The sequence below is a fragment of the Lygodium microphyllum genome, chromosome 19 (assembly GCF_053477565.2).
Source record: "Lygodium microphyllum isolate KBCC chromosome 19, Lygodium_microphyllum_v1.1.10, whole genome shotgun sequence".
NCBI classification, from domain to species: Eukaryota; Viridiplantae; Streptophyta; class Polypodiopsida; order Schizaeales; family Lygodiaceae; genus Lygodium; species Lygodium microphyllum.
This window is the reverse complement of record NC_141153.1, coordinates 21808110-21880198: the sequence shown is the minus strand read 5'-3', so window position 1 is coordinate 21880198 and position 72089 is coordinate 21808110. Positions and strand designations below refer to the sequence as shown.

At 39.9% G+C, this 72089-nt stretch overlaps 1 protein-coding gene across 4 annotated transcripts; it reads right to left on the bottom strand.

The window, feature by feature from the left end:
* Positions 1-37617: 37617 nt before the first annotated feature.
* On the bottom strand, positions 37618-57772 carry LOC148019646 (uncharacterized). 4 transcript variants are annotated; one of them, XM_087699748.1, is made up of 8 exons: positions 57100-57772; positions 56682-56881; positions 56534-56592; positions 56307-56442; positions 56125-56219; positions 55983-56032; positions 55776-55895; positions 51011-54847 (listed from the first exon to the last, which is right to left on the bottom strand). In XM_087699748.1, the coding sequence occupies exons 2-7, from the start codon at positions 56784-56786 to the stop codon at positions 55858-55860; spliced, it is 483 nt and encodes a 160-aa protein (XP_087555874.1). In that variant the 5' UTR covers positions 56787-56881; positions 57100-57772; the 3' UTR covers positions 51011-54847; positions 55776-55857. The 4 variants fall into 4 exon arrangements, with proteins under 4 accessions (XP_087555875.1, XP_087555877.1, XP_087555874.1 ...); XM_087699749.1 differs by lacking the exon at positions 51011-54847 and adding an exon at positions 37618-37642 and having other exon boundaries at positions 56682-57772; XM_087699750.1 differs by having other exon boundaries at positions 55983-56029; positions 56682-57772.
* Positions 57773-72089: the final 14317 nt, after the last annotated feature.

Below are 72089 nucleotides of genomic sequence, written 5' to 3'. Positions count from 1 at the left end.
TTACGAAGCAGTATTGACAAATAGCCGTTGATGTCAACTTTCTTAAAAAACAACAAAAATTGATAGGAAGTAGATACCCAGATGAGGGTACACCTTCGAGGTTTAGCTGCAAATGGTGTGGTGGGCAACATTATCCACGAAATTGCCCAAATGTCAAGTGCGACATCTGTGGGAAATCCGGCCATTTAGCAGCCACTTGCTGGAGTAAGATTAGTTCCCTCCAACGAGGTAGTCGGCAACCAGGGCCTGTTAATCATCGTGCGCAAGGAAATGATTCCCAGCGAGAGGACGGACCTAAAAAAATACTCCAACGACCAAAGACTACAGTGGAGGATCTGCCTAATGGTAGTGGGGTTAGTTTGATTGAGGCTGTGCGCGTTAATGATGTTGAAACCTCTAATCTGCGAGCTGTCCTTACAAGAGGTCAAAAGGGTAGAGAGGCCGACAAGGATAAGCCTGTTGATTGAAACCCTAAATAGGGCGACAAAGGAACGCAAGTTCTCGATCCTGCCATGGAAGGGGGACCTCTGAAGCCCATGGAGAGTAAAGCCGATGCTAAGAAGGATAAGGAACCACCGAGGAAGAAGGTGAAAGTTAAAAAAGAAGCAATAAAGCCGGTTCAGCGACCTAAAGAGCGGATGGTTTGGCGTGAAAAGCGAACTCTACCGAACTATCATGAATTCAATTTGGCGAGCTCTCTTTGCAAAGTCAAGCCGGATGTGAACCTTTTATAGCTTATTAAGCTTTCCCCAGGAGTACGCAAGGAATTTAGAAAGATCCTACGTACCGGGCATATCGTAGAACCTTTGGGTATTGCGCAAGTTGGTGATGACTGGTTCGAGCATGCTAAAAAGCATTGCCCAAGGGTTGCAGCCTATGTCGATGGGCTATTAGTAGATTATGCCGTTGTCGACACGAGATCATCGGTTAACATTATGAGTTCTGAACTGATGAAAAGGTTGGGTCTTGCGATCCAGAAAGATACCTCCACAATTCTTAGAATGGTGGATGATAGTTTGAGACAGCCGGAAGGCTGCATTACTAAGGTCCATGTCATTGTTGCAAATGTAGAATGCATGTTGGACTTTAGGGTGATTCATTTTGCAGGGCGTCCAAGTTACCAAGTATTACTTGGACGACCTTGGATCTTGCAAGCAGACTGCCAAGTGGATATACTCGCCGGTCGGCTGATATTCGACAGAGGTGCTCAGCGCGTGGTGATTGATGCCTATCCTGAGTCCCCGTAGAGTGAGAGAGCTCCTCTATCTTCCACAGAATTGGAGACATTAGAGGATTCATCCGCCAGTGAGACATCATCGAGTGATGAGTCCAAAGAGGGATCCACAACAGAAGACATCTATGAAATCACTTTGAACGAGCCGATAGAGGCCCAAGATTGTATAAGAGATGCAGATGTTATCGAGCTAGACCTTGGCACGCCAAATGATTCGCGGCCAATTAAATTAGGTTCTATGCTCAGCTCAGCAGAAAGGGAGGACTATGTGTCCTTGATTCAAGAATTCCGTGACATCTTTGCTTAGAGTTATGATGAGCTGAGAGGCATTCCTCCCAGCCTGGCTATTCATACTATTCCTGTAAAAGAAGGCAGTCGTCCTGTGCATCAAAAAGTAAGGCGTATGCCTTTCGAACTGAGGGACGGGCTATTTGAAGAGTTACAGAAGCTAAGGAAAGCTGGTTTGATCTTTCCTGTTCAACATGCAGAATGGTAGAAACTGCTAGTTTCCTTTTAGAGCAGATAATATGCCGTTTTGGTCCCCCGAAAGAATTGGTGTCGGACCGTGGAACCCATTTCCTGAATAAGGTTATCAAAAGCTTGACTGAGGCTTGGCAAATCAAGCACAATAAAACGACTCCTTATAATCCGCAGGCAAATTGGCAGGTTGAGAGTACTAACAAGCAGCTTGTGGGTATCCTATCGAAAGTCGTATCTAAAAAGAAACGCGACTGGGATAAGAAGCTATATGTAGCAGTATGGGCATATAATACCACGTTCAAGCGAGCCACTGGCCACACGCCGTTCAAACTAGTTTATGGTGAAGAGTGCGTTTTACCCTTAGAAATTGAGTTGCCGACCATAAGATTTGCAATAAACCATTCTTTGGGTAATGAGGACGCCCTATTAGAGTGATTTACGACCTTAGCACACCTAGATGAAATTAAGTTGCAAAGTCTATTACACCAAGAGGTGGCTAAACATTACATGAAACAGTTGCATGACCTGAAAGCGAAGAAGTATACCTTTAAGAAAGGACAATTGGTTTCGTATTACGATGCGCGTAGGGAGTTGTTCCCAGGGAAATTGGAACCTAAATGGGATGGGCCCTACAAGATTGTCAGGTTAGGGAAGAATAGGTCTACGGCCCTATTAGCTAATCTACAGGGAGTAGAGTTTAAGAATAAGGTTAATCTTAATAAGATTAAACCTTACTATTTATAAGAATGCTAATACAATGAAAATGCATTGCAGGCCCATGCTAGGAATGATCTGAGACCTACGGAAGAGCTAGAATCAGGTTGATGGGTCGGTTAATCCCTTATTTGGAGCACCCATATCTGGAGCAAAGATACCATCAGGGGAAACTCATCTAGTGGAGCAAAGGGTATAAAGCGATTGAGCAAGAAGACGGAACCTTTGTGTGGGAGATTAAAGTCTTTTGCCATCACTATTTACGACAGTTGACGAGTATCCCTGTTGAGTTCAATGAAAAAGGTGGGATGGAGCCGTCAGTTCATCCTCTCAACATGCTAAACTTTGATTACCATAATTACGAATAGAGGAGTTCGTGATGGCCAGTTGTGTAAACCCATTGTGGACGTATACATTATACTTTGACGGAGCGTCCAGGGGCCCTAATAAAAAAGGGAGTGTTGGAGTAGTAATCCGAGATCCCCGACGTAGAGTTGCGATGAAGTTAGCTGCTTATCTCGGGGTAGGATTCACTAACAATATGGCGGAGTATAAAGCCTTGATTATGGGAGTGCATATTGCCAAACAAGGTCATATTCGTCGGTTGTTAGTAAAAGGGGATTCCCAGTTGATCCTGAATCAGCTAGATGGGACATACACAGTGCGGAATCCCATTCTCTGTATGTATCATCGGACTGCGATGACCCTACTTGAAGAGTTTGAGAGAGTGTCTATTCAGCTGATTCCACGTTACTGGAATCAGTTTGCAGATTCATTAGCAAATCTTGCTTATGAGGAAGACCTCTTCTTTAATTGTGGTCCTAGTCTGGATATTGTTATCAATGATGAAACAGGACCCGGCCACTTGTGGGAAATGTTATCAGAACATGCAATATATGGCAGACGATGGTTGATATGGGTTATGCAAAGAGTAGTCGAGACCAATCTACCGTTATTATCTGGGACCCATAGGATAATTAGATGACATATTATGCGTATGCCTCTTGCTATTTATGCAGGAGGGATGGGTCATAACCTTATGCATTTAGTTTAGGGCTACGAGCCTGTTTTTCCTCCTTGGAAAGGAGCTTATTATTGTATATCTGGATTCTTCCAGGGAGGGATGTGTAGGTGCTATATTGTTTGATCTCGTTAGGCCAAGAGGGCCAATTTGCGAGGTTTTAGTGTTCTATCTCGTTAGGCCAAGAGGGCCGATTCAGTTTGGTAGTGAAGTGTTTTATTTCATTAGGCCAAGAGTGCCAGTTGTCTGTTTAGTGCAGGTGCTTTTAATGGTTTCTTGTTTTAGTTTTGTGCTAGAAAGGTTCGAAGAAGAGCTTGGAAGGAGCCTTTTGTTGCGCAGAAGCTTCTCGTGGCCCTATCCAGGTGATATCTCTCATTTACAAGTAACGTGTTTTCATGATGTATGTGTTTGTCTACTTGTAGGGGATTTTTCGTTTCTTATTGGGGACCGGCGTCCAAGGCATGAAGTCCTAGGTTTAGGTTCAGTATGTTTGAGGGAGGTCTAAGTAGTCGTTGCCTCCTGTAAAGACATTGTCAGGCATTGAAAGACCTATCTTAGAAGATGGTCCTAGTGACCCTGTTCTACTAGCCTGCTAGGCAGCCGTTCTAGGAGTTCTTGTTAGTTGTGAGGCAGTTAGAGAAGCCTGCCAGAAGGAAAAAATAAAGGATGATAAGGGAAGAGAAACCCTGCATATCTTAAAAACAATAAGTATATACAAAGGTTTGTAAAAGAGGGTTCTACCCCTATCAAAGGAAAGAAAAGAAGAAAAATTTATAAGCAGTTGATCATTGCCTTGTGAAGGCCTGGTAGGTTCTTGGGGACGAGTCAGATCCGGGGCCAATACCTTGTCTTCCTAGGGGTGGCATCATGCTAGAAAAGAAGAAAATAAGGAAGGTTGGAGCGAAAATAAAAGTGAGCGTCAGAAAAGGATTAAGTGTCGCCTTGTGAGGGCTTGGTAGGTTCTTGGGTATCGAGACAGGTCCTGAGGCCGATGCCCTGTTCTCCTTGGGTCACTACGCTCAGCTCCCTCCTTTTTACATACCCGAGTATGTCAATAAAATAAAACCCTAAAAGAAGGAATGTGCTGAAAGAAACTACTTCTTGATCAGGCTATAGAAGTCCTCGCCTAGTAGGAGCTCCTAGTTGTGTTGTCCTTAGTTAGGTAGGTAGTTTAGACCACCACTTAAGGCAACCTCTTTGATAGTTCTTTTAGTTTGGCCGTGTTGGAGAAGTTGGATAGTGACTAGCTTCGAACCTTTTATCAGATTATACTAGGCCTACTCCTTGTGGATGTCGTGCCTTAGTTCTGTCAGGGGGTAGGGAGAGCATTGTGCTAAGTTTTATTACATATTTATTTTGTATCAGCTTGATGCTTCCTTTGGTTGTTTTTGTGCAGATTTGGTGTGGGATTCGACGGGCTGAGTGGCCCTATCCCATGGTCGCCAATGAGAGTGGAATTTTGATGCCAAGAAGTGCTTAAAAATAGCTAAAAATTACGAATATCAAGGGAAAAATATTCAACGTCAAAGGCAACGGCTCGATCTAGGACGATTTTAAGCGCCAAAGTGCTTTAAAGGCGCCCGAGTGACACTTGTTGATTTTTCATAATTTTTCAGACTGTCATGCGGGTTGACAAGAGTTACTGGCCAATGCGGGATGTTGAACCGGACATCCAGGATTTTTCAGAGCTCAATTCGGAGTCCGGACGGGAAAATGGCCAAGAAACCGGTCAAGATGCGAAGAGGTGGACATTAGAGTGGACAAATGGGTGATGCCTCTTGGGAGCCCAACATTTTATGCCAATTAGCAAGAAAGGCATGAAAAAAAACGTGATCAAGAAGGAGGAGGGCGTGAGCAGGAAGGCGCCGAAAAATGCGCTTCATGGCATGGAGAGGGTGATGGCTCGCTGTGAATAACCCCCCCAATCGATTATGGGGTTTGAATCCTCTCTCTTTGCTAGTCTTATCGCCGGTCTTCGCTCCTCCAATGGCGGTCTCTATGAAGATGTCTGATTTCAGTCTTTCTCTCTCCTCCCTCTCTCTCCCCTAAAGGCAGATTCATGTGGTGAAGAAGAAGAAGAAGAATGGATGGCGGATGCTTCTTGTCCAATGAAGACCGGATTGCTCCGTGATTCAAGAGAAGGAAGATTGCTAATTGTGGACTGTCATGAGCATTAATGATGGCTAGAAATCAGTCTCGAGATATGGCAAATAAAAACCCGCAACCCGCAAAGAACGGTAATCTCATTTTTATAAAGGAAATTGATGTTTTATGCAATTTGCTTCATGAGTATTTGTTCCCATGGGATGATTATGCATTATAATGTTGTTTGCAATGTCTTCCAACTGTTTGAAATCAGAAAATCAGAAAAGCATAAGTGTTGTGGATGAAATTAATAGTGTAAAACCCGTAAAACACGCGAAATATGGGAAAATTGGGTGTTTTTGATATATCAATGGAAAATACAATAAGACACACCAACTAAATTTGTGTTTTGGCTGCAAATGAACCTAAGGGCCACAGCCCACAACTTATTTTGTATTTTCAGTTATTTAATATTGCAAAAAATATAAGAAAAATAGGGAAAATGGATAAAAATAAGGAAAAAATGGATTTTGAGTGCCGATAATTAAGGAAAAATAAGATTCATGTTTGTGGATGTATGGGGGGGTCTGAAGTATGAGGTTTAGCCTCAGTTTAGCCCTACCTCTATGTTTTAGTGAGTTTTTATAGCTTTTTATGCAATGAAAATGTGGAAAGTGAACCGTAAACCGATCAATAATGCACAACCTAAACGGGTGAGGGGGTAGAGTGTATAAAAGGTGTTTAAATGTTGAATGGAATGATGAAAAGCTTGCTGGTTTTTTATGCATACCATTTAGATCGATCGTTAATTTAAATTAAGAACCTAGTAGCACGAGGGTTTCTCGGTGCTAGGTTCATGCAACGCCGCATATGAGCGATAGTTGAAATCATTGAAAGAAATGTTTTCCACATGTGCATAAATGCTGATTTTCTTGATTGTTTGAGCACGTGGACATTCACAATTTGCATGAAGCATAAAATGATAAAAGGTATCAGACAATACCTCCTGGATGCATGGCAATTGCTTTCTAGAGTAATATGACCAACGTTGAGTGAGTAAGGTTGTCCAAGCTGCAGCCTAGGAGTTGGGTCTAAGGGGAAAGAAAGTGAGGTAAGGTACATTCCTGGATATGAATAATTGGTACCTTGAGAGAACTATGTGCGATGTTATGTTATATATGTTTAGCGACGCATCGAGGGGCCAATCCCCAAGGTGTAGGAGAGTCGCAGTGAGGTAGCGGCAGTCAGTCGTGGGAGGACCTCCTATGTTTTTACTTCATGTTATTTGGCAATGTGTTGGGACTCCCTCTGAGGAGTGTTAATTGGGTTAGAGTTGGCCTACGATACGTGATACAAAGGCAAGATGTTTAGGAAGATGATGTATGTGTCATCCACGCTCCTGGCCGCGAGACCGTGGGGTTGTTGAGCGCATGATAGAGGTCTGGCTAGTGCATGAGCCAGTGCCGGCCTGTTTTGGGTCCCATCAAAGGTGGTAACACCCCGCGGTTCAGGATAGCTAACTCATCACCAGTAGAACCTCTTCAGAAAGTAATTTGAAGCCACCTCCCTTGGTGCGCTGTCTCTACAATATCAGTCCATCTGCCCTTCTTAACAGACGACCTTTCTTACCAATCATTGAAATATGAGATTTGTAGGCTGCCTCCCTAGGTACGCCTCCTCCTCAAGATCCAGATGACAACAACAGCCGACATGATCTTCATCACCAACCCCTTGAGTGATACGAGCTTTCATCCTAACAGGATGCGGACGTGAGTGTGGGCTACCCTCTGTATCTATCAGAGAGTGAGACAGAGGATGGGGTGAGTGACCAGTCTTTCCCTTCAAATCAAATGAGAGGTGAAGATGTGTGAATGGAGTGTTGCACGCACAGGATGGGCCTCTCAATGCACAATGCACGATCTCTTCCTGTGCAATGCACCATAAGGCTCTCTGGCCTTCCTTCTTGCACTGTATGCCGGCATAGGGTGGGATGCACAGTTGCACCATCAAAGCGCACAAGGCATACAACCTCTGCACAAGTGATAGCGAGGATTACATCAATGGGTTTTAGGAATGGGTTGCCCTCTGTATCTTTCAACAGAGCGTGAGACAGAGGGTGGACTGAGTGTGACTGGTATTCTTCCATCAATTATCGAGAGGTGAGGATTGAGGGACGTTATGACAATTGGAGTCAGATACGTTTCCGTTTTCCTATGCACTAACGAGCTGGGTTTTTGCCATTAACACATGACACGTCATTCTGTTCTGTACACTGCACTACAAGGCTCCCTAGCCTTTCTCCTTGCACCTATGCCAGATGGGTTGGACGCATTGTGGCACCATCAATTGTGCACCCTGGCATACTCCCTCTGCACCATCCCCTTGTCGATTCCTAAACCGGGTGTGAGCTCTGTGTTTTCATCATTATTTCCTCGAGTGATGTTAGTAATGGGGTGAGTGACTATTCTTTCATTCCATTTGAATGATCGTGAGTTGAGTGTAATATCCCTCGCCATCGATGAATTTCCCGTGATTCCTTTAACTAGCTACCTCCCTGGGTGCTATCGCATGGTCCCTGCCACGAAGGATGAAGGACGTGTGCTATGAAGACACCTTCTTACCTCCTCTAGCCGACACAACGACACCAGACGCAACCTCAATAGTCGACATTCCTCCTCGGTAATATGGGCCAAGTTTTTCTAACCCTACACCTTTTGCTTCTCAGTGACAATCATGTCTTAAGTGTGGGGACATTCGTGGTTGGTCTGATGTGTGGTACTCAGTCCTTGATGTTCGGTTTACCCTTCCTGTTAAGGTCTTAAGTGTGGGGATGCGTCTCTGCACGTTGATGATGTATACCCCCATGCATATACCCTGTTCTGATCACGCATCCATGCCATGACTTCATTTTACCCTGATGGGGTCCCTTTCCCACCTTTCCATTCTATTTGACCCTGTCCTCGGGGTTGTTTTCTGACCATTTTCTCTTATTCTTGGTTTTGCGCTTCTTTCATACGAACATACCTTATGTTCATCGAAATCCCAATCCAACCTTACAGCCCTATTCGTCCTTTTGAACTGCCTATTTTTACTTTTTATCGACCCCTGTTCCGACAGTCGATTCTCAAGTTATTAATTTTTGAAGCAATTCCCGTAAATTGGACAGTTTTTCTATGTGAACACGTCTTCATTGCTTCAAAACTCTAATCTGATGTGTTAGGCTTGTCCTACCCATTCCCCCTCACACTTTTCCTTTTTATTCTAAGTCCTCCCGATGCACGGTTTATCCGTTATTAATTTTTACGGGTTTTGGGACATTTTTCGTGCTTATTTTTCACATTTTTCCATGTGAACCTATCCTATTTTCACCAAGATTCCATTTTAATTTGATAGCTGTGTCCTGCCAGCCTTTCTCCCACTTTTTCCTTTTTTCTCCACCCTCTTTCGGTTTTCGGATGCATTTTTCGTGTTTTTTCCATGTGAACCCCTCCTAATTCCTTCCAACTGAGTTTTGATGTGCCAACCCTGTGAATTCCTTTCTTTCGAAAATTTTTCCTTTTTACCGTTCTCTATTCCGGTTCACGGTTCTTCTTGTATTAATTTTCTAGTCCATTTTCAAGTCCATTTTTGGGGTTTTTCCCATATGAACGTGTCCTATCTCAATCGAAACTGTGTTTTCTCGTGATCAATTGTTGGCAACCTTATTTTGCACAATTTTTCTTCTTTTTGCACTTCGTTCTGATGCGCAGATTTTCCAATATTAATACTTGTATGTGTTTTTGGGTTTGTTTTTTGTATTTTTCCCATGTGAACACTCTGCTTTTGCCCCGGAACCCATGTTGCATGTTTCCATCATTTTCCCCTCATCTCCCAAAACATTTTTTCTTTTTACGGATTTTTGATCCGACGAACGGTTTGGCTTTTAATAAATTTTCTTCCTTTTTTTCAAACCGCATTTTTCGTGTCGCGCGTGGACGCGTCTGTTTTTGGTTTTATGCGCCTCGGGACACCCCGTGGCGTCTGTGGCTTACGCGTCACCATCCCTGTCCGTTCGATCCCGTCACTGCAAATTTTTTTACCCCTGTCCGCGCATGCGCACAACCCGGGGGTGTGTTTCTTGCCCCTCCATTTTCCATTTTTTATTTTATTTTTCTATTTTCCCTTAAAAAAACCAAAAAAAACAACACAACCTAATCCATATTCCTAATAAAACTTAACTCCAAACTATATATATATATATATATATATATAATTTAATTTATTAAAAAAAGAAAAGAAAAAAAACCAAAAGAAGAAACAAAGAAAGAAAAAAAGAGAGCAAAAGAAGGAAAACAAGGAAAGAGACAAAACAATAGAGAGAAAGAGAAGAAACAAAAAAAAAGAAAGAAAGAAAGAAAAAGAAAAAAAAAGAAGAAAAAAAAGAAAAAAAAACCTACCTGTGCCGTTGCGTCGCGTCCCCTCCTTCCTTCTTCCTCCTTCCTCCCTCCTTCTTCCTCCTCCCCCTCCTCCCCTTCTCCTGCCTTTTCTTTCCTCCTCTCCCTCCTCTTCTTTCTTTTTCTTCTTCTCCTCCTCCTTCTTCCTCTTCCCCCACCCGCAGCGGACTCTGCCACCACTCTGTAGCACCCTGTGCAGTCGCTGTTGCCGTGGCGCCGCCCGCTCGGATTGCCTGAAGCCCTCCGCTGCGCTGCCCTACGTCGCCTCCTCCCTTGGCCGCCGTGTGGATGCCCACCCCCTGCTGCTGTTGCTGCTCCAGCCACTCGCCCTCGGACGCCCTCCCGTCGTCCACTCCCGCCTCGACGCCGCCTCCGCCTTCGCAACCGCCTCCCGCCTTGACGCTGCCTCCGCCTTCGCAACAGCCTCCGCATCCACCACCCACCTCCTTGCTGCCGCCTCTTCCACTTTCCCCAGCAACCTCTCCTTCCCCTCCCCCTCCACCACCAACCTCCAGCACCTCCTCCTCCCCCTCCTCCCCCCTCCTCCTCCACCACCACCCAACCCTGTTGGTTAGTACTAACCTCACCTTAGTTAGTTACTAACCTCACATTAGTTAGTAATTAACTTAACACTGGTTTATAACCCCCAAACTAACCTTAGTTAGTTAACCCCCCCAAACTAACCTCAGTTAGTTACCCCCCTAACCCTAGTTAGCCTAACTAACCCCCTCCACTAAACCTGGTTAGTTCCCACCCTACCTTAATTGACCTAGTTAAATTGACCTAACTAGATTAGACTAACTAGACTTGACTAAACTAACTAGACTTACCCAGACCTACCTAACCAGACCTGACTAATCAGACCTGACTAAACTAACCTGACTTGACTAAACTGACATACCTAAACTAACCAGACTTAATTGATCTGATTTGACCTCACTTAACCAACTAAACTAATTTAACTAACTTCATTGATTTACTCAACTAAATTAACTTAATCGACTTTATCAGACTAAGCTAACCTAATTCACCTAATCTACTCAGTTAGCCCCCGTTCCTACCTTTTCTCTTCCGTTGTTTTCTTGCTGAGTACGGGTGTGCTAGCGGGCGTTCATACGTGAGGATGTGCTTTCAACTTGTCCATGCGGTGGAGTACTACAGACCCGTCCGTCGTTCACACATAGTCATCCTTCGTTGTTCACACGCAGCTCGGGTACCGCCTTGTATTTTCCAAACCGCAAAATATATAAAAATGCATTAAAAAAATATAAACAAAAAACATATAAAAATTCCAAAAATTCATTTAAAATCAGAAAAAGTACAATTTTTAAAAAATTTACCAATATTGCTGAAATCATTTGGGATATTTTTAAAGTGGAAATTAAAACAAATAAATTACAGAAAATTTAAAATCTAAAAATTTATCCAAATTTACATGAAAATGAGTGAAATTCATTAAAAATTAGTAAAAATACAAAAATAAATTTAGAAAAATTCCACGAACCCCCTGTCCCTTTTGCTACTAAATTCTCAATAAAAAATGTTTCCATAAAAGGCAAAAATATTATTTGAAGCCAAAAAAACCTAATTTTAATACTACACTTCATACAAATTCATTTTAAATCCTAAAAATCAGCTGAAAATCATGGATGAATTAACATACATTGCTTGCTAAATAGCTGAAAATTCATTCTTACACTTCATAATATATTCATGTATTATATATTTTGATTTAATTATGTATTTAAATTTTAAAAATAACATATAATAAAAATAACAAAACAAATAAATCAAACCAAACAATATACACAAAATAAACATACCTAAAATTATATAATTATATATATATATATATATATATAAAGCAAAATACAAAATAAAAATAAAAATAACATAAACATCAAACAAAAACACTAAGGTGCTTTATTTTTTTTCTGTCAATGGTCTTTGTTTTTGTTTGACTGGATTCATTGCTTTTGGGGGATTACTCCGTCCGCCTTCAGTCCATTGCATACACACCCCTACCAGGTATTTATTTTGTGAGCTTTATTTATTTTCATTACCCCTTAACCACAATTAATTGCTAAAATGAACTTTATTCACCCACCTTTTTCACGCGCATTCGCACTAAACACACAATTTAATAATTTAAAATCAACCAACCGTTCACTTTGCACGTGCGCTTAAGAGGCACCTTAATCTTGTAATAAAAATGAACCAGCCGTCACAAAAAAACACGTGGCGTTGGCAAAAAAGCGCTCCACATCACTATTAATTTTTAATCAATGAATTTGCATTTAGATACCCAGTCTGGGAATCGTAGTCCAGGTTTTGATAAAGCACCGTTTCACCCTAATAAATTGTAATTAAAATTTTAAGAAGGAACCATAGTTTTCTTATTAAGGTTTATAACCTAATGAAATGTCACCCATTATTAATAATTTCTTAAAATGAACCCTTCATTAAGATAATTTCCTCTCACTGCACTTTTTTCCCCTTTTTAATAAACACGCTTTATGGGATGGGCGCATAAAGTCCTCTAAGTTGAAATTGATGGTCAAGGTTATGGTCCGGTCTTGATGTACATTTTTATGGTATTATGGTTTGTCTATGTGCTACGATTACGAGTATGGTTTGTAGTTTTCTTTCTTTCTTGCCTGATACGGGGATTTGGGTGCATGTTTGTTGCATCGCATGAAGTTTTCGGTCGCATATGTATAGAGGTCATGCCGAATTTTTTCTAGAATGTGGATTGTTTGGGGTGGTAAATGGCTTAGTTACGTCTGTGTATGTGTGTCCTTATTTTGATTGATTTCTTTTTTATAGTCCTTTGGTTGTTTTGTAGGCATTCTTTGTGATTGTCTGTGTTGTGGTGTGTGTGTGTTTTCCATCTGAATGGCGCCTTACGCTCCTCCTCCTATCCAGTATGTCTCGCTGGTTAGTAGGGATTATTCTTCCCTACTAGCTTTTGAGCCTATAGCGAAAGCAGGACTTGCGACTTTTGTGGCTGCCTCATTCCCCTTGATTCCAGATGATCCATCCTTGTGTGATGAGTTCCTTGCCTCATACAGCAAGAAGTCGGGACTAGTTCATGGTGCTTCCATGATATTGACACCCCGAGGGTTAGGGAAGGCTCTGTCTCTTCCCTACAAAGGAGAGCCCTTTGTTATAGCTAGACAATTATTCTCCAACGATGAGGTTTTCAAGCTGTTACAGAAGATCAAGAAAGTGTTCAACACTTCGGGAGTCTCTTTTTCCATGATCACTGATCCTCTGTGGAATTTGGTCTGCCAGTTTCTTCAAGACAGGTTTATGCCCGCCAAAACACCATCCCATTACTTGTCCAAAGAGCTCTTCACAGCTTCCAGGATGGTGTTAAAAGGAGTAGCTATTGATTGGAGCACTTACATGCTTACAAAGATGGATCAACATTTCATCAAAGTAACCAGAGGAAATGTCACAAATGTCACATTTGGATCCTAAGTGTATGCTTTCTTGACATACTCAGGCCTAAAGAAGGGTGTGCTACCACCTTCTCCATCTAATCCAGCACCTCCCCCACCACCTTCAGAAGAGTCAGAACCTATTGACATAGAGGATCTTGATTCTCCTCCTCCACTGGTCATTCAGCGAAAATGCTTGAAGCGTGTGGCAGATAAAACTCCTTTAGTTCTTCCACAATTCCTGCTACATCTAGCACAGTGACCTCCTTGCTTGCCTCACATGTAACAATTTATTCAGAGCACATCGAGAGGATTCCTTGGACATATCAGTCCCTTCCTTGAACAATTTAGTGAGATGCCATTCCATTCCTCTGTAAAGATATCCAGAGTTCGATTAAACTTTCAGTGACAGCTTGTGTTCAACAGCTATATGCTTCCTTTTATGAAGAACTGATGCAGTCCAAAGACCAGTTGCATAAGGCAACATCAGAGTTAGCCTCTGCTAAAGACACACTTGCAGATCTGCTTAAGCAGATGGAGCAACAAACCCAAATGATTGAGACTCAAAGAGAAGAGATATCTTCTTTGAAGATTCAGTTTTAACAGAGGCTCAGTCAGAAGTCACTAAAATCTCATAGGAGAAGGAGAGGATGTCCAAAGAAGCTCAAGAGTTTCAAATTCTTTTAGATGCAAAACTCTCAGTCTTACAGACAGCTCATGACACTGTGGAATCACAAGCTTCCCAAATCAAGCAGTTGCAAGACCAACTGATGCAGCCATGGTATGTTCCTCTGATTCCTTCTCTCTCTAAGGACTTGGCAGTTCTCTAGAGACAGGCCACATTGTGTCCTTTGTTCCAAGATAAAGTGGAAAGATTGCAGTCCTGGATGGATTTGTTATGGTCGACATTTGAGCATTTCTAGGAGTATGTTCCTCTGAACCATTCTTTCTTTGTCCACTATCAATTGCAAAAGTTGGCCTTTTACATGAAGCTTTCAACAATGGATCTTCCTCTTCCCGAGGATGGTTGGAGTGGGGCTTGGTCTCCTGAGTTACTGACAGAAGTGGTCCGTATGGTGTTTGAAGATTCTGTGACGACAGATACCATGTTGATGTCATATATGTATCTACGAGGTGATCTGTTGATTTCAGATGAAGTAGATATGGCTTGGTATGTGGGGGATGTGGTTTTGCAAGCTGTCTTGTATGTCAACTATTTGGAGTTGCGGATAGATGACATGTTCCACAGTTACTCTTCAAAAGTGGCTACTTGCCCTGACAATTCATGGCACTCAATGATTGATTCTGTGATCCTGAATCAATGTCAGAACACAGCTTCTACCTATGTACATAGCACTAACCAACTGAGGGTGGATCTCTTAGCTCACCTTTCCAAAAACCATCCATTTGATTCAACCTTTTTTTATGTCTATCAGAGAAGATCTGTCTTAGGTCCCTCTGTTCCTAGCCTATTGTACTACCAACAAATGGCTCATCGCTATGATACCTATCTTTCCCTTTATCAAATCAATTCAACAGCAATCTTACCTCTTCTTTTCCAACCTCAATCTTTTCCTCAAATTCCCATATTTACATATTGTTCTTTTATTGAAGATAGAGTATTTTCCCCTTCTCCACCGTGCCCTTCTCCATCCATCCATATACCTTCTACTTTTCCTATTGATCAATTAACACCTTTCCTAACTGATTCCCTTAAATTTTTAGCCACTCCTTCTTTAATTTATTCCTCCTTTTATGATTTTTTCTACCCCTCTCTTCATCCACTTTTACTTATTCCACTTCCATCTCCTGCCACTTCTATTTCTCAACCCCCTCAGTCGGTTAGTGAATACGAAGGGTTTGATCAGCAGATTCCCAGAAGAAGAGGATGGAGCTTGACTGATTCTCTTACAGGACCTCAGATAAACTGGCCAATAATTCCAGGGGATTGGACAACTGCCAGTCAAGCATACCAGAACTACCTTCATTTGGCTCACCAATATTCACAATCTCTAGATCCTTCAGTGAGATTGACAGCTCATTTTTCTTGGTATCTAGCATACATGCATAGGCATTCCCATAATGATCAAAAGGCCATTCCAAAGCTTTGTATGAATGTCAATGTAAACATTGTTTCCCACCAGTTGGATGTCCTGTATTTTCATGCCCTATGTCTACCTAGCAGATACCTTGTTTTGCTAGAAAGGATGTGTTGCCTGCAGTTCTTTCAAAATCCTCCAAAGACATTTGTAGATGAATCCTTCTCCATGGATCGTTTTCGAAACCACCAAGCCTTCAAAAAGGATCACCTTCATTGATGCCTTTGCAATGTATTTTGGATGATTCTTAATGATATATATCTCTTTTTTGAGGTGTCATTCATATGGTTGTGTTAGTATTTGTGTGTGTGTTGTAATAATTGTATGTGATGAGTTCGTGCTGATTGAGAATAATTTGTTCGGGAGCTCTTTTCAAACTATTGATGGTGATGGTGGATGGAAAGCTTATGGTGGAAAGCTGAAGAGAACCTCTCATATCCTTTACAAATTTGTTATGACTTTTTAAATGATTAATCAAATGAGTTAATGAATAACGAAAATTTTCGTGATAAGTTGGGGTCATGGTTTGGAGAGATTATTGAAGATCCGACGGAAGATAAAATTGAGCTCTTTAATGAAATTATATTCTTCTTTTCCTTAGGTCGCGAGGGCGCTTCCTTTCTAAGCGTGGGGATATGTTGAGAGTGGAAAAAGACTAAATTTTTGACTGATTTTTGTTGTTTTTGAGGTTTGAATGATTGATTTTTGATGGATTTACAGTGATGTATGGTTGATAAAGGAAGTATTTGAGAGTTTTTTGGATGATATTGATTATGTTTTGGAAGATCATGATGATTCTCAATGGAGATATGAAGCTCTATGATGTTCTATTGAGGTTCTGATTGGTTCTGTATACATTCTGTATAGCTTCTATTTTGTTTAGATTTTCTTCTGTATGAAGCATGGATTGATGATTGATGAAGATTGAGATCTTTTGGAAGCCTATTGAATAGTTTTTGATAGTTTGGAATGGTTTGAGTATGAGTTATGAGGTTCTAATGACTTTCTGTAACCCTCTGTAGACCTTCTGTAGAGCCTCTATCTCTGCTCTGTCTCTGTACTGTAACTGTACTGTAGCTGCTCTGGTGCTGTACTATAACTGTTCTGTAGACCTTCTGTAAGTGTTCTGTAGAATGTATGTGTGACTTTGGGAAAATTTTCCAACCTTTGGAAATGATGAATCTAAGTTCAAAAGAGCTAAAACAAGTGGAAGAAGCACCTGTAAAGACTAAAGAGAAGGCTAAGTGACACTGACAGTAGTGAGCTGTGAAAAGACACTGTAGTGGCTCTGGTGACTCTTCATATTAGACATACCTCTTGGGAGGTGCATCCACGACCTAAGAAGGATTATTGAGAGTTATTATGAGAGTATTGTAGTGAGGAGATGATGTACTATTGAGAGAGAGAGAGAGAGAGAGAGAGAGAGAGAGAGAGAGAGAGAGAGCCAGAGATAGCCAATTCTATCAAAACAGTGTAACTGTATATGAGAGATTGAGAGAGAGAATTATGAAGACATTGAAGATGAATACTATGTGATTGATTTCCATTCAAAAGATGGTGTATTATTTTATGTTCTTTGTTATATTGATGGATTCTATGAAGATGTTGAAGATTATGGTTGATTTTATCAAATCTGTGGGAAAAATCTACTATGATGCTACGTGAAGATTTGCTCTTTTCTTTGTTTTGATGGTCAAAAGAATGAAATAAAAGCTTGTTGATGTTACAAGATAGATTTTCTTGCAAGAGAATTCCCTTTTCCTTGGTGTTCCTCTTGGGGCTCCAGGGACCACCATTCTGTGTCATCTTTCTTTTTATGAAATGGGACCATGACTCCCCATGGTGAATTGTTGGCTCATATGTATCCCCAATGGAGTATGAGCTTGAGTTGTTCTTTTAACTCGATAGCTTTAGGGATGTACATTTGGTATGGTGTCGTTGCAATCGGAGTAGCTCCTAGTACTAGCTTAATTTTGTGATGTCACAACTTCTTTTTGAGATGGAAGTTCAATCAATTCACTCCATTCATGAAGGTTTCTCTTTTGATTTTTTGTCTTGATTAATTTTATGAACTTAGATTCAGCATATAGTCAATCCTTCTTTTAGGCCTTACACTTTGAGTTTGTGAGAGTCTTTGATATCGATGGTCTATCCTTAGTCATTGCTTGTAACATTCTTTATATCTCGATTGTTATTTGGATATCCTTAGCAATGAAATCTTTCTTTCTTGGTTAATTTTTTTCTTTATTTCAACATTGCTATAATTAGAATTTTCTACATTATCTTGGAGAGCAGACATTGTACTTTGATAGTCTATTGCTTGTAGTTGGTGGATAGCTCCATACTTTCGTATTTCCTATTTTTTTGTCCTTGTTTTGGATGAGTTTTGGGGCCTAATTTGTAGCCACTTATAGTAGCCCATTCTCTTGTATTTGGGGTTGGTATACTATCATTATGGTTGGTTCTTCAAATGATAGTGCACAAATTTCACCTATTGGAAGACATAGATATGGCATGTACTAGTTCAAAAGAAGCAATTTAGGTCTTTGAAACCAAGAGTGTAAAGTCCAAAGTCATTGATTAGAATACGCAGGATGAGCTATGTAAATCCACCTTTATATTATCATTGTCTAAATAGATTTATTGGTGCCTTACTCATAGAGAAGATAAATAGAAAGAATGTAGACCATGTACTCTTTGTGCATTGACCAGTAGGGGCAAATGTAATGCTAAGAGCGATAATGACTGCCCTGATAAAGACTCAAAGAGGTCTCAGTCTTGTGGTGAGTCTCATAGTAGGTCCTATGGTTGTAAGGTCTCTCTTACATGTCAGTATTGTGGGAAGAAAATTCATATTCAGCCATGGTGCCATAAGAGGCTTGATGATAAGCACAAAGAGAAAGACAAGGGAAAAGTGGAGGAAATGTTTGATGATCATAGCATTGTTCTTAGTAAGTCTAGCATGAAAATTAAGGAGATAAATGCCTTGGATCTTGAGTTTGATGATGATTACATCTTGGTAGCTTCTTCTCTTGAGTGGTTAGCTGGTTGATACCATGTTCACTTTTTCTCAGTGTTGGTTGCTTGATTTGGGGTTTTTTTTCATGTTACCCCACATAGGGATTGGTTTCATTCCTATCATAGCATGCCAAGTTTTGTGAGACTAGGAAATGACTTGGCATTGGTGATATTAGACTATAATTTTCTTCAAGCAACACTTTTGTTTTGCATGATGTATGCCATGTTTCGGCTTTGACCAAAAGCCTACTCTCTATTGGAAAATTGGATGGCATAGGATATAATGTATCTTTTGGTGATTTTGCATGGAATATTATCTATGGGAATCTTGTCTTTACTTGAGGTATGAAGATTGGCAACCTCTATTCCTTGCTTGTATGTGGGTCAATCGACCATGTTTTGGCTATATATGATAAGAAGTCTAGCATTATGTGCATGGGTGAGCCTTTAACTCTTGCTCATTTTGATGTATGTGGTCCCATGCCCTATCAATCACTAGGTGGTGCAAAGTACTTTGTGACTTTCATGATGATAATTCACATAAGGTCTGGGTATATACCATAAAGTAGAAATTTAATGTATTGGCTACCTCTCAATGTTAGCTTAGTCTTGTTGAGAACTAGTCTAAATATAGATTGAAGTACTTAAGCTCAAATAATGGGGTGAATATGTCTCTAAATCATTTGAGAAATTTTGGAATGAGTAGGGTATTAAGTGTTTGTTGATCGCCCCTTACACCCCACCCCAAAATGGTGTTGCAATGTGCATGAATAGGATGATTTAGGAGAGAGTTTATAGAATGCTTCGCCTAGTAGACTTACTCCAACATTTTTGGGCTAAGGTAGTTACTACTGTTGTATACTTGATCAACAAATCCCCATACACCACTATTGGTTGTCAGGTTGTAGAGGAGATATGATCTAGGAAACCTGTGTCATCATATGCTTATTTGCATATCTTTGGATGTGAGGATTTTTGCCATGTTCCCATGGAAAAATGTAATAAGCTAGATCCTAAATCAAAAAAATGCATGTTTCTTGATTATGGGAATGCAAGTGAGATGTCCATGGGATTTGTAGGCCACGAAGGTCATCAATAGACATGATGTTGTTTTCCATGAGGAGAAGATACATAAGCAACCTGAGTAGGTAGTAAAGGTATGCAAGGTGATATTTTAGGAGGAGCCTCCTCTTACTATGCAACTAGCTAGATAGCCTGTAGTTGATGTTTTAGTGACCCAACATCATGATATTGGATAGGATGTACAAGCCTCATAACTTGTTGTGATCTACTAGAGATAAATGCCAGCCTGATTGGTTTGGGTCCTCCATGGATTATCAAATAGTAAGAGATCCTAGTGATTCTCTTATTACAAGGAGGCCATGCACAGAGGTGATAGTCACTCTTGGGAGAGGGTCATGCAGTCAGAGTATGACTCATTGTCGAAAAAACATATATGGGATTTGGTTCCTTTGCCTAATGGAAAATATGTATTACCATGCAAGTGGGTATACAAATTAAAGAGTACATTTGGATGTCCCAAGCGTGTATATAAGCCTAGATTGATTGCTAAGAGTTTTAAGCAAGAGCATGGTGCTAACTTTGACAAGATCTTTCTCTTGTAGTCAAGATGGCTATCCAATGTTAGTCTTGGTTACTTAGTTTGATCTAGATCTCTATCAAATGGGTGTTAAGATGTATTTCTTACATGGAGACTTGCATAATGAGATTTATATGCAACAACCTAAGGGCTTTCAAGCAAAAGTCAAGGAACGCTTAGTGTGAAAATTGAGAAAGAGCCTTTGTGATGTTAAAAAAGTACATAGGAAATGGTATCACAAGTTTGATGTATTTATATAGTCACATTCTTACTTTCAGTGTCTCTATATAAAGAGGACATGTGATCGTAGCCTCATTGATGGTAGCCTTATTATCTTAGTACTTTATGTGGATAATATGTTGATGTATACTGGGAGAGCTCATAATGAGCTCGATGCTTTGAAAAATTAGCTCAAGAAGAGCTTTGAGATGAATGACATGGGGTAAGCCTCACATATTATTGGGATACCCATCACACAAGATTGCTCTCAAGGGATCCTTTACTTGTCAAAGAAGAAGTACATACACAAGATCCTTGAGTGCTTCCATATGCAGGATGTTAAGCCTATTGGCTATCCTTTAACTTTCCATGTGAAGGTCAATCGGGCACATTGTTCCTAGTTAGATTAAAAAAAGGTTAATACAACCAAGTTCTCTTACATATGTGCAATGGATAGTTTGATGTATGCCATGATAGCCGCTTGGCTTGATATAATATTTGTAGTTGGATTTGTGGCATGCTTTATGGCTATATCTGGCTGATGATATTGTGATGCCATGAAGGGTATCATAAGAGGTACTTGAAAGGCACTACAAATATGAGTATTTTCTATGGTGGTCATGATACTATAGTTGTAGGTTACACTAACTCCAAGGTAATAGGAAGCCCAGCTTTGGATATGTCTCCAATTTTGTTAAATATGCTATTTCTTGGATGTCTAGGGTGTAGAAATGCACGGCCTTATCTACTATTGAGGTAGAGTATGTTGCAACCACTAAGGCTTACAAGAAGATCCTATGGTTAGACCGTCTAGACCATGGTATTACTTATTACTCCTACACAACATTCAGATTTTATAAGTGCTATTTAGTTGGCCAAGAATCTACCCTTCCATGCAAAGACAAAGTACATAGAGATACACTATCACTTTATTAGGGAAGTGGTAGATGGCAATTCTATTGAGCCCATTTGCCTTTAAGTGGGAGGTTGTTGGGGGGGGAAGGGGGGGGGGGGTAGGGGGTAAAGGCACTTATGCCTATGTCACCCTATATTTACTTTACACACCATGACCACACACCTATACACTGTAGGTGGTAGACACCCATCATTGTCACTTTATTCTTTATTCTTTCAGTGACTATTGAATAAGAAAAGGGAGATCACACATTGTGACTATTGGAGTTACCACATACGGTGTATCTCTCTCTTACTCTCTTTCTCCATCCACCATACTCTTGCTCTACTCTTGCTTCCACTTGTGTACTTCCACTCAAGCTCTACCTTTCCGCGCTTATACTCTTTTTATGAAGACTTGGGATCCTTTATTGGGAATTCTTAAGACTCGATAAAACTTAGCCGCCTAATGAACGATATCCATTAATCTTCAATATATGATAGAAAGGTAGATGATACATTCCACATATAGCTTCCTTTATGAGTTTCCAAGCAATAGAAACCTTCGAGACTCCAATGCCTCTAAACCACAGTAACTTCCATTAGAGATGTGCTTCTCCTATTTGTTTCAACTTAGATAACATGTATTGGTTAGGGGTGGTTGTCCTTGCAACAAAAAAATAATCCTCCATGGATTTGATCCATACTTCAACAGGCATATCTACATCCTTACCCTTCCCATCAAAGTTGGGAGATTTTATTTGTTAGACAAGGGATTCATTCTCTTGGAATTCAATAGGATCAACATTATTTGGAATTTCTTTATTTACAATGCATAAATAACTAGTTTCATATACATTACTAATTTTCTATATAAACCTGCTCATGTTTCAATGTAGGAAAAATTATTGACCTTGTATAAGTACTGAAGAGAAACATCCTTTATTTAAAATTTTCTAATAATAAGCAAGCATTACATCATGATAAGGTCCTATCATAAAGATTCACCCATGGAAATTCGATTTATAGTACTTTTGGCAAATGGAGTGACCTAGAATAGAAACTCTATCAACCAAAATTATTGTAGTTACTTCCTCATAAATATAACAATTTAGACAAATCTACCATCCCTCCTATGAAAAGAATAAGATGAACCATAGATTCCTCAAAAGTATCTTGATAACTTTCATGTCTTCCATCCACTATATCCTTTTAAGGTTGGTTTGAATATAAGAAAGATGATCATAATTGATGAAGTAATACATGCCATTTCTCATCCATCGCCTCTCAAGATAAGATGAAAAAGGATCATAAAGTCAATCCAAGGTGTGCACAAACAAATCCCTCCATCCGAAATCTAAAGAATGCATGGCCAATATAACCATGGCTTGGAATACAAGAAAACACTTCCAAGCTTCATCATTCTAATACAAATTCATTAAGCATTAGTAGAAAAATGAACCATAAAGAATTGATTCTCATCAGTTTGTTCTTGTCTAGCTTTAATAATTTGCAAATAATATCCAGGTTCATATCTAAATTTTTTCCTTTTGCTCTAATAGTAGGTGTAACATGCCTATTTAACAAATCTTGATGGCATGTATCTTTGATAGTTTATTAAGAGGTAATCAAGGTAACTATTGTTTGGAACACCCTTGAAATAATTGAACATCCATAACCTTGAATTTCTTGAGTTGACCTTGCAGGGAAAGCTTTGGCTCAACTATTTAATAGCAAGGATGATGATGGGGTCATGATTGATAGTGATTGCAATGATATTGGTAAACAATAAATTGATTAAAAGGTTTTTATTAGGATTTTTAAAGTTTTAAGGTTACTACAAGAAAATATTTATCTATTTTAGCCTACTAAAGGAGTATCTTGCTGTCTTCATCAACAAGTTAATAAATTTCTTAGATCCCACCTTCATTATCACATGGAGCTACATGTAGATACTCATTAAGATGCTAAAACAAAACTCACATTAGGAAAAAAATGAACTCACAAATGGGCCTTTTACCCCCCCTCTCCTCCTTAAAACAAGGAAAAGAGGAGATAATAATAGTAAAATAATCCTCCTCTCTCTCCACTTTTGCAATCTCGTTTTGCCTTTTTTATATTATCTACAAAGATATACTCAGATTCCTTCTCTCTCCTCATTCAAGAAGTCTTTTTCAACCAAATTTTATAGCAAAAAGGAGTTAGTTATGGGAGTGTGATGCTTTGTTTTCAATGCAAAATGATTAGTAGATACGAGGTAATTGATTTTTTAATCGAGAACAAGGAAAATGAAATTTTGGAAGTTCCTTTTAAGATATTTTGGGGATTTTTTATATTCTAGCTTTTGGTCAAAAAACAAACCAGCTGGTCAAATTTCGTGTTTTTTGGAGATGTTTTTGGAGGGCAAATAGAAATATCTAAAATATGAAAAGTCTTGGACATCCCTACCCTCTGAGCTATTTCCCCCCATATCTATACTCTCTCATGGCTCTATTGTGACCTCTTCTCTGTGTTTATGCAACCTTCATTAACAGAGTGAATTACTTACACCCTCCTTTCCCTTGGCACCTTTGTGTGCCTCTCTGTGCATCTCCACTCTACCTCTTGTGACAACCAAGTAGGCTCCCCGTTTCTATCAATAGTAAAATGAATACAGGAAATAAGGAGCTGCATATTGAGGTAGAGATTGAATATGCCCCATTATTCAAAAGAACCCAGCATACCAGTGTCAACCCTCAAGTTTTGTAGAGTTACATGCAAATGGGATTGAAACATGTGGATTTGTGGGTTGATGGGGGAATCTACCCAATTCACCCCTTAAAATATAGACCTCCAACTTTCTCAGGAATCACAAATTTGCTGAAGTATGTGTGCGAGGGTGAAAATGGGTTACTCGGTTATACTAGGCAACTCAATGATCATGCATTCAAAGTATTTACAACTTGCCAAGCAACCATAAAAAATTACCATGATGTGATCGTTGCACATCAACTTCATATACAACAGCTCATAGGACAAGTGGTATAGCTGAATGACACTATAATTCAACAAAACAATCAAATTATTTCAATGCATGACACTATCCATGACATTGGTATCTCATATGAGGAGGCAAAGGCACAATTGGACGACTTGAGAAAGATCAACAACAAGCTAACACAGGAGTGCAAACAAAAGAAGAAGCCAATCAATGAGTTAATTGTGAATAGTGGCCAGTGGAAGTGACGTATCAAAGCATGTAAGGTAGCTCAGAAAGAGAACCTAGGCAAGGGTGAGGTTAGATCGTGTATTAGTAGATTGCTGAAGGCAAGTACATTGGAAAATGCTTTGAGTAATCCTAAGTTTAAGGCTGTGAAGGAAAAGGTGATTGAGTGCACATTAAAAGATGTGTCAAATGAGTTCTCAGCTGTGGATGCACAATCTATTTGTGACATGGCCGGTATTAGCACAACGACTTACTCAAAGATATTCAAAGGTGTGAAGGCTAGGTTTGGTTGTGTGCTGAAGAGAAATAGAATCGTGCCTCTTCCTCAACCTTCAAAGTTAATAGAGGCCCGACGGCAACTTAATACAAAGGTTTTGGAGTCAATAGGAGATCCCATGCATGTTCAATGTGTGGAAACACTAAAGGTTGGGACCAAAAATGCATATGAGGTGAAGTTCACCGAACTCAACAATTACTATTTAGATTTGAATAAGGTGCAATCAGCAGTGGTAATTTACTACAATATGTCTGTTGAGGAATATAATGATAAATTACAATTTGTTTTAAAATTAGATGAAAGTGAGGTCGTCAAAGGAGTAAAGCTTGAAAGAGTTAGTGTAACTCTGATAAATAGAGCTTTACAATTTGACAAGAACAACCCAGGAAACTTTAGTGTTCAATTTGAGTGCCATATGTGGTGGCTCATTGCATTTGAAGTTTCTAAGGAAACATTTGAGGTGCTACAACTGTTCTTTATGCACACAAGCATTCCAAGCATCATCAATCGTCAGGAACATGGTGAGATGCTCTCGATTGAAGGGTATGGTCAATACTTGGTTGAATGGCATCTTGCAGGAGACTTGAAAACTTTAAAATGCATGTGTGGAATCTCTGATATGGTGCAAATACAAAGAATCCATGCCTATATTTCTTGATAGAGAGGGTGGAAGGAAAGGGCAAAAAGAAGAACTGGCAAAGGGTGACAAGTGCTACACTGACGCGCAATAGAGAAGATCCCACTTGGAAGCCCATCTTCAACATTCCCTTGGGTTGTATTCACATTTGTTCATTGCATGCTTTTGTCAAAATCATGAAGAAACTTGTATATGAATACATTTTCTTTGCTTATAGGATGCAACCAGAAAAATAATTCATTGCAACGTGTAGGAATGTGGAGCGAGTGCTATCAGAAATTGGGCTACATAAGAATCAAGTGATGATTGAAAAAGATGAGAAGAGATCAGGAAAATCTGGTAACTTGCCAAAAAATCCTTACTTTGGAGGAGCAAAGGCTAGGAAGTTTCTCTCAGCACCCATCAATGAGAAAGGGAATATCATGGTTCGTAGGCCACAAGACTACGATGGGTGGAAAAAGTTACATTTTGCAGAACCTGATTGAAGTAATGGAGAAAAAACAAGATTGGCCAAAGCTAAGGTTTGGATAAGTCTTAACAAATTGACTCCCTTACTTCGCAAGATGGTGTTTAACAATGAAGATAAGCAAGAATTTATCAATGTTGTGCATAGCTTCTAGGAAAACATGGTGGAAACATGGGGCAAAAGCTCTATCACACATTACATGGTACGTACCTAAGTTAATATTTTAAAATTGTATGAATTGTATAAACTATTGAGCATAGTTTTACTCATGTGTGATATGTATCTTTGTAGCATATCCTTGAGGCACATGGGCCATACTTTGCAGAAAAGGGAAGCATCAGAATTTGGTCCACACAAGGGATGGAAAATTCACATTGGATAGCGCATGGTGCATACCAAAGAAAAAATGATCATGGTGGAGGGGTGAATGGTAGTAATCCAATGATCCAATTGCTATCTTGGTGGTATAGGATTATAGTAGCGGATGAAGCTAAACTCTCGCAAAAGAGAGTAAATGAAAGTACTGATGAATCGACTGCAGACATGATGGAATCACGTCGTGTCACTAAAAGAGTGCGTTATAAAGCCTCAAGTGCCAAAGAAAACCATGCCAAGTGGCTAGAAACAAGGCTTCGACAAGGCAGCAAATGGGTTTGAAGAGAGCTAAGATAGTAAGATGAACAATGTGAGTCAGTGTGAATACAATTCATAGTTTAAGAGAGAAAGAGAGAGTGTGAATCTATGTGAATGAGTCTCATAGTTTAGGGTTATATAAAAGGGGGTTTCACTTTCTATCTTATTCATTGAGTTCTCACATCTCTTGTGCAGGAAAGATGGCTAGGTCTAAGGTAGTTGCAAATAAGCTTCCGCTCCGAGCCCCATATCATGTTCAGCCCCTTGGAGCATCTACTAGCTCAGATGTACCCCCTTGTCAACCTAATCCACCTTCCTCAGCATCCCCACAAGAAACACAAGTGGAAGCCAGGTACAGTGGCCTTGAGAGAAATTAGGAGGTATCAATGCTCTTTTGATCTCATCATTCCGAAGGTGAGCTTCTCGAGACTTGTTTGCGAGATTGTGCAAAGCCTCTACCGCACAGAAAGTAGGAGGTGGCTTTTGGCACAAGGTCAAGATAGACCTAATTGCTTCACAAAAGAATGTCTTCATGCTCTATAGTGTGTTGCAGAGGCCTTTTTAGTTGACTTGATGACTGATGCTCAACGTTGTGCAATACATGCGAAGCGCATCACTGTAACTCCCAAGGACTTCCAACTTGTAAGAAATCTTCAAGCACTGAAGGATGAATTCATTCCAATGGAATGAACACAATTTGTAATGTTATCTTTTTTGGCATAGTGTTATCCTTGTGCATTGGACATATGACTATGTCCCAGTGCAAAACTATTGTATGCGCCCTTAAAATATGAATTAAAATTTTCCACTTGTCCTTCACTCTCAACTTTGATTGTGCATCTTCGCTGTAATTTCAATTCTTACTTACAGTTTTTGTTAGCACTGTCAATTTCAATAGGAATAACATGTAAAAATTTGTCATTTCTTATTACAGAATTTACTCCTAATGCCTCTATATAGTCTATGTGGTGAGAAATTTCTAAGGGCCAATAGTTGCGATGTCGATTTCTCAATTATCAATCCATCCATAATTTTGGTGTGGGATAATTTTTAAAATACTAAACTGTATCGGAATGTGACGAAACTTCACACACGCACTCATTAGGTGGCCAAGAGTCCAAATTATTTTTTTTTGAAAAAAAAGTGCATGCAGACCCCTGGTCCTAAGTCTGGTGTCTGGAGCCACTTTCTTGCCAGGAAAGTAGCTTTGGGCTCTTGGCCACCTAACGAGTGTGTTGTGAAGTTTCATCACATTCTAATAAAAGGTTATGGATTTACGATCATACGATGGACAATGCGTATGAAGCTGCATTAACCCAGTTTTGGGGTTTAAATGGGTTAAAAGTTCATTCTTCTTCTCATTTTCACATCTTGCTTTCTTTGCTTCCTCCATTTTCACATCCCCAACCTCTATCTCTTCTTCGTCTTGCCCTCCTCGAGCTTGCATGGCATGCACCAAGCAAGCATGTCACCGTTTTGGCCTCAGGAAGACATCACACCAAGGCCCGCCACTTGGAACACAAGGTGGAGCCTCCTCTAGGGCAGCAACAGGTGCTCCCCATAGAGCACAAGGACAAAGTGTGTGGAGCCTCCTTGTGTGTGGAGCCTCCTTGTGCTCTATGTGGTTTTTATAAGTGTGACGATATAAGTGTGGTTTTTATAAGAGGATATGAAAACCCGGCACTATCGCCCTTCGAGAGATAAGGAAAATCCAACACGGATACGAGCTTCTCATCCCGAAAAGTTCTTTTCATAAGGTTTTTCGAGAAGTCATGCAAGACTTGGAGCTGAAAGGGATGGGAAGATTTTGGGCACGAGTGCGGGATGGCCCACAGCAGGAAGGTGGACTGCTATAGCTATGGAGGCCCTACAAATAGCTACAGAGGGGTTTCTCATCGACTTGTTTGATGATACACAGCTTGCGGCCATCCATACAAATTGTGTCACAATCACAGATAAAGACATGAACTTTATTATTCGGCTTCGACACGGCAAGGGGACTCCGCCATAGTTTACTAGATTAATGATGCAAGGTTTGTAATGAGTGTTATAGTGCCATAACATCTTGGAAGGCCAAAAAATTTTGTATACTCTGTCACATTGAAATATTTATTTATATATACATAATATCTCATGCGATGCATATTGAATTCAAATAATTGAGTAACGTTATTTTGTTTTGTTTCTTGAAACACATGACTCTTAATTTTTGTTTAACGTACGAACCCATCAAAAGTAGTAATACATATGGATACAAGTTACGTTATTGCTTATGCACAATCGCAAGTGTAATACAACGCGTTGAATTATGTTAATGTATGCGGATGCGTCATTCACGTACCACACATTATCGTCACACTTACACAATTACAAGTACAGTACTAGGCGTTGAATTATGTTAACATATGCGAATGCATCATTCACATACCACACATTATCATCACACTTATAAAAACCACACATTTATTTAATAAATATTTATTTTTAGGGACAAAGTAAAGTATCTTATATTCATCAAGAAAAATACATGTGATGGCTGTTAGTGATGGTAGATACAAAAAGTTGATAGCCAACAAGAACTCTCAATTGTTCCTTGGCTTTTTCATCGGTGGAGAGGAGGGGCTAGCTTCTGATGAAAATATAAGTTCCTTCTTTGCTTCAAAAATGATGCGCTCCCCCTTCAGCTATTTCTCCAGGAGGAGCAGTTTTGATACTTTAGCGAGGTCGCCTAATGTAGCAAGCACACACATTGCTCCACCACGTATTTGGTCAAACAAGTATAGAAGCTTTGACCGCTTGATTAGCACCACCTTCTCCGAGCTAGATATCACAGGTATCACTCAAAAAGGTCCAAACTTGGTCAAAGCTTGAATTTTCATGATTATTTCTTGCCCTCCTGGTGAGCACTTCTTATGGAAGACCACCAAATCTGCAACAAGGTTACCAATATACTCCTTCAAAGCTAAATCCTTCCATCGATCCGCATGTCAAGCTCCTCCTTGCCTTGATGCAAACTCATCTATATACAGTATGTCCTAAATGACAAAGTCAAGTAAAACAATATATTTAGCGACTAACCTAAAGTTATCAGAAAGCAATGAAACTTGACGGTAGGGTGCGTCGGGTGTTCCGAAGTCCACGGGTGAAATCTTGGCTAAAAATGATGCTTGGAGTTGCCCTGTCCGAAGTCTGTCATAAAGTCTGTCATGCGACAAAGTACCTGTAATTGGAAAGGAAAGTTAGCCGATTCATCCCAAAGTAAGATAATAGTTAATTAAGAGAGAAAAGTTTTACTTGAAAGCCATGTCCCTTGTTGTGACTCGACACTCCACTGTGTCAGGACTGTGAGTTATTTTTTATGTCCAAGTTTTGCCTACAATCCTTGTTACATAATGAGTTGCAAATACTTACTATTTGCAATGTATTGTTGAAAGGGCACAGTGGGTGCAATATGTATTTGTTTTTGCATGAATACATGTTGTACAAATGCCTTTGTTACAAGGTGAGAATCAACATTCCTTTGTCCTTGAGAGCTAAAATTTGACCCTTTCAGTGCTTTGATACATCTGCAATTACAGATGCTTTCACCCTAAAAGCTCCCTTCATACTTGGACACATATGTACCCAAGACGAGCAATGATACGTATTAGTGATCCAATTCCCTTTGTCTTTTTTGTTACATACTTCTATCAAGAGAATGCTTGTTCTTCTCTCAAGCATTATAACCTATGCATTAGATGTAAAGAAGTATATATTAACCCCTAAATAATAAACATTTTAAGTTTGTCCAATAATCAGCAATATGCCATACAAATCAACATGGCATTAAGGGATGTTTACACTTTTGTAAACATAAATAAACATCGATATCAAAATGCATGTGGATATATACATCAGCCCAAAGTATAGATTTAATTTCAAGGCATCACTTTAATCATACCATTTACATGAAATATAATGAAAAGAATAGCACAAGAATACTCAGAGAATTTCGCTAAAATAAATTTTATTATAATGAAGAGGAGTCTGATTTGACGCAATACATTGTATGAAATGTGGGTATTATAGAGTAGTTGTTACAAGGATAGCAGCCACATGGCATGCAAATCTTAATAAGCACATTGGATTGACACCTGAGATATTCTAAGACTCAATACATTGTGTGTTATATGGATGATATGATACAAGAGTTTCATGGATCATTGCCAATTGCCATGGAGATCCAAATGGACACATAGAACCAATAAAGCAGAGGATTTTTGAACAATCGACTTCCAACAGATCCATATTATCCAACACAAAGGAATCACTCACCACATCAAAATAGTAGATCAAGAATTATATGCTTCACCTAAACCTTGTACGATACCTGCATGTACAGAAAAATACCTGCATGAATCCCTTTTAACAAAAATACTTGCATGAATCCCTTTTAGCAAAAAATATCTAGATAACTACATGAGTAGAAGCAATAAGCTGATCTGCTGAAGATAAGATTGAATCATTGCTACTTAAAACCCATGCAAATGATGGACATAAGAAAACATCAATCCCATTAAACATAAAAGTCACTAATTGATGCCAGGAGGCATATTCCACGATGGATTCCGTGAGGTTTTGCAGTGGATTCTGTAAAATTTTATTACCGGGGCTTATACACAAGGTGGATTCTTTGTGCGAAAAGTCGATGGGGATACCTATCCTTTTCGGGCGTTTTGTTAATTTAATGTGTAAGTGGGTGATTCCATAGCGGGTGATTCCGCAAAATACATATTTAAATTAATAAACGTTTATGAGTTTAGAGTGCGCACTCGTAATAAATTAAGGCTAGGATTGAGTTCTAACCAATTTATTTTTGCAGCTGAAGACTGCTAGGTATTCACTTTTGTCGATTTAATTGTATTATTTTTCTAACAATTGTGAATGCTTCAGTTGATGTGTAGAGCAAGCAAGGTGGCATTGGGAAGCATTGGAGGATAGCGTGTATTCAAATTATCATCAATTTTTGATGGGTGCGTATCTTAGGCATGGCGTCCATATTTTGACGCGCTTATTTATTAAAGCGCTTGATATTTATTTATTATTTTTGTATGCGCATGGGCGCACGATTTAAATATTTATATTGGACATTGTATTTGGGTACAGCCTGACTCCTTGGGTGCCCAATAGCTTTAATTCTTTAGTGGCACAAAAGCAAACACAAAAGCTAAAGCGTGCTAATTGTAAATTGGGCTATTTTTTGAGCTTGAAGATGAATAATATATAAAATACATGCTTTATGGAGCGCTCACACAAGGCATGGGGGGAGATTGCACCGAATGAGTCTCTTGCTTCATGTCGTGCAAATTTTCTTCCTTGTTTTTTGGGAAAAAGAAGAGTTCTTTTGTTCTTGGGGACCTTCTAACGCTCACTACGCGCACAAACGGCGTCCGATCTGTGCATCAGTGGTATCAGAGCGAAGCTGAGATCGAGAGCTTCCAATCGCTTACCATCTCGCACGAAGGCGGAGCTCCTGGAATGATCGAGCTCTACAGTCAGTCTCGTGGAAAACGATCGATATCAGCATGTTCCTGGCAGTCAAGAACCCCCCTGCTGTGCACTCAGATCGCGAGGGACCGGCCTCTGCAGTGGAGGACCGCATGGGAAGATCCTTCATGAAGTCGTTAGTTACTTCTCCACAGATAATAAATTTTTCACCATAGCTTTTCAAACTTTAAAGATAAGCTTATAAGGCTTCAAGAGAAGCTTAATAAAAAGCTTCAACACTCCTTTTAACCCGTCGGTGGCAGCATGTACTGCCTATCGCCAAATCTGGCGACAACATCCTCAAGTCCTAAAGATAGTTCATATTCAGCAGCACACGAATCAGTTTACTACCCTCTGGAAGCCCGTGTTCACACCTGTGAATTGACAGAAGCAAATCACAACAAACAATCGGCAACACGCAGTCTATACACAAAATTATTTTCTTAGAAGACGATTGTAACATCGAATTTCGTAATCGTAAAGGAGAAATACTACAAAAGCTAAACTAATATATATATATATATATATATAAGCCTTGTAAACCCGCCCTTGAGCTACGCTCATCCCGCTAACAAGGTTTCGAGTGTGTGAGGTCTTTTGGAATTTTGCAGGATGACTGATCAAACCATGAAAGATTTTATGGCTGAAGGTGATCTACCCGAACCAACAATGGAGCAAAAATTGGATTTGATTATGATGCAGCTTCAAGAAGAATGAAGAGCACGACAAACTTTGCAAGCTCAATTGGCCAATCTGCAACGATCTACCACCGACCAAGATGGATCGCAACCTGAAGATCTTATACGACGTACCATCGATGCAACACTTGAAGCCCAATCTATTCAGAAAGAAACAAAGATAAGTAAAAGAAACTTCAAATTTTGTACTTTCAATGGATCACGCAATGGAAACACTGTCCTTGCTTTTATCAGTCAATTTGATGATTATTTCCATGAAGAAACATATGCTGAGAAAGACAAAATTAAATGTGTCACTAACCATTTAGTTGACCGAGCATCTTTATGGTGGACTATTATCCGCAAAAGCGTTGATTATCCCACTACCTGGGAGACTTTCCAAAAGAAAATTTTGCAGAATTTTCTTCCACCTCAATTCCACAAAAAAGCAATCAAACAATGGGATCTTCTACAACAAAGGGATTGTGAACCTATTTCACAATATATTGAGTGTTTCTGGAATGCTCTATTGCAACTACGAATGCTCAAAGATGTACCTGAAGCAACTCATAAACGCAAGTTTATGTCTGGCCTACTTGGATATTTTTATGTGGAGGTCAATATGTTCAAGCCAACAACCCTTGAAGATGCAATTTCCTTGGCCCATGACACTGAAGACAAAATTCGCGGACGAGATAAGCGACCACAAAAATTTTCAACTAATGGTAACTTTGGTTCCAAACAATTCAATTCAAATTTTCGAAGATTCAATCAAAGTCGTTTTCTGTGGTAACTTTGGTTCCAAACGACTACCTGCTTTGCCATCAAACACAAATCCAAACCCTAAGCCATCTCTATAGTCAAATCCCAACATTCCTAAACTTCCTGCCATTACCAATAATGTATCCAAAGCAAAACCCATAGTTTGTTACAAATGTCATCAACCTGGACATCTAGCAGCCAATTGTCAATCCAAAAAGCCATCTGCTCATATCAATTATCTAGGAGCAATAGAAGATGAAGAACGTGAAGAGATGCCGGATTTTACGGAAGATGATGACGACATTGGTACTACTTCTAATACTTTGCCAGGTATGCCAACTCCCTATTCCTTATTAACAATGAAATGTTTTGTGCATGGTAAAGAAAAGACTATTTTACATGATGATGGGAACACACATGACTTTATTTCTGTAAAACTGGTCAAAGAATTGAATTTACATACTGTTTCTACACATTATCGCATCAAGGCTGCATTCCTAGGTACGAGATATAATGGAATACAAGAGGTGCATAATTTAGAAATTAAAATTGGTGATTATATTGAACGAAGAAATTTCTTAGTTGTACCTTTGAAGTCTAGTGACATTATCTTAGGAATGCCTTGGCGTCATCAATACAATCCTAATATAGATTATTCTACGCATTCAATAAAAATTTATTTTCAGGTAAAACAAATCACAGTGCATGGTATGCACGCTTCCAATAATTTTTCATTTCTTACTCATACTCAGGCTAAACGTGCATTATGTAAAAGTAGCAAATCCTATTTAATATGGATGAATGAAATTCAAGCTAAAGAAAACCAGATGCATCCTAGGCATGCACAATTTCTTTCCCAATTTCAAGATTGTTTTGCTATTGATTTACCAGCTGGATTACCACCTGCATATCCTGAAGATCATAAGATAGATTTAATTCCTAAAACACAACCACCATGCAAAGCACCATATAAACATAACTAAATTGAATAGAAAGAAATTCAAAACCAAATAGACGAATTGCTTAACAAAGGATTAATTAGACCCAGTAGTTCTCCATTTGGTGCACCTGTCTTATTAGTGAAGAAGAAAAATCATACCTATCGCATGTGCATTGATTATCATACCCTAAATAAAATTACTATTAAGAATAGATATCCGATTCTTAGGGTAGATGATATTATGGACAAGCTGCAAGGATTTGCCATATTTAGTAAGATAGATCTTAAATCTGGATATTATCAAGTAAGATTGAACAAATCTGATATATTCAAAACTGCATTTAGAACACAATTTGGACACTATGAATTTCTGGTTATGCCTTTCGGTTTAACTAATGCACTAACCACATTCAGTCGTATGATGAATCGCATATTTTTTATTTTTATTGGCCACACATGGACACTGATGTATCTAACTTTGTATCTGAATCCCTAATTTGTCAACGAGTAAAAAGACACCATGGTAAACAATATGGTTTACTAATGCCATTATCCATTCCATCACGACCATGGGAACAGATTTCAATGGATTTTATCACTAGTCTACCTAACACTAAAACTAATCATGATATGATTTTGACTATTGTAGATAGGTTTAGCAAACAAGCATATTTTATTCCATGCAAAAAAACCTTAACTGCATCTCAAGCTGCTCAATTGTTTTTGAAAACTGTTTTCACTAACCATGGTTTATCAAAAGTCATTATTTTTTATTGTAATTCTAGATTTTGTAATAATTTTTGGATTACTTTGTTTGCTAACTTAGGAACAAAGATTGATTTTTCATCTGCATTTCATCCTGAAACAAATGGTCAAATAAAAGCTACTAATAGTACCATTTTAGATATTTTGCGTGCCTACACAATTTCAAAACCACACACATGTGATACATATCTACATTTACTTCAGTTTACATATAATAACACACCATATATAGCTACAAAGAAAGCACCATTTGAAATTATTTATAGATATCGATTGCCTACACCTGTTACATAATTATCAAACAAAATACAGACTACTGATGATATTGCTAACATACATGCTACTATTTTTTATGAAGTTAAATATATGATTGCCAAAGCCCAGCAATCATACACAAAACAAGCAAACAAGAAAAGAAAAGCTATGAGTTTTAAAGTTCATGATTATGTTTGGTTATGAATTGAAAAACCAAGATTACAAAGTGTAGATAAACACCCAGTTGTCAAATTAGCACCTAGATTTTATGGACCATTCAAGATCATACACAAAATCAATGGCAATGCATTTAAACTAGAATTACCACAACATTGGAAAATCCACAACACCTTCCATATCAGTTTATTACGACCTTTTAGAGAACAATTGCCTATACACCCTGTCTATGAAAACCCTCCTTTGCTAGACAACGAAACTAAAATCCTTGAGCCTGAAACTATTATAGATACTAACATTATGACCACTAGAACTGGCCGTAGATATTCTAAATATTTGGTTAAGTTTAAAAATCATCCTATTGAACAGGCCCAATGGATGCATGCTAGAGACCTAAGTGCTTTTCCCACACTGTTAGCTCCACATTGAGCTAATAGCAATTGAGAACAATTGCTATCCCACCCTGGGGGTATGATACCAGGAGGCATATTCCACGGTGGATTCCGTGAGGTTTTGTAGTGGATTCCGTAAAATTTTATTACCGGGGCTCATACACAAGGTGGATTCTTTGTGCGAAAAGTCGATGGGGACGCCTATCCTTTTCGAGCGTTTTGTTAATTTAATGTGTAAGTGGGTGATTCCATAGTGGGTGATTCCATAGCAGGTGATTTCGCAAAATACATATTTAAATTAATAAACTTTTATGAGTTTAGAGTGCGCACTCGTAATAAATTAAGGTTAGGATTGAGTTCTAACCAATTTATTTTTGTAGGGCTGAAGACTGCTAGGTATTCACTTTTGTCGGTTTAATTGTATTATTTTTCTAACAATTGTGAATGCTTCAGTTAATGTGTAGAGCAAGCAGCGGTGGCATTAGAAAGCATTGGAGAATAGTATGTATTCAAATTATCATCAATTTTTTATGGGCGCGTATCTTAGGCATGGCATCCATATTTTGACGCGCTTGATATTTATTTATTATTTTTGTATGTGCATGGATGCACGATTTAAATATTTGTATTGGACATTGTATTTGGGTATAGCCTGACTCCTTGGGCGCCCAATAGCTTTAATTCTTTAGTGGTACAAAAGCAAACACAAAAGCTAAAGCGTGCTAATTGTAAATTGGACTATTTTTTGAGCTTGAAGATGAATAATATATAAAATACATGCTTTGTGGAGTGCTCACACAAGGCATGGAGGGAGATTGCACCCAATGAGTCTCTTGCTTCATGTCGTGCAAACTTTCTTCCTTGTTTTTTGGGAAAAAGTAGAGTTCTTTTGTTCTTGGGAACCTTCTGACGCTCACTACACGTGCATACGGCGTCCGATCTGTGCACCACTAATTAAATGTATAAATTTTGGCACCACAAAATATGGCAGATTTACCTATAAATTGAGCTACAGAATCTCTGCTCTACCTTGTCAACAATTGATCCTTAAGTTAAAACTGGCATCAAACCCTATTGTAAAGATAGTAGAAAAGGGATAATGCAGAGAGGAAGAAAGAGAGAGTGTGTGAGTACGTGGGAGAGAGAAAGAAATGAGCACCTATCAAATCTTGCCCAAATTGATCTCTTCAAAAGATAATTTTGCAAGAGTTAGTATTTACATGAAGGTATACTGAAAAAACAGTAGAAAAGAGGAAACATAGAGAAAAAAAGAGAGAGGGAGAGAAATAAGGACTTATGCAATGCCACCCAAAATGATCTCTGCAATAAAACAACAACAAGGGTTAGAACTAACATTATGTTGTATTGAAAAGATATCAGCAAAAAAAAAAACCAAACAGAGAGAGAGATTAACACCTTTGCCTCTTGCTCCAAATAAAATCTACAAGAAAACAACAATTAGAACCAACATCAAAATCTATTGAAAACACAACATAAAAGAGAAACAACACATAGAGAGAGAGATTAACACCTTTGCCTCTTGCTCCAAATAAAATCTACAAGAAAACAACAATTAGAACCGACATAAATTCTATTGAAAACACAACATAAAAGAGAAACAACACATAGAGAGAGGGGGGGAAGAAAGGAGAGAGAGATGAGTACCTCTTTCTCCTGCCCCAAACAACCTCTGCAATAAAACAACAATAACAGTAAGAAATGACATCAAACCCTATTGAAAAAATTGCAAACAAGAGAAAATGCAAAGAGAGATGGGAACCTGTGTTTTGCCCAAAATCTAGAGCTGCGTTGAGAAGAAAGTGTAGAGGTAAGTAGAACGCTCAAAACCCTAATTACTCTCAGCAAAGAGCTTCAATGGAGACAAAAATTCACAAGTATAGAGAAGAGAGGGAAAGTGTTCTATTGCTCAACTTTTAGGTCAAACTAATTTCGTGAGAGGAAAAAAAATCAAAATTTTAAAATTCTCCAAAAAAGGGGGGAAATACGAGGTGAGAGAAACTCAAATTTTGTGTACTATTCATTCTCCCTTTTTTAAGTTCCCCACTACCCCTTTTTTTAATACAAAACCCAAGATTTGGAGAGAGAAGATTCACCCTCCATGGATGTCAACATCTAGCCTTCCTATTGGACAATCCAAAAGGCCTACATCTTAAACTATATTATTTTTAAGGGGCCATTTTGTGAGTTCATTTTTTTCCTAATGATAGTCTAGAATTCCACCCTTGATTGACATGTCAACTCCCTTTTTTCATTTCTATCAATAAAAAAATAAAATTAACCCTATATTTTTACTAATGAGCTGAGGAAACATTGTAAGACACTAAGGCACTTGTGTATGAAATTTATAAATTAAAAAAAGACATTTACCACATGTCTTTAGACCTAGAAATGCCTTGTTTTATCATTGTAAACCTTGTTTCTGCTTGTATAACCTACAATGAGCTAACAAGCAACATGTACATAATTGTAATGCTAGAAATAGGCCTAAATCTCCAATGACAAAGTTGTCTTTAATCCCCCACATGCTATACATGTGTGAGGGAAGGGCAAAATAGCCCCCTCCATGGGCTCTAAATCACCGCAAAGTGGGCATAGTCCCCCTCCAGTCAGTTGGTTGCACCCCTTCGAGATCTTTGATAGTGAGGCAAGGCCACCTTTCTTTTATCCCATACTCAAAAAATTAGAAAATTTCAATAGTTGACACATAAGTCCTCCACAAAAAGTTCTCTTTTTCCCCTTGCAACCACAAGACACCTCAAAATTCCATGATGTAGGCAAGAGGTCCCCGCTTCCCTCTTCTGCCCCAACTATAAATAAAAGACCAATTGTGTGGAGTGAGGCATGAGAGACAAATAATAGTAGAACTATGCCAAGTAGAGAGGAGTAATAAGAGAGTTTACAAGAGTGAGAGTATGAAGAGGGTAAAGACGAAGACTATCTCAACTTAGCACATCCCCAAGGAAACAATCGCAAGCCACTTCTAAACCCATTCTCTTTCTCTTATCTAGCACCTTTCTCTTTTCTCTACTTGTGATCCCCCCATGAAAGAAGCTCAACATGATGGGATTGTCTAACAAATTAGGATATTCAAATGTTTCTAGTCCATCTAATGAAGCAGGGCCTTCCCACATGGTTTGACAACTCTTAATGTGAGGATAAACATGGTGAACGACACTTATGCTTCAAACACTTGTAATCAAGTATTTCCCTTTTATTATCTCCTTAAAAATTCATGATTAAGAAAAAGAGAAAAGAATATACTTGAATTCTTTAAAAATAATATCTAAAAGAAATAAATGCATCACTAATAATGAATATACTTGAATTCTTGAATATAATATGTGAAAAGAATAGATGCATAGCTAATAAGAATGAATTCTAAATTTTTTTTTATAATTCAAAAAAACATATTATAAAAATTAATTAGTGTTAGTTTAGAAAAAAGACATAGGATCTGCACATGCTTAAATTACTTAAACAATTTATGAGTTGAGGGAAAAGAACTAGGAGCTAATTACTCATAAAAAAACAACACACATAAAACATAATGAATGATGATTATATCAAATATTTGTTCTTGCTTTTGATAATTCATAACCTAATATGTTGTGATCTTCAAATACTTGTGGATTGCAAACTAAATAAAGGCAACCCATAGGGATATTGTTACTAAATATATTTAAGAAAGAGAGGAAGGTCCTACTCAAATAGGTCAGGTTGCCCGAGTTTAATGGTAAAGGAATGAAGATTCAGATAAGTGCTAAAAATTGGATCAAGCATATGGAAGATTACTTCTTTGCTAGAACAGGTTTGAAAAACCAAGAAATTGTTAGAAAACAGAGTTGCAGCATTGGAATGTGTGCATAAGAGGGAGAAAGAAGCTCAAAGTACAATAACAAATTCTTGTTTAATAAGTTTCTCAAGGTAAAACTTGGGTACACTCTATCTCACACTTGATAGTGACCCATAGGTTGTTTATATAGCCTCTGCCAAGCTAGGGTTAGGGTTTCCCCTGCCCCTAAGGCTATTCACACCCATTTGCCCTCATACTCCCTTGCTTATAGTCAGTTCCTATGCCTATCTTCTAACACCCCCCCTCAATGCCAGGGTGGCATTGGATTATAAGGCATGTAAGATGTCCCCCCCTCCCTTCTTGGGATGCCTTTATAAATTAGGCTTACAAGAGTGTTTCAGGTAGATGATTTAAAGAGTCAAAATAGTCGATCTTTAGATGGATTGGAGGCATAGTTGGCCACCAATTCTTTGGGTACATCAGGAGTGTTGGGGCATTTACTAGTGATATGCCTTGTCTTCTTGCATTTGTTACATTTCATTTTCTCGGGATACTTCTTCCAACAGTTGTTTACAAGATGTCCTTTTTTCTTACAGAAAGAACATCTAGTGAGAGCTATATGTACCAATACTTGATCACGGGAAGTTGAAGATGCCTGACTGTTGCTGCTTTCTTTGTGGTTCCTCTTTTTTTCATCCAAACAAGATTGAATGGTACTTGCCAATGTAGGATCTGGAATGTTGGTGAGAGTGGTTACAAGAGCAGGAAACACATGTTTTACAACTTTTAGGAGAATAGCAATAGCATCTTCTTCATGTATTGGAGCTTGTACAGAGGCAAGCTGTGCCATAAGTCCCTTCATGTGAGAGATGAATTTTCCCAAATCTTCTCTTGATCTATATTCCAAGCTAAAGAATTCAATTTTAAGGAAGATTTTATTATTTTTACCAGTGGCTCCATAGAGCTTTTCAAGCTCATCCCATTTTTCTTTAGCAGTGTTTAGTTGATCAACATGATGAATCAGGGACTCATCTAAGTGTAGCATTATGATTGCTCGGGCACGTTGGTCATCCTCTATATCAACCAGATTTGCAGAGTTTACAACTCTAGTGCCTTGAATGAAAGGCCAATACCCTCTCTCCATCATTTTGTACTTTATAAGTACCTGCCATGGGTGGGAATCTTTGCCATCAAACTTTCAAATTTGAGGACGGACATCAGCATATGTTGTGGCCATTGGGAAGGTCTTACCACTTGTTAGGATAGGGTAGTGTCTAGTCCCTTACAAATTTTCCACTGAATGCGGAAGCAAATCAAACAATTGAGATAAAATTTGCAATGAGGAGAAAGGCTAAAAATCATACAAATGTAATATTTCAAGGTATGATTGTGGTGGTCCTTTCTTATGTGCAATCTTCTTCCGAGGTTTAATAATCTTTTTAGGTTTTAATGAAGTAAACCTAGACTGGACTTCAGGCTCCTCCTTGTGGTATGGCTTAGTGGATGAAGCTTGTGTTGGACAAGGTTGGTCTATGATCTCAATGCTTGTTGCTGATGATTCCGAGGAGAGTACAGTGACACTCATCCTTTTGATTTCATTGACCAGTGTACTTGAAACAAAGTCACTCAAGATATGCAATACACTTCTAGTGCATGATCGTCTATGTGTTTATAATTGTACACATAGCCTTACAATTTTAAGCAGAGCACTTAGTTGTTTTCATTTCCTGATAAAAAAACATTTAGATTGTGTAGGCATTAGCAGCAATGATGATTTAAACAAAGTGCCTTAGTGCTTACAAGCACTCATATGTAGCTCATGTTGGTAAATGTCGATCTTAATGAGCTTGATGTTGACTCTTCGAGTAGATGAACTTTTGAAATGAGATTGCTAGATTAATAACACAATCTGGAAGAGTTGACTTAGTGATTAAAATCACTCTTGATGACCAAACATTGAAAAATTTTGAAAATGGATGAAGCTTGAAGCTCCTGGCTATGGCTACCCTAGTGACTGACAGTTAGGGTTTGGCTTGTAGCAGCCAACAGAGGTTGAATTTCTCAGAGCCCTCTTAGGAGTAGATGGCCCACTAGGGGGGCCTACAAAAGCCCTATGGTAGCCGCCATCAATGCATCTCCTACAACCCGTGTTTTAGGACAAAGTAGTCGCCTGGCCCAGAACTGCACCGTTCTGACTCAGAACGTAATGCCATCCTTCTGTGTGCCTTATTCCACAGTCTATGGTGATAGGCAACTACGCCCTGAGATGTGAAAGAGTTCTCAGAAGGAACAAGGAGCTCATATGGCCTCCTTTGTCCTCCCCAAGTCCTCCATCAGAGGTGGGTCTGGTTTGGCTATGGAGGCAAGAGATAAAAGGTGAAGATGATGGACAATCATGCGTACTTAGTGAGGCTGAGGGTATAGGAAGCTGAGGGGATCAGAGGAGGCTATGATACCATGTTAGGAAACAAAGTTGTAGCATTGGAATGTGTGCACAAGAGGGAGAAAGAGGCTCAAAGTACAAGAACAAATTCTTGTTTAAAAAGTTGCTCAAGGTACAACTTGGGTACACTCTATCTCACACTTGATAGTGACCCATAGGCTGTTTATATAGCCTCTGCCAAGCTAGGATTAGGGTTTCCCCTGCCCCTAGGGCTATTCACACCCATCTTCCCTCATACTCCCTTGCTTATAGTGGGTTCCTATGCCTATCTTCTAACAGAAATGATCGCATGTTTGAGGCTTATAGGAGAAGCAATGCTTTGGTGGAAACAATGGTGTCGTAACAAGGCTATCTCCAAGTCTGTTGCGACATGGAGAAAATTAAGGTGGCAGTTCAAAGCTCATGCTTATCTTTTGTCTATCAAACTATGAAAATGAGCAAGTTTTTCAACCTTAAGCATGACTCTAGAAGGGCATTATTCCTACTTTCTTACATTGTAGAAGTACGCACCCCACATGACCTTGAGTCAGCAAAGAGACATGTTTCTATTAGGGCTTGAATCCGATTCTTAATGGTCAATTAGATGCAATGAGGCCCAATGACCTGAAAGACACCTTTATGAGGGCACAACCATTGATGACCACTCTTCCCAAGAACTATAATAGGTTCAATATGTTTCCTTAAGCCAAAAGAGATCGATTGAATGATTAGTAGGGAAATTATTATCAAGACCATACTAATCTTGTCAATACTCCCTAGAACCATGGAAATACTAACAATAACAATAAGTTTTTCAATAACGAGCGGGATTGCTTCAAGTACAATTGCACTCAATGTTCCAATAGGGAAATGAATGCCCATGTTAACACTACTCATAATCATCCAAGAGAGGGAAACTTCAATAGTCAAAGATGCAAACATATGGGAAGGCACATTAGGGAAAATATGGAATAAAAAAGGGTGCTTTAGATTAGGACTTAATGACTCTTCTAATCAAGAAAAATTTGAAGTGGACTAATAGAAGAGAGAATGATGTTCACATTTTGTCTAGTTTTGTTAGAGCTTGGGTTGTTTTTTGGAAAATATGAATGGTTTTTTGATTTAAAAATCAATAAAAGAAGGGATGTTTCAGTCGTGGTATAATAATATATGAACTTATTAAATTTAAATTCATTTTTAATTCAAAAAAATATTGTTTATAGCCCAAGTTGCAAGCTTGAAATTCGGGTAATAACTAGATTATGCCACATGGTAGGCATGATATTTGGCATGATGCAGATTCCAAAAGATATGAATTTCAAATCACCGTTGTCATGCTGGTATATCGCAGAAACAGTATGAAAATCTTGGGAGTGCACGATCATCTAGCTTCCTTATTAATCTAGAGATTCAATGCCATATTATTCATTAGTGTTAGTGTCCATAGTATGGATGGTTCAACAATACAAGATCTTTGTTCCATTTTAGCTTATTTTTCATATTTTGGCCATTATTTCTTGTAAATATTCTCAAAATGTATTGTATACTTCTAGAATAGGGTAACATGCAAAAAGCAAGGGGATTTCTAGATAGTTTTGAAAAATCTCATAAAAAAAGAAGGGCTCCCAAATTTGCACAGCGCATGATCACAGTTTGGAGGCAACATATAACACTGTGGACTAGGAAGAAGGAGAAGGAGCAATCCAGGAGAATTTTGCAAAGGTGTCTTGGGGTTTTACACTCCTTTTGGCACCAAGGGAATGATCAAATATTTTGTTTGAGTGGCAAAGGAGAAGCTAGTGTTTGGTATGCGTTTTGGGGTATAACATGGAGATCTAGGAGATCTAATGCTTGGAGATTGCTTTCGATTAGTAGTAGACATTGTCTAGATAATCCAAGAACCATTTGTCTTGGAGTTTAGCCATCAAATGATTAGCTTATGACTGCTATAATGACCAATAATACACAAGGCTGAAGTGTCTTTGGAGTCCCATGCAAGGCTTTTGTTCCCCTTCTTAGGTTCTATCAATACATAGTGCTCTTGGGAGAAGTACTTGGGCTTCACCTACCAAGAAATCATCTAAACCTATTAACATTTGGATTGTTTGGACTGTTTGTCTTAGATGTATATAGTAGAGTTTATATGTAATACATGCAAAGTCTGATTCATTGAGCTTTCTCTATATTGTGTAAAGGATTTGGGGCAGACTTGGAAGAAGATTTTATGATTGATTCATGATGAATGGACATGTCTTGAAGAGAACTTGATTTTCAGCATTCTTGGGATTCATTTGAATCTCCTACCTATTATTTTTCTTCTCTTCTATCTCTTATTCTCAATTTCCTTCTCTCTCTGATCCATTGTGGATACGACCTTTTGACTAAAACACGTCTGACATATGATTTTTTATGTCGAGAAGTGCTTAAAAATAGCCAAAAATTTTGAATTTCAGGGAAAAAATAGACTTTATCGAAGGCAGCGGTGGCAATCAGTACGATTTTAAGCGGCAATGCCTGAAAGTGCTTAAAAGACCCACTAGATGACAGTTGGTGAATTTTCATAATTTTTTGGCGTGTCAGATGAGACCCTAGGAGATGCCCAACAGTGGAGGACTTTACAACGGACGCCCAAGATTTTTTGGACTTCAATTCGGACACCAGACGATGGAGAGGGAGTGCCCAAGAGGCCAAGCCCAAAATGGCAAGTGGAAATTGACTTAAGAAGTCCCAAAAGTCGCGACCTTTGGGGTCTCCCTTTGGGAGCCCAACCAAAAAAAATCAAATCGTGTGGGGAGGGGGGGGGCATTCACGCGCATAGTTTGAGAGAGGGCGCCATCATCCAATGATTGAGAGATGGGTTATGGGGGCCGTAAGCAACCCCCCCAACTGACCGGATACATGATCTGCACTCTATCTACACTTCCAATCGCTGGTCTCCACTCCTCCATTGGCTGCCTGGTTGTGGAGATAAAAAACCAGTCTTTCTCTCTCCTCCTTCTCACTCCTGCATAGAGGCACTTAATGTGGCAAGAATCAAGAAGAGAATCGAGTGATCGATGCTTGTCCAGGAGGCACCAAATTGTTCCAAGAGGCTGAGGAGGTTGAAGGCTGAAGATCTATGCTGAAATCCATGACTGATTGGTTAATACACAGTCCCAATTAAATATTCAGGAAACCCGAAACATGCAAAAAGGCGGTATGCTCTATTTTATGAAAGAATTTTGCTTGTTTTTTATTGTTCATGGTCTAAATGGTGTGCACATGGGTTGAAATTTTATTTGAATGTTCCTTGCATTATGTTTGAAGGCTAGAATCATGGTTATCCAGAACCCGTATTGATTTACGGCAATTATAAATTTTTAAAACCTGAAAAAACACTAATTTTGATGGAAATTGATAGTTTCTTTGATTTTGAGTGGGAAAAAATGAGTGGACATGGGATAAAATAAGGGAAAATGTTGAGTTTTAGTTCCAATGATTAGTCATTAAAAAAAACCAGAAAATACCTATTTTCTATTAAAAATAAATAGGAAAAAATAAAGAAAAATTGGAAAAATGGGTTTCTTGCGTGGAAAAAATATGGAAAAGTAAGATCTATGTATATGAATGTCTGATGCGACTGAAGCATGAGGTTAAGCCTCAGTTTGGCCCTTGTCCTTTGTGTTAACATATTTATTGCTTTAACATACAAAAAATGACATAAAAAATCCCTTTACACCTATGCACCGCATCAAAATTTAACAGTGAGGGGGAGGATGATATTATACGACAGTTTAAATGTTGAAATAATAAAAAGTATAATTGTTCTCTTTAGCCATAACATTTAGCCATAACATTAAGGTTAGCCTTGGTGCTAGGTTCCTACAATGAAGTGTTGCGTATTAGCAGAAATTCATTAAAAGGGTTGTTTTTGCATGACACATAGGCTGATTTTAAACCATAATTGTTTATGCACAATCATACACTTTTGCATGAATCATATATACATGGTGTCTATTCCTGGTATGCATAACACTTGGTTGAATGATAAATGACCCACGCTGGAGAGAGTAAGGCATCCAAGCTGCATGTCTAGACAGTGGGTCCAAGGGGACAAGTGAGAAATGGTACATTCCTGGAATAATATAATATTGGTACCAAGAGTGGAGTCCATTTTGTATGTGTTATATATGTTAGTGACGCATCGAGGGGCCATTCCCCAAGGTATAGAAGGGTCGTAGTGGGGCCGTAGCAATCAGCCGAGGGGTGCCTCCTATGTTGTTCTACGTGGTGAATTACACCAAAATGTGTAGGGTCTCCCTCTGAGAATTCTGAGAAGGTTAAGGGTTGGACTATAAACATGATACAAATGCAAAATGTACGTATGATGGCAGGGCAATGTATCTTGTAGACACTCCTGGCCATGACACTGTGGGGTTGTCTTATGTATGTTAGAGGTTCGGTTAGTGCTATAGTGAGTGCCGGTCCATTTTAGGTCCCATCAGTGGTGCGTCTGTCGGGAGTGGCCAACAAGTGGTGGTTCTCAAATCTAGTGTTTCTAGGGACCAAATATTCGGTTTATGTCCTCTGACAAGGACCGTCAAGTCAAAATACAAAAAGCAAAACGTGCTGAGAGGGCTAGACGGAAGTTGGAGATTGTGAGACGCTATTCTCCTTAAAGGAGCAGTCTGTTACACATAAGCAGTAGTGGTTCTAGTAACCTAAGTGTTATGAATAGCTCTTCGAGTGCAAGTGGAAGTCTTAGTACTTCCCTACTTGTAGTTAATTAACCCACAACAAGTGGGGGTGTAATTGTATCTACACAACCTCCTGTTGTCATTTCGGTTGTAGCCATGGTACAACCCATCGCAATTCCAACAGGTACATCGGATTTACCAGAATTAGGAGCACTTTTGCCCATTTTCCATGGGTTAGTAGAAGAAGATGGAGAACTCCATATTAAGGAGTTCCAAACACTCATGTTCAACTATCGAATCCAAGATGAAGGACACCTAATGATGTTCTTCAACATGACGTTAAAAGGAAGAGCAACAGTATGGTATCACGGTCTAGAAGCTAGAACCATAACTAGCAATGCCCAATTCTTTACGGATTTTCGTAGAGAGTTTGCTCTTGAGAAGGGTGGACAGTATTGGTTGCTTGTCTTGAATGTAACACGCCAAGAGCCAAATGAGAATGTCCAGGCCTATGCCAAAAAACTAAAGCAAGTTCTTCACAAACTTAATACTTATATTCCCATTCCAGCGGCTGCACAGTTGTAATATTTCCTACATGGATTGGATTTCAATATCCAAGTGCAGCTTAGTAGTGTTGCTTTGGCCTACATTGACACTGCTATTACCCAAGCAAAAGGAGTAGAGTCACGCTTGCAAGCGGCTTATGCAGCAAGGATAAATTGGAATGGTAATAAATTGGCCTTGACCAATGGGAGTCAAAATGATCCTATGTTAAATGTTAATGGGAGAGGTATTATCATGCCAAATTTGCCTATGTTATGAGCCTCTCCTAGTATGACTATGCCCATGGCTAGTCAGGTGGCCTCACTAAATAGTGGTGGAAGCCAAACAATGAATCCTAATGTTGTCCCAGTAGGTCAACGGCCAATTCCTAATCAAGTAGTTAGGCCAATGGGACGACAGATAGGTTGATCCGCCACGGCTATGAGTCGAGTGCCTCTAATGTCCTTGGCAAAGTTAAGGACATGATGAAGCACTATACTGATATAATTTTTAAACAATACAGACAAATAGCTGTGGACATCAATTTTCTTAAGAAGCAACAGAATTTGATAGGGAGTCGACACCCTGAGGAGGGTGCCTCCTCAAGATTCAGCTGTAAGTGGTGTGATGGCCAACATTTCCCTAGGAATTGTCCAAATGTCAAATGTGATATTTGCGAAAAGTTTGGCCACTTAGCTACTACCTTTTGGAGTAAGATTAGTTCTCTCCAATAAGGGAGCAAACAAATAGATCCAGTTAACCATTACGCACAAGGGAATAATCTCCAGCAAGATGAGGGACCAAGAAAAATACTGCAACGAGGAAAGGCTACTGTAGAGGACTTGCCTCATGGCAGTGGAGTCAGCCTTATTGAGGTCGTATGTGTCAATGATGATGAAACTTCTAATCTACGAGTAGTAACAAGAGATCAAAAGATCAAAGAGGGTGACAAAGGAATTGTAAAACCTATCGAGGGAAGCCCTAAGCAAGATGCTAGGGAAAAGCGAGTCCTGAATCCTGATATGGAAGGTGGACCCCTTTAAGACCTGTTGGTAGTAAAATTGATCTTGAGAAGGATAAAGGATTGCCAAGAAATAAGGTAAAAGCTAAAAAAGAGGCACCAAAGCTAATTGAAAGACCAAAGGAAAGAATGGTTTGGCACGAGAAGAGAACTTTGGCTAACTACCATGACTTTGACCTAGCAATTTCTCTTTGCAAAGTTAAACCAGACGTAAACCTTCTACAATTGATTAAAATTTCTCAAGGAGTATGCAAGGAATTCAAGAAAATCCTACGTATAGGGTATATTGTAGGACCTTTGGGCATAGCTAGAGTGGGAGAAGATTGGCTTGATCATGCTGAAAAGCATTGCCCTAGGGTTCCAGTGTATGTGGATGGAATATTAGTGGAGCACACTATCGTGGACACTGGATCCTTCGTCAATATCATGAGTTCAGATTTGATGGAGAGGTTAGGTCTAGAGATCCAAAAAGACGGCTCCACACTTCTTAGGATGGCTGATGATAGTCTAAGACAACCGAAAGGTTGCATCACTAAAGTACATGTTACAGTTGCAAGCGTGGAATGCTATCTGGACTTTAGGGTGATACGGTTTGCAGGACATCCTAGCTATCGAGTTTTGCTAGGCAGACCATGGATTCTACGCATAGACTGTCAAGTCGATATACCCGCTGGTCAAGTGATTCTAGGTCAAGGTGCCCATCGTGTAATAGTGGATGCTTACCCAGAGTCTCCTTAGAGTGAGGGATCTCCATTATCATCCACTAAATTAGAAACAAAAGATGATCCATCTAGTAGTGAGACGTCATCGAGCGATGGATCTAAAGAAGGATCCACTACAGAGGATATTTATCAGATAACTTTGAATGAGCCGATAGAGCCTCAAGATCGAATAAGAGATGCGGACGCTATTGAGTTGGACCTTGGCATGCCTAATGATTCATGACCAATCAAATTAGGTTCCATGCTCAGTTCGAAAGAGAGAGAGGACTATGTGTCCGTGATTCAAGAGTTCCGCGATATCTTTTCTTGGAGCTATGATGAACTTAGGGGTATTCCTCCTAGTCTGGATGTGCATACCATTCTTGTAAAGGAACGTACCCGCCCTATACGTCAAAAAGTAAGGCATATGTCTTTTGAACTAAGGGATGGGCTATTTGAAGAGCTTCAGAAGTTGCGGAAGGCAGGTTTGATCTTCCCAGTTTAGCATACTGAATGGTGTTTGCTAGTTGTGAATAGGAAGAAAAGGAATAATCAAATCCGTCTTTGTGTAGACTTTAGAGAGATAAATAAACGGACTGTCAAAGATTACTACCCGTTGTCGTTTATTGACCAAATTTTGGATCAATTGGCGGGTAGGAAAACATAGTTGTTCATGGATTGCTTTGCAGGGTATAACCAAATGGCGATTACTAAGCAAGACAAGCTGAAAACGACATTTATCACTGTCTTCGGTACCTTTGTGTACCATGTGATGGCATTTGGGTTATGTAATGCACTTGGTTTGTGGCAAAGAGCAGCCGACAAGACCTTTGGTGACATCTCCCCAGAGGAGTTGAAAGTATTCATTGATGAACGGGGAGGGAGGGGGCAGCCACCGTAAGAGAAAGGCAGTTGATTATTTTGCGGAAGTGTTTCGAGCGTTGCAAACAATTTTGCATAGCTCTCAATCCGCGGAAGTGCATCTTTGGAGTGCCTTATGGGCTATTTTTAGGCCATGTGGTCACTTCCATAGGGATTGCGACTGACCCTGAAAAAATCAAGGTCATAGTCACCATGAGGCCGCCACGTACTCCAAAGGAAGTGCATAGCTTTCTGTCATCGGTACGGTATTATCGGAGGTTTATCAATGCCTTGGCAGAAAGAACATTGCCACTGACGAACCTATTGTCCTTTAACTGTTAGTTTGTATGAAGTGATGCTTGCAAAGTATCTTTTGACGATGTGAAGCAGGAGCTTGCCAAAGCACCTGTTTTAAAAGCACCTAAAAGGGGCGAAATTTTCTATATATTTTCAGCAACAACCATGTATGGTATAAGCTGTTGCTTATCCCAAATTTGGGAGGAGAAGTGGTACCATTTGATAGCTTTTGCTAGTCGGAAGTTGGGCATATCGAAAATTAACTACACCTATATGGAGAAGTTATACCTTGCGATGGTATTTATGACCAAAAATTTCAGGTACTACATTCTTTATGAGAAGGTGGTTTTTTATACGAAGGCGGAAGGGCTTTGATTATTGTTGAATAAGTTATAGTCGCCTGATCATTTAGCAAAGTGGTTAATCACTTTGCAGGGATTTGATTACGAGATTAAGAGCAAGCCGCCAAAGCTACAGGGCATTGGAGCCCCAAGAGGAACACCAAGGAAAAGGGAATTCTCTTGCAAGAAAATCTATCTTGTAACATCAATAAGCTTGTTTATTAGGTTTTATATTATCACAATGAAGAAAAGAACACCAGACACAACAAATCTTCATACAGCATCATGTAGATCTCCCACAGGTTTGATAGAATCAACTATATTCTTCAATATCTTCATAAAATCCATCAATATAACAAAGAAAGCAAAGAAATACACCATCTTTGAATGGAAATACATCACATAGTATTCATCTTCAATATCTTCATAGTCTTCTCTCTCAATCTCTCACATACAATCACTCTGTTTTAGTAGAATTTGACTATCTCTGACTCTCTCTCTCTCTCTATCAATAATACATCATATCCTCACTAGAATCTCTCAAAATCGCCCTCAATAATCCTTCTTAGATCGTGGATACCCCTCCCAAGAGGTATGTCTGATATGAAGAGTCACCAGAGCCACTACAGTGTCTTTTCATAGCTCACTACTGTCACTTCACTCCAGTCTTCAAGTCTTCAGCAGCAGCTACTTCTTTCACTTCTTTCAGCTCTTTTGCACTTGTATTCACCTCTTTCCAAGGCTAGAAAACTTTCCCAAGCTACACTCTCATCCAACAGAACACATACAGAAGCATACAAAATAGTCACAGTACAGTACCAGAACAGAGACAGAAGCTCTACAGAAGACCTACAGAAGGTTACAAAAGGTTACAGAAGGTCATCAAAACCACATAACTCATACTCAAACCATTCCAAACTCTCAAAAACTATTCAATAAGCTTTCACAAGATCTCAATCTTCATCAATCATCAATCCATCCCTCCTTACAGAAGATAATCAAAACAAAACAGAACATAACAGAAGCTATACAGAAGGTATACAGAACCAATCAGAACCTATCAGAACATCACAGAACCTCATATCTCCACTAATAAACATCATGAACTTCCAAAACATAATCAATATCATCCAAAACACTCTCAAATCACTTCCAAACCAATCAATCATCTCATAAAATCAACCATTCAGCTCTCAAAAACAACAAAAAACAGCCAAAAAACAAGTCATTTCAACACTCAACATATCCCCACACTTAATAAGGAAGCGTCCTCGCAACCCAAGAAAAAGAAAATACAAGGTCATTCAAAAGCTCAACTTTGATCTTCAATATCTCTTCAAAAACAATCCATCCAACCACGACCCCAACTTATAACATGTATCTGATATAAAAATACAATGAAAGGAAAACCCTTTATACATTAACACTTCTTATCAAAGTGGAAAGCACAGCAAACTTGGAAAGGATATAAGAGGTTGTCTTCTTCTTCTTCATCAGCATCTTCAACTCTCCAACCACGACCCAATCACCACAATTCTCCAAAAATGTAGCTCGCACGAAATCCAATCCAATAGACAATCACCACGTTTTTTTTACATAAAGTAACTCACAACATAAACACTACACACAACACAACCATCTGAATGACTCCTCCAAAAAGAGAGATTTTCATTAAAAAGCATCCACCATACATTGGAAAAGGTATCAATGAAGATGATCCCTCTTGAAAGATTGATGATTTCAGAAACGATCCATAGATAAGGATTCATCTACAAATGTTTTGGGAGGATTCTGAAAAAACTGAAGACAACACATCCTTTCCAATAGGACAAGGTATCGGCTAGGCAAACAAAGGGCATGAAAATACAATATATCCAACTGCTGGGAATCAATGCTCACATTGACATTCATACACAACTTTGGAATAGGCTTGGAATCATTATGAGAATGCCTATGCATATACGCCAGATACCAAGCAAAATGAGCAGTTAATCGCACTGAAGGATCTGCAGACTGTGAATACTGCTGAGCAAAATGAATATAGTTCTGGTAAGCTTGACTAGTAGATGTCCATTCTCCTGGTATTACTGGCCAGTTGATCTGAGGTCCTGTAAGGGAATCATTCGAGCTCCATCTCCTTCTTCTGGAAATCTAATGATCAAACCCGTTATAGTCACTAATCAACTGAGGTGGTTGAGATATAGAAGTGTTAGGAGAGGGAAGTGGAATAAGGAAAAGTGGATGAAGTGAGGGATAGGCAAAATCATAAAAGGAAAAATGATTTAAAGAATGAGTGGCAGAAATTTGTATGGAATCACTTAAGAAGGATGTTAACTGATAAACAGGAAAGGTGGAAGGTACATGAATGGATGGAGAAGGACACAGTGGAGAAGGGGAAAATACTCTATCCTCAATAAAGGAGCAGTATGTAAAAATGGGAATTTGAGGGAAAGATTAAGGTTGGAAAAGAATGGGTAAAATGGTTGTGGAATGGGATTGACAAAGGGAAAGATATATATCATATCGGTGAGCCCCACTCCATCCATCCTCTAAAAGAGGTAAATCCATCGTGGAAAGCTTCATGTAAAAGGTCAACTTTTGTAAGTGGTAGTGGACAAAGAAAGAATGGTCTGGAGGAACATATTCCTGAAACTGCTCAAATGTAGACCATAACAGATCCATTTTGGATTGCAATCTTTCCACTTTATCTTGGAATAGAGGACACAAGGTAACCTGTCTCTGAAGAGCAGCCAAGTCTTGCTGTGAGAGAGAAGGAATCAAGGGAACAATAGGGCTTGGAGGAACAGACCGTGACTTTGCCAGTTGATCTTGCAACTGTTTGATTTGGGAAGCTTGTGATTCCACTGTATCATTAGCAGTCTATAAAGCTGAAAGTTTGGCATCTAAAAGAGTTTGGAACTCTTGCGCTTCTTTGGACATCCTCTCATTCTCCTCTGAAAGGCTAGTAACCTCTGATTGAGCCTCTGTTAATTGAATCTTTAAAGAAGAGATCTCATCTCATTGGGTTGCAACCAGGTGGATTTGTTGCTCCATCTGCTTAAACAAATCTGCTAGGGTATTCTTAGCAGAAGCTAACTCGGATGTTGTCTTATGCAACTGGTCCTTAGATTGCATGAGGTCTTCATAAAAGGAAGCGTACAGCTGTTGAACACAGGCTGTTCACTGACAATTCAATGGAACTCTGAATGTCTTTACAGAGGAAAGGAATTGCATCGCCCAAGACTTGATTGTTCAGTCAGGGAACTGATATGTCCAATGAACCTTCGCGATGTGCTCTGAACATGTTAGTACAAGTGAGATACCCAGGGAGATCACTGCCAGAGATAGCAGGAATGGGCACTGAAGGAAGAACCGAAGGAGCTTTATCCGCTACCCGCTTCAAGCGTTTGCGCTGGATGACCAGGGGAGGCGGAGAATCATCATCATATATATCAATGGATTATGACTCATCTGAAGGTGGAGGAGGAGGTACTGGATCTGATGGAGGAGGTGAAGGCACACTCTTCTGTAAACCTAAGTAGGTCAAAAAGGCAGACAAGTACGATCCATAGGTGACATTGGTAACATTACCCCTGGTGACTTTGACGAAATGTTGATCCATTTTAGTGAGGAGGTAAGTACTCCAATCAATAGCTACTCTTTTTAACACCATCCTTGAAGCTGTGAAAAGCTCTTTGAACAAGTACTGGGATGGCATTTTGACATGCATAAACCTATCCTGAAGAAACTGACAGACCATCTTCCACACAGGATCAGTGATCATGGAAAAGGAAACTCTTGAAGAGTTGATCACCTTCTTAACATCCAGCATTTCCCTAGTCTGCTTTTGTAACAGCTTCAAAATCTCTTCATTAGAGAAAAGCTGACGAGTGGTAACAAAGGATTCACCTTTGAAGAGAAGAGACAGAGCCTTCCCTAGGCCTCGAGGTGTCAAAGTTATAGAAATACCATGGACCAGTCCCGACTTCTTACTGTAGGAGACCAAAAACTCGTCACACAACGATGGATCCTCTAGAAGCAATGGAAAGGAGGTAGCCACAAAAGCAGCGAGTCTCGCCTTCGTGAGAGCCTCAAAAGTGAGTAGGGAAGAGTAATCCCTACTAACGAGTGGGACATACTAGATAGAGGGAGGAGCGTGAAAAGACGCCATTCAGATGATTACACACACACCACAAACACAGACAATCAAGGAGAATGCCTGCAAAGCAACAGATAAAAAACCAAGACTAAGAGAATAACCAAAGCGATAAAACGTGACTCGACCAACTATCCCCAAGCAAATCACAGTCTAGAAAAAATCTGACATGACCTCTAAACATATGGACCGAAAGCTTCATGCTATGCAACATGCAAACACCCAAAACCCCGTATCAAGCAAGAAAGAAAAAAAACTACACACCGTACCCTTAACCGTAACAAAGACACTGAACCAAAACATAACAACAACCCACACACATCAAGACCACAACTTTGATAAACCGGTGGTTGACCATGAAAATAACTCCAATGACTACGCATACCCATCCCACGAAACTAAGTTCATTAAAAATGAGAATTTAAGTGCAGTGAGAGGAAATTAATTTAATGAAAGGTTCATTTTAATAAATTATTAAGAATGGGTGAATTTGTATTAAGTGATAAACTTTACCAAGAAAACAGTGATTCCTTCATATAAATTTAATTACCAATTATTAGGTGAAAGCGGTGCTTTAATTCGAATCCCGGACTTCGATACCCAGACTAGGTCTCTAAATGCAAGTTCATTTATTAAAAATTAAGGTGATGTGGAGCGTTTTTTTGCTAACGCGTACTCTTGTGACGACTGATTCATTTTAATTAAAAATATTAAAGTGCCTCTTTAGCGCACTTAGCGCGTGCTAAGTGAACGGCGAGTTTATTTTTATTTTAAAAAAATAGTGTGTTTAGCGCGAATGCGCGTGCCATGATGGTGTTTAGAGTTCAGTTTTTTTAGTATTTGTTTGTTTGTTTTTGTTTTGTGTTGTTTGTTTTTTTTTGTGGTTTTTTTGTTTATTATTATTATTATTATTATTATTGTGTTTTTAATGTTTGAATTAACCACAGGTTTTGGGGTAGCAGAAAAAAATAACAAATAAAAGGGAAAATACCTGATAGTGGGTATATGGAAATGCAAAGAATGCGCTCTCCTCAATTCAAAAATATCTGGATTGTTTTTCTACCATATCCAAACTAGGTGCAGGGTCCCTCTCCTTCAATCCAAAAGAAATCTGTGAGACATCTTTGAAGGTGTTAAAAGAAGCAAAATCGGCCTTCTGGATGTTGACTCCATTTTCTACTTTTAAGCTAGAAGGCACCTCCATTCTCAAATTCCAAGAAGGCATCATCGGGCTCTGTTCTCTTCCTGCTGACAAGACATATCATTCTTGCTGGAACATCAAATAATGAAACAGAAAAGAGAAACAGAATCAACGTCAACACTTCAGAGTTCGCACTAACCATTGAAGATTCACTAAAGGCTTCGTGCAGACCTCAATAATAGCACGCACACCCACATCAGTCAATTCACACTTTTGAGGGAAAAGAGGTGCATCCTAGAAGTTCACAACACAAATATCCTATTAAGTAATATAGTTATCAATTTGACAATTTAGCGATTCAGTGAGTTTCAGCAGTCAGACCTCCTGCTTGTCTTTGGTGAAGAGCTTTGATCTGTCACCAGGTTTAGTAGCAGCAGAAACATCAGCAACTCGGGTATCAATAAAACGTGGATGCTTTGGAGCATCATTGTTTCGAGCATTTGACAAGTTCTGAGCCCTAAACGCACGCCCAACAGGAATAAGCATTAAGAAGCCTTAGAGACAAAAGTAGAAGAGCAGTTAAAATGTTAAAAGAAGGGAATGCGTACTTCTCAACCAGGTCTATGGCCTGGTCCTGACTTGTGCGAAGGCGTTTCAGTTGCTCCACCTACAAAGTCCCAGGTAAAAAGCAATCATTTCATGTCTAAATACCATTCAGAACCCATGGAATTGCCATGCTAGTGGACAGAAGCTCACCCGAAGTTCAGATGGTGTTTTACGTTTTCCTGCCATACCACCAGTAAGAACCATGTTGTTCCCATGCCGAGGTTGTGGGACTGTACAGACAGTAGCTTCAGCCATAGCATTTGACAACCAGCAATCAGAATTCTGTCAGAATCTAGCACTAGTGAGGATCCTTGGCCAATACAACGTCCGAGTTGGAGTGGTGAATGTCCCTGTTTGCCGATGACAATGCAAAATGGTGAGAAGCATTCCTAAATATTATATCCATAAATCCATCTTCCTTTTTGTATAGCACTGCATCAAACACCTTTACAAGTTTTGTCCTCCACCAGTGGCAGTGCACACAAGCCTAAATAACCAAGAAATCAAAGGAGATCTCTCGTGACCCAAACGTCTGGCAGAGGAAGCATGTATCAAGGATTGGCCCTACCTATTTGGGAGCGTTCATGCATGAAAGTACTTGGCCGTGTCACAAGAAGACACATAACTTATAAGCCCCAATTCTGTCAGAATAGGCTGAATCTACTCAAATTTAGGGGAAGGTTGTTTTCCACCAGTGCAGATTCTGCAGAAAATCCGGAATAACCGAGCAATCAAAGTAGCACCGCTTGTGATGTGACCGGGCACGATGGAGCAAATATGGAGGACCAAACCCTATGCGCTCAGGGTTTATCTGGAAGGCCAACTGTGTCACAGAAAGACACGGAAGCCCTGATTTTGTCAGAATAATCCAGAATTCTTGCAATCGAGGCAAATCAACGATGGGACTGCAACCCAGGGATCAAACATGAGACGTTGTCTAGCGGGAGACACTCTAACTTCTAAGAGCATCGAAGATGATAACGCAAGGCCGGGTTCCTTCCAGCTGCCAGAGAAGAGCCGTTGAGAGCGTCAAGGGCTCGAGCTATGATCAAGGGGCACCTGCGTGAAGGCTGCTGGCGGATGATCATGGAATCATTGTGAGACCGGGGCACGAGAACTCCGCTAATGATAGGCAGGAGCCCTAATCCTGTCGTACCTCTGGCGTTTTCCTGTGCAAGGAGGAGCAGCAATGGGGTTCCTTTTCAAACCCATTCGATGTCCCGCTCTCTTTGTTGTTTGAATTTCCAGTATTGCAGCCTCCCAATCAGGTTTAGATAATGGGATTTTGTATCTCCAAGTTCGTGTTCTTGAATATTTCAATAGAGTCTATTTTCGTTTCCTATGCTTGAAAATAATAGTTCTACATAAAATTTATTTTTTTAAAAAGCACAAGTAGTCTGAAAAACATTTACCATGAACTGAAGGTAAAAAATTTCGTTGATGGATATAGAAGAATCCTGAGGTGTCGTATTAATGAAATGTACATTGCAAAATATAAAGCCAAAACCTAGAAAGTTGCTTCGTTAAAATTTGAGACGCAATGGCCTTGATATTTCACTGTAGTTGCGGTTAAGGATTAGCTTAGAGCTTTGTGAAAGTATAGCAATAACACAAAAAGCACATGAACATGCTGTATCAAGTAGCATGTTGAAGGATGATGATTATACACCTTGCATGTAAGTAGAGGGAGTGATAGGAGGATTGAGACACATAGTGGATCTTTAATAGGCATTAAGTGCCATGGAAATTCTCCCACCATGCAACCTTCCTCCTCCAAGAGGCATCACAAGGGGTTGGAACACGATGGTGTACTAGCCAAGGTGGGCATGAATGGAGAAGCTATGGAGGTCGATTTCCAAGTAGCTCTCATCAAGGACAAAGTGGATATGGAAGCAATTGAGAAGGAGGTTAGATATGAGATCAAAGCCATTTTTGACATGCAAAAGGAATAGACCCATGAACATCAAAAATTCTTGTGACCACCAATCACCTTCTTCCTCCAATGAACCAAACATAGAAATGCTGATTTCAATGCTGCTAGCCTTTTTTTTTCTTCATGGGGTGCATCTGGTTTAAAGATGAGTTCAAATGAACCCCCTAGTAGTTTTACTTTGTGGGCAGGGACTTCTTCTTTGTCCTCGTGGGATCCAAGCAATAGCAAGATTGGATCATTTAACTAGCTCATTTACTTCACAGGAATCATGAAAGTTCCATGTTATTTAAGTATAGACACGAACTTAAAAAAGATTTGAATTGAAAACTTCTGAATTAAGGCCCACTACACACTAAACGGTGGACGGGGCCCTTTCGCAAAAAAAGAGGTGTCCAATGGATATGTGTCACACTTTCATTGGTACTTCTTTGCCACATAGCCAAAAAGTGGTAGTACAAGCTTGCGTGTCAGAACCGAGGAGTGAGAGAGAGGAAGAGACCTTGTTTTCCACAGGTGTTGCATAAGATTAGATTTATTGCATTGGGTTTATTTCCAACAACCTTTGCCTTGAGCCAACATTCTTATTACCTTGGGGTAGTTCCTGTCACGATTGTGGGAGAGAAGGAAGGAGTCTCACTTGAAGCTTTCTTGCTTGCACAATGGGGGAATACACACAGAGATGGAGGCTGAAAACAGTTTTCCTCTTCTTAGTTGTGTAAGCCAAAAAGAACTCACATACATAGAAATAGAAGAACCCTGTATATGGGTCTCAAACCAAACTCAACTAACTAAGGTGGCATACTAACTGAGCCACGAACTAGAGTAGATAAGGATAGTTGTCTTCTAGCTATTATTCATGGGCGGTGTACCAACCGCATCTGCAACTGACAAGTCGGTGACATAAATACACAACGGTCACCCTGGCGTATCACGAGTGGAGCTCGATATCTCAACACTCCCCCTCGAGCTCAATCCCAATTCCTGCACACCAAGTAGGTCTTTGAACTTGCGCAGCTTCTCTGCGCCCAATGCCTTCGTGAATATGTCAGCTACCTGATCCTCTGTGCTGACAAAAACTAGATCAATAAGACCTAGTAAAAACCTCTCCCGCACATAGTGATAATGCACCTCAATGTGCTTTGTTCTAGCATGATAGACTGGGTTATTTGCCAAGTGTGTACTACTCATGTTGTCACAATAAATGACAACTGGCCCATCTGTAGGCTGATGCATATCATAAAGTAGCTTATGCAACCAAGCTACCTCACATGCAGCCATTGCTGCACCCCTGTACTTAGCCTCTCTGCTGGACAAGGCAACTGTAGGCTGTTTCTTGCTGCTCCAAGTGACTGCGGCACTCTCAAAAGAGAACACATATCCACTGGTAGATCGCCTATCAGAAATGCTACCAGCCCAATCAGCATCAGTGTATCCATGCAATTGTATTTGAACCCCAGTCTCATAAAATAGTCCATACTGCAATGTGGACTTCACATACCTGAGTATGCGTCTAGCCGCATCCAAATGCGATTTCCTTGGAGCCTGCATAAACTGACTTACCAATCCAACAACATAGCTCAAATCTGGCCTGGTAATAGTCATATAAATCAAGCTTTCTACTATGCGTCTGTACATAGTAGGGTCTTCCAGAAGCTCACCTGCATCTGCGCTCAGCTTCACATTCTGCTCCAAAGGAACTGAAATAGGCTTACAGCCTGTCATCCCATATTTGGAAAGCATGTCCAATCCATACTGCCTCTGCAAGAGCTGTATCCCACTTGGTGATCTAATCACCTCAATGCCCAAGAAATAACGCAGCTCTCCCAAATCCTTCATTTCAAACTTCTGCTTCAATAGCATTTTCACATGAAGGATATCTTCATCGTTGTCACCTGTCATAATCAAATCATCAACATAAATGACAAGTAGCATAATACCTTTCTCTGTTTTTCTCACATAAAGTGAGAAATCTGCCTTGGAAATCTGAAAGCCAATAGTGACAAGATACTGTCCTATCTTGTCAGACCATGCTCTAGGTGCTTGCTTCAAGCCATACAAGGCTTTCTTCAACTTGCAAACAAACTCAGGATGAACAGCATGCACATAACCTGGTGGCTGCTCCATATAGACCTCTTCTTGCAAATCACCATGCAAGAAGGCATTCTTTACATCCATCTGATGTAAAGACCATCCCTTTGATGCAGCCATAGCAATGACTGCTCTTACGGTTGCCATCCTTGCAACCAGACTGAATGTTTCTTCATAGTCAATGCCATATGTTTGTGCATACCCCTTGACTACTAATCTTGCCTTGTATCTGTTCACAGAACCATCTGCATTGTGCTTCACCTTATAAACCCACTTACAGCCAATTGCATTCTTACCTTTAGGCAAAGGTATCAATTCCCATATAGCATTTGCTTCCAAGGCATCCATTTCTTCATCCATGGCTTTCTCCCATTTTTCTTTTCCCATGGCTTGCCCAAAAGAAGTGGGTTCTGGTTCCTGTATCACTTTGACCATATATGCATAGTGAATGGCTGTAAATCCATCATATTTCAGCCTATCCACTGGATACCTAGCTCTCGTAGACCTGCGCAAAATAGGTTCACTCCCAGGTGCTCTCAAAACATCCCTGGTCTTCCTTACTCCAAGTGTAACAATAGAAGGAATACCCAACTCATCATCAATGCTCTGTTCTGAGCCACTGGATTCACCATCCACATAAGAGTGACCTGTATTCACATCAAACATGGGCTGATCAACCTTCTCTTTTCCTTTTCGTGATACCTGCATACCACTATCTGCATTGCTTTGAGAAGATTCTCCTGATCTCAATCTGTCTGTCCATGGCGAAGAATGTGAACCACTACTAGAGGACGCTCCAGGTTCACTAATATTTTGTGACTGCTGCTGTGAATTCTGTGCAGCATTACCATTTTGTGCATCTACATCATCAATCACATTTACTGGTTTATACCAGCTACTCATCTCATAAAAAACATCTCTGCTCACTGTAAACTTACGAGTAGAAGGGTTATAGCATCTATACCCTTTTTGCTGCAGAGAGTAACCAATAAAGATGCACTTCTCAGCTTTTGGATCCAACTTGGATCTCAACTCATCTGGCACATGTACATAGGCAATGCAACCAAAAATTTTCAAATGAGAAATATCTAGTTTCCTACCAGTATACCTCTCCGCTGGAGTCATCCCATGTATTGCTGCAGTGGGAGTCCTGTTCATTATGTAGACTGCTGTAGCAACTGCTTCAGCCCAATAAAAATCTGGCAAGTCTTTTTCATTGAGCACGGCACAAGATACCTCTCCAATATGCATGTTTTTTCTTTTTGCAATTCCATTTTGTTGTGGGGTATGACTGCATGAATATTGCTGCTTTATGCCATGCTCCTGCAGGAACCTTGCAAAACTCATTTGAGAGGTACTCTCCCCCTCCATCTGACCTTAGGCATTTTATTTGCAGACCTGTTTCTTTTTCAGCCATAGCTTTAAGAGTTTTGAAATGCCCAAAAACTTCACTTTTCTTTTTCATAAAATACACCCAAACTTTTCTGCTATAGTCATCAATAAAAGTGACAAAATAATGACAGCCTCCAAGAGATGCAACTTTAGTAGTCCACACATCAGAGTGGATTAATTCCAATGGCTTCTCACTCTCTTGAACATATCTAGGAAATGGTTTCCTTGCCTGTTTTCCAAATTGACAGGCTTCACATACCTTATGCATTTCTGCAACCTTGAATTTAGGCAATCCTGCAACAATATTTTGGGCCTGCATTGATTTAAGTCGCTGTACATTAACATGACCAATGCGTTTATGCCAGATATCAATATTTGCAACTACACCGGTCCCATGTGCAAACATTGCTGCACTCAATTCAGGCATGTCTGCATCCAATGTAAACATTCTGTCCTTCTTCTTTCCTTTTGCTATCAAGCGATCTTTATTTTTCATATCCTCAACAAAGCATCCATGAGGATTAAATCTGACCTGCAAGCCCTGCTCAACCATTTGACCAACAAAAACCAGATTCTTGGTGATATTCGGGACATGAAATACATCGGACATATATTTCTTTTTCCCATCCTGCATAGACAAAGGAATTTTTCCAATCTGCACAATAGGATGTGCATTATCATCACCAGTCTCCACAAATCCTGGTTTCTCCATTTTCCTTGCATCCTCCATCTATTCTGCATGACCTGTCATGTGGTTTGATTCACCTGAGTCAACATACCATACATCGTTGCTTTCTTCTGCACTTGTCACAGAATTGTTCATGTGCTGCACTATAAACAAATGCTCATTTCTGTCATCACCCTGTCTACTAGAAGATGCATAATTCCCTTGTTGCAATTTCCCATTCATGATGTCATTCTGCTTTTTATAGCAGTCTTTAGCCATATGACCCATTTTACCACAGTAGTAGCATTCAACATTATTGTTTGCATTTTGGCCTCTTTGCCATCCACCACGACCTCTTTGGCTCCCCCTGCCTCTAGAGTTACCACGTCCTCCTCCATAGGACTGGTTTTCTTGAGTTTGTTGCATATTCTGATTTTTACCACGGCCTCCAAATCGGCCTCCTCTACCTCTGCCTCTACCTCTTTCAGCATTTGAGTAGAAGACAGCTTCTTTTGAAGTTCCTCCTGAAGAAGATGCACCACCATTTCTCTGCTCCTCAGAAATTAGAAGAGCAATCAACTCCTCAAAATCAGGAAATCTTTCACGGACGGAAATGGATGTTCGGAACTGTGCATAATCCTTTCCTAGACCATTCAAGGTCACAGAAACTAAATCATCATCTTCCACTGGAGACCCAATGGAAGCAAGTGCATCTGCAATCTTCTTCACCTTCATGTGGTAGTCGTTGATGCTTATATTTTCTCTTTGCACATTCTGCAACTCTTGCTTGAGCTGCATTTTCCTGGCTTGCGTATTTGTGCTATACATTTTTGACAAAGTATCCCATGCCTCCTTTGGCGTACTTGCATCTTGAATATGCACAATCATAGAGTCTGAAATGCTGATAGACAGCCAGTACATAACTTTCCTGGCTCTCTCATGCCATGATTTAAATGCCTGCATTTGCTGTTGATTGGGAACATCAGGAAGAATTGGTTCTTCTTCATTTCCTGCAACAAATTCCCAATATCCTTTTCCCATAAGGAAATTCGTCATTCTAAACTTCCATGCTTGGAAGTTGTTCTTGTCAAGCTTTTCAGTGACAATCTGTGAAAGAGAATCAGACGCCATTATAGAACACTGTAAAAAATTCTGTCACTGCAAAGAACACAGCTTCAGCCTCACAAGGGCAAATCTGCAAAACTGGCGAAAGTGGTATTTGACCACACAGTCACTTCCTAGTGACGATTTTGCATATACAGGAACCAAGTATGATTCTGTAACTCCCAATGTCTCTGCACATGAGCATACGATGCAACATCTGTGGTGACTTTTCACCGACCTATAGAACAGTGGTCGCACAGCATAAAACAGGGCTTTTTCCTGAGTGCGTGCAAAAAACTTCCGCCTCCAAAACAGGCCCCGAAATGGCCTCAAATCAAAAAAACAGGGTCGCCAAGGGGTAAAGCCCTCTCCCGCAGCATATACTGCCCTCTTGCTTCACCGCAAAGGGCGTCTCAACCTGAGACAATGCACTCTTGCAATTTCTGGCTGTGCTGCCTGCAGAGATCTGCTCCCAAAATAGAAAATGAAAGCAACATTGCTCCTCTTACCAGAACACCGCAAGCTTGGCTTGCTTTCTTGAGCTCCTTACCACGAACAAGGCTCTGATACTATGTCACGATTGTGGGAGAGAAGGAAGGAGTCTCACTTGAAGCTTTCTTGCTTGCACAATGGGGGAATACACATAGAGATGGAGGCTGAAAACAGTTTTTCTCTTCTTAGTTGTGTAAGCCAAAAAGAACTCACATACATAGAAATAGAAGAACCCTATATATGGGTCTCAAACCAAACTCAACTAACTAAGGTGGCATACTAACTAAGCCACGAACTAGAGTAGATAAGGATAGCTGTCATCTAGCTATTATTCATGGGCGGTGTACCAACTGCATCTGCAAAACTGACAAGTCGGTGACATAAATACACAACGGTCACCCTGGCGTATCACGAGTGGAGCTCGATATCTCAACAGTTCCCACTCAAATCTTGATTGCTTCTAGTAACCCAAGTCACATGCCTCTATCTTACGCAAATTTTTAGGGACTTAGACCCTAGGTTTTGAATATAGTTTCCTTACTTTAGTGTTGCTATACCTCAATAATAATAATAAACTATACATAGTGAGATCAAAAACCATACATAGTGAGATTGACCCAGGATACACACTGACTCGCGTGATACACATTTTTGAAACCCCTCCCTTATTTGTATAGATGGGGAAGAAAATTAATGGGGGCCAACCCCTAGTATGGGTGGGTATGGGCCTAACATAGACTTATGTATTATTTGAGGAAACCCCACACCCTTGCACTAATGTGATTCCGTAGGTATCCCATAATGAATCCCCTAAGGACTCTTTAAGATCATGACTTCGAAAAGTGGACTTAGTACCCTGAAAAACAAAAGTACTATGTTTACTTATTGAGGCTCACCATACCCTTTCGTAAAATGATCCAAGTCAGTTTTGTAAATTAACAATACCCTTTTGTAAAAATCATGTATATGAAATATAAAAACCCCTTCTGTGAATAAATTTATACGTCTTAAAATATTTCCTTCTGTGAATGTATATATGTAAGCTTATCTTTTTTTATATTCCCCTTTTTTGAACTCACGTGATACACATTTTTGTACACAGTGTGACTAACTCGAGCATCTACTACATTCAATTGACTAGTAACCAGTGTATTATGTGTGGATCAAACACATAGAGGTCCATCACCATTTCATTTGGGAGCAAGTTTTGACACGTGATATTGACTTGGTTTATGTTAGTACAAAGGATCAAGCAGCTAATATTTTCATCAAGACCTTGGAAGCTGAGAAGCTTTAATATTCAAGACTATGCTTAGAGTTAGTGGGCTCATGTTAAGCTCGAGGGGAAGTGTTGAGATGTCGAGCTCTACATGAGCAGGCATGTACTACATGCCGTCTTGGTGATGTAGCATGATATTACTCACTGGCATCATGTGAGGTAACCAACGTGAGAATATGCTAGTGATTCTACAACTAGACTACACCCACGTTGGTTGTGGCACATTCATTATTGCCAAGTCTTCTTTCCTAGGAGGTTCACACTTAGTGACCACATGCACATATATTGTGGTACTTTCATATTAGTCTTTTGTCATATTGTAGACTTAGTTATTTTATGGAAGAAGAAGAATAATAATTCAACCCTATCTCTTTGTGTTCTTAAGTCTCCATTGCTTTTGTTTATGTGTATTCTTGGGTACTTTACCTCTCTCCCCTCTTGTATATTTTCACCATGGATAGTCGAATGCATGAAAGCTAGTGAAAAGTCTCAAGTCTCCATTGCTTTTGTTTATGTATATTCTTGGGTACTTTACCTCTCTCCCCTCTTGTATATTTTCACCATGGATAGTTGAATGCACGAAAGCTAGTGAAAAGTGGCACATTGAAGCTTGAGTCGCTAGACCAAGAGGACTGGAGGAGGCTTAAAGAGGAGGCTGCAAACTCTCCAAGGCAATGCCAACAACAATGAGAGATGGCAAGGGCACAACTGAAGGTGAGAGTCATGTACCACCTTAGGGAGTGGCAGCCACAAGATCTACCTAGAGGACTTTATAAGTTCTCTATTAGTTATGATCACTTTTTTATTTTATGTGTTGCTTATAGTAATAATATAATTCTAATAATGCTACTTTTTCTTTTTTGTTGCAGTACTCCATTACAAATCACAATTTTACAAGCTTGGAGACACAATATGCAAAAAGATATGGTCTAATTGCACTTATTGACAAGCTATATACACATGGAGATCTAGTAAGTCATGCCTCTTTAATGTTTCCAATTTTTAGTTTTTGTAAGGGATTGTCTACTCTAGATTGATCTTTGGTTATATTATAGACTCCCTTTGATGATCCATGTTGCAGTGGGACAAGCTATTGGATAGTGACCAACTTGGATTCATGAAGTTTCCCTTTATTTTTTGGCCTTGTGCTCCATATATACTTTTTTTGATTAATTGTCTCTAGCTTTCTTTATACACATTTTTCCTCTGTTGTATGTAGCTCATTTTTAGCGACTTCTATAGATAGTTTTTCATATTGTTGTTACTCCTCCCTATCATTCAATGTAGCACTATGGAATGTGATGCTATCATTTTATTTATTTGTACATTCAATCAATGGATTTCTTATTTTTGGTGAATCATGATATACAACTTTTGGACATTAGCTATATATTATAAGTTTTTATTATTCCATTGAGCTTTCAGACTAGCTTGAGTACTTTATGCGAATGTGTTTTGATCAATAAGTGTAGAATGGTAGCCGTTGGAGTTACTCACAAGTATATTTAGTACCATGGATATGAAATTTAGTAAATTTATTCATGTTTCTCATCCATTATCCCTGTTTATTGAGAAGAATTTATATTTTTACTTTATAACTATAAGAAGTTGGGAAGAAGAGATGTTTAGCGTGGAAATAATACCATGCCACTCGGACATAGGTATAAAGAGGAGAGACATGCAATTTTTCACATCTTTTGAAACAATAATGCATTACTATCTCTTTCCTCATCACCTCGCTCACAGCTTCTATGGCTTCTCTTCTCTTTCAATCTTTCTCTCTCATTTTCTAGTCTTTCTCTCTCCTCGTCACTCTCTTTCTCTCTCTTCTATACTCCTCTCTCTTTTGCAACCTTCTCTCTCCTCTTTCTCTCTCTCCAGACCTCTTCTTAACAAGTGGTATTAGAGCATTAGTCTTTGATCCATTTTTCGTCTCTTTTTCTTCATATTCAATTCAATTTTTCATCATAAAAACCAATTTCAAACAAGTACTATAAGTACAAGACATGGACACTGACTAGCAGGGCTTGCACGACACCTATAGTTGGAAGAATACTAAATCTAGATATCTTTGGGATAGATATGGTTGTCGAAGGACAAACTGGCAGGTATTCATAAAAATTTCATGCAATTTTGAAGGTAACATGGTCAAATAAGAGTTAACTAGACTTGGAAGAGAAACAAATTGTGGTTACTTTTTAGAAAAGAGCTTCGTCTTCTTTATGTTTGAGAATAGGAGAAGAATGCCACGTAGTGTAATATGCAGCTCAAAATTTGTGTTGATCTTTGGAGCTCTTGGACAGCTCATGCCTGCTTTTTTCTTGGTTGGGGATCGTTATTGGTGATCATTGCTGGTCATTTGAGCTGGTATACTTCAGATTGGAGCATTCTTTCACACTATTTCAACCTTCTTCTTCTCCAAACCCTAACAGTGCAGTACATGGACAGCCATGAAAGCTTCAGCTCAAGCTTCAATTTCTCGTCAATTTCTTGAAGATTCTTCATCATTCCACACCTAGGATCCATTTCAATAAAGATTCTTGAAGAAATTGCAAGGATTGAGCAAGAATGGCCAAGGATTGAAGCTCAAGAGCTTCTACGAAGTCAAAATTTGGGGGAAACGGGTTTAATGCTTCAATCTTAAGCTTCTCAAGCTTCAAGATTGCTTCCAAGCATTAAATGCACAGGGATTGAAGATTATTTCAGCAAAGCCTTCATCGAACATACAAAAAGTATTCTCTTCAATTCTCAATCTCTCTCATTCATCCAATTGCTGAGCTTCATCCAATTGATTGAGAGATTAAAGAATTGTGAAATTTTCATCAAATTTCATCTAATCATTTCTTAAATTAGCCCACTCATGGAATGCATTGTTTACTTGATGCATATTGGATCCAATCAATGAATTAGAAGCTTTTGACTAAAGTTCAAGTATTATATTTAATCCAATTGATTAAACCCCATTGATTGATAAGATTTCTTGCTCTAATCCGTTGATTTTCTTATGATTTTTCATTCATGGCAAAATATATAATAATCCATTGTAAAAGGGTAAGTCAACAATGAGCCACTGCTTGGTAAGCTCCTCTTCCCATTTATTTTACCAAATTTCAATTCTCTTGCATTTTATGTAAAGAACTAAATGAAAATTTTAGTAATGCATATCATGCCAATTGATTAGAGTAGCATGCCATTGCCATGTTGATATTTCCACTAAGGAAAAAGATGGATGCCAAGGGAGATAATGGGACAATAGAGAGGTGACCCTCCCCCACTATTAAAGATCCCAAAGGGGTGCAACCAACCGATCTAGGGGAAATTTTGCCTACCTTCCGAGTGATTCGAAGCCCATGTAGGGAGATTGAAGATTGAAGCCCTTTCAAAGAATTAAGTACCTTGAAGTTCAAAATAGGGTGAAACAAGGGATTTATAGGACACTGCAGGGTATTACAGGTACCATCTTCACACTAAAGTACAAATGCAGGTAGTACAAGGAATCCACAGGTCCTATCTAGCTTCCTACAGGGTTTGATAGTCATTAGGCACTACCATTTTTCTCTCACATGTGGAAATAAGGTACTTACAAGCTAAAACAAGGTGCATGCCTAGACAGTTCAACAGCCTCAAAGATTGAATTGCAATTTTTTTAATCCTAAACCTATCATGATGTGCTATATCTCATATTGAAGAGGGCATCTTTGGCTCCAATTTGAATAAAAAGTTTTGGGAATCGGATTTTGCTAGCTAAAGTTATAGCCAATTTTCTAACAGGGGGTACTGCAGGACTGCACTAATATAGTAAGTCATAAGGGAAAGAGTAAGGCCCAGGATGAGTATGCTCAGCAAATCAGAGATTCCATGCTAGAAAATACACCTTAGTAGGGCCTTGAAGAGCCTCAAATGCAAGGAGAAATAAGTGCACTCAATAATACCATGTGTGAACATGAGAATAGACACGCTCAAAGATACTTGGAGTTGTTATCTAAAGTGGAGTAGATGGTATTGTCTAATAATCAAACGAAGTCTTCCATTGAGAAGTTGTTAGAATCCACTATCCATTATTATTATTTTTTGTATTTTTAAGGAATTTAGGTGTGAAATGAAATATTGTGACAGCTTAGAAATATATGCCAAAAAATAAGTAAAAATGTTAATGGAAGTGTTAGGAATTTTTTGAAAATTAATTTGGAATTTTTAGCATTTTTAATGATTTTTTTTCATTTTTTTGAGTATGTTTAAAAGATTGGGAAATTTTAAAATGGTCGAAAATGTTTTTTTCTGAAATTTACAGGTTTAAAAAAAATAGGCAATTGGTTGCAAAAATAGTAGGAAGTTTTCGAGATTTTTTTGGAAAATTTTCAGAATTTTAAAAGTTGTTTAATGAGTTTTTTTTTTTAAATTTGCATTGTTTTTTTTAAAAGGGTTTTCGGGTTTTTGAATTAAAAATCTGGGGAAATACCCAAAAATAGGCTGCGTGGCAGCAACCAACGAACAAAGTCCCGCACCCGCGCACGATCATGAACAATCTCAAGCTCCCACGCGCGCGTACACACCTACGCGTGTGTCGATGCCACGAGGGTGTCGACGGGTGGGATGGGGGTTTATGGAGGGGTGAGGTAAGCTGCTGTGGGGGAATAGGGGGCTTACAGCGGGGTAGGGTGGGGTTTAGTGTGAAGGGGGTGCTTCGGGGAGGGTAGGGGTGTGTGTGTTTGAGTGGTGGGACTGGGGGCTTGTGTAGGGGGGTGTATTAGTGGGGGGAAGGTAGGTGATGGGGGGGAATGGGGGTTTAGAAGGGGGGAAATGGGTGTTTGGTGGGAATGGGGGCGTAGATAGGGTAGCTGTGGGTGGTTGCAAGGGGGGAAGGAGTGTTGAGGTAGAGGGGTTCAGCGGGTTGGGAATGGTGGGGGAAAAGGGGGGTTAAGGTAGGGGTAGTTGGGGTTGTGTGTGTGGTAGGGGGGGAAAGGGGGCTTAAAGGGGTTAGGGAGGGTTTGTGTTTGTGGTGGGGGAAGAGGGGTGTAGATGGGGCAATGTGGGGTGTGTGGGTTTGCTGGGGGGGGAAGGGGGGCTTGGTTGGGGGTGGGGGGGGGGGGGGGTTTGTGGCTGTTGCTGGGGGGGAAGGGGGCTTAGATAGAGGATTGGGGGGAAATGACATGTGTAGGAGGTCAACGGGCGGGGCAGGAGGGGCCTAGCGACGTGGCAGAAGAGGGCGCTGGCGACCGACGGTGGCGCTGGCAGGAGGGCCTGCACGATGAGGTGGGGCAGGCGTGGCACTGTCGAGGCGGGTGGGGCACGAAAGGGGCGCGACGGCGGGGCGTGACAGGGACGGGGTTGAAGGCGGGCGGCGTTCGACGTCAGCAAGGGGGCGACTCGGGCGGGCACAGCACTGGCGAGGAGGGCGCTGGCGACGGCCAGCGGGAGGCGGAGAGGAGGCGGCCACAGCGCAGGAGGAGCGGCCCACGAAGGCGGGCGGCCGTCAGGGGGCATCCAGAGGGCGGGTGCAACGCTGGTGTGTCGAGGAGCGGGCACAGTCGAGCAGAGGGCGAAAGCGGGAGGCACAGGCGAGCAGAGGGCGGGGACGACGTGGCGGAAGGCCTGGCAGGCGAGGGCACTGCGACGTCAGAGGGCGAGACGGGAGGTCCTGCATGAAGGAGAGGAGGGAGGAGGAGTAGACAGGGAGGGAGAAGAAGATGAGGGAGAGGGAGAGCGGGAGGGAGGCGGTTGGAGGGGAAGGGGTCGTGAGAAGGGAGGGGGGATAGGGAAAGGTAGGGGTGGGAAGGGCAATGGGCAGGGTAGGGTTAGGGTAGGGTTAGTGGTAGTGGGCGGGGTAGGGATTAGGGTAGGCCATAGGGGTGGGTACCCAAGGGGTGGGGTAGGGTTGTGGGCGGGGTAGGGATTAGGGTAGGCCATAGGGGGGGGGGGGGGGGGGGGGGGGTACCCAAGGGGTGGGGTAGGGTTGTGGCAATGGGCCAAGACGGAGGCATACCCCCCGTTCCGCGCGCGTCTGCGGGGCGGGGTAAAAAAAAATTTGCCGTGACGGGATTGAAAGGACGCCCGGATGCGGGGACGAGGCACGCGGATGCGACCGGGGCGCGTTAAGACGGGGGAAAGCGAAAACGGGCACGTTCACGCGCGAGACGGGGCGTGCGAAAACACATAAAAATAAAGAAAAATTAATATCTCCCAATTCGATCGTCAAAACTGAAATGTCGTAAAAACAAAAAGTGGGCAGGACGACAGGGGGAAGATAGGAAAAATGTGCAACGGGAGTTCCGGGGGAAAGACAGGGCGTTCACATGCAAAAACAAAAAAAAGAGAATAAAAACACAATTAAAAATTAATATTGAAAGATCCGTGCATCGAAACAAGGTGCATGAAAAAGGAAAAATGTGAAGAAAGACCTATCCAAAAATCGTATCATGTCAAAACATAATTTTGACTGAGATAAGATGCGTTCACGTGGGAAAAACCCAAAAAACAGACCCGAAAATGGGATCGGAAATTAATATTGGATGAACCGTTCACCGGAATGACATGCAATAAGAAGGAAAAATGTCCGCAGGAAGGGGTGACAGAGGGTTGTCATATTAAAACGCAGTTCCGGTG

Excerpts from the sequence above, each read along its gene's own strand:
- LOC148019646 (XM_087699749.1), bottom strand. The coding sequence starts at position 56,786 with ATGGCTGAAGCTACTGTCTGTACAGTCCCACAACCTCGGCATGGGAAC. Across the intron at positions 56,593-56,681 it reads AAACACCATCTGAACTTCGG|GTGGAGCAACTGAAACGCCT; the intron begins GTGAGCTTCTGT and ends GGGACTTTGTAG. Across the intron at positions 56,033-56,124 it reads CCTTTAGTGAATCTTCAATG|CAGGAAGAGAACAGAGCCCG; the intron begins GTTAGTGCGAAC and ends ATGTCTTGTCAG.